The sequence below is a fragment of the Helianthus annuus genome, chromosome 15 (genome assembly GCF_002127325.2).
Source record: "Helianthus annuus cultivar XRQ/B chromosome 15, HanXRQr2.0-SUNRISE, whole genome shotgun sequence".
NCBI lineage: Eukaryota > Viridiplantae > Streptophyta > Magnoliopsida > Asterales > Asteraceae > Helianthus > Helianthus annuus.
The window spans coordinates 145,899,103-145,971,191 of NC_035447.2; the positions used below are offsets into that span (position 1 = coordinate 145,899,103).

The 72,089-nt window shown below is 37.5% G+C and overlaps 2 protein-coding genes and 2 long non-coding RNA genes across 4 annotated transcripts; 3 read left to right on the forward strand and 1 right to left on the reverse strand.

Annotated features, from left to right (window-relative positions):
• Positions 1-27,596: 27,596 nt before the first annotated feature.
• LOC110912644 lies at positions 27,597-28,702 on the reverse strand. Its single transcript, XR_002578080.2, has 2 exons — positions 28,601-28,702; positions 27,597-28,334 (listed from the first exon to the last, which is right to left on the reverse strand). It is a non-coding gene; the product is annotated as an uncharacterized LOC110912644 (long non-coding RNA).
• Positions 28,703-30,465: 1,763 nt separating this feature from the next.
• On the forward strand, positions 30,466-31,037 carry LOC110914332. The gene is made up of 2 exons (XM_022159132.1): positions 30,466-30,818; positions 30,881-31,037. The coding sequence occupies exons 1-2, from the start codon at positions 30,466-30,468 to the stop codon at positions 31,035-31,037; spliced, it is 510 nt and encodes a 169-aa protein (XP_022014824.1).
• A 2,294-nt stretch (positions 31,038-33,331) lies between these two features.
• LOC110912643 lies at positions 33,332-37,788 on the forward strand. The gene is made up of 3 exons (XR_002578079.2): positions 33,332-33,904; positions 37,425-37,495; positions 37,582-37,788. It is a non-coding gene; the product is annotated as an uncharacterized LOC110912643 (long non-coding RNA).
• A 12,550-nt stretch (positions 37,789-50,338) lies between these two features.
• Positions 50,339-54,367, forward strand: LOC110912642. The gene is made up of 5 exons (XM_022157412.2): positions 50,339-50,662; positions 52,134-52,360; positions 52,497-52,577; positions 53,575-53,925; positions 54,044-54,367. Exons 1-5 carry the CDS (start codon positions 50,521-50,523, stop codon positions 54,143-54,145), a joined length of 903 nt encoding a protein of 300 aa, XP_022013104.1. The 5' UTR covers positions 50,339-50,520; the 3' UTR covers positions 54,146-54,367.
• The last annotated feature ends 17,722 nt before the right edge of the window (positions 54,368-72,089 follow it).

A 72,089-nucleotide genomic window follows, 5' to 3' on the forward strand; every position in this document is an offset into this window, starting at 1 on the left:
ACTACTCCTTTCCAAGGAGAGACTTTCAAAAGTACTTTGTCTCCGATTTGAAATTCTAATGGCTTGCGGCGATTGTCTGCATAGCTTTTCTGGCGATCTCTAGTAGTCTTCAATCTTTCTTTGATTTGAGTTATCTTGTCAGTGGTTTCTTGCACAATTTCAGGTCCTGATAATTGATTTTCTCCTATTTCTGCCCAACAAACTGGAGTTCTGCACTTATGTCCATATAGTGCTTCAAATGGAGCAGCTTCGATACTTGAGTGATAACTATTGTTATAGGAGAATTCAATTAAGGGTAAGTGGTTATCCCAATTACCATCGAAATCAATTACACATGCTCGGAGCATGTCTTCCAAGGTTTGTATTGTCCTTTCACTTTGTCCGTCTGTTTGAGGATGATATGCAGTACTTAAATTTAGTCGGGTTCCCATTGCTTCCTGGAAGCTAGTCCAGAAATGGGAAGTGAAACGACTATCCCTATCCGATACAATGGAGAGTGGAACTCCATGTAAGGATACTACTTCGTCTACGTACAACTTGGCTAACCTTTCCATGCTAAAGGTTTCCTTCATAGGTAGAAAATGAGCTGATTTGGTTAATCGATCCACAATTACCCAAATTGCATCATTACCTTTTCTGGTTTTGGGTAACTTAGTAACAAAATCCATTGTTATGAGTTCCCATTTCCATACAGGCATTTCTAACTGTTGTAGTAGTCCTGAAGGTTTCTAATGTTCTGCTTTTACTTATGAACAAGTAAGACACTTAGATACGTATTCAGCTATGTCCTTTTTCATTCCTATCCACCAAAAAATGTTTTTTAAATCTTGGTACATCTTATTGTTTCCTGGGTGGATGGTATACCTAGATTTATGAGCTTCTTCTAAAATCTTATTTCTTAATTCCCCCCTGCTTAGGTACCCAAATTCTTTTCTTGTGGAATCTCCAAATTCCATCGTTTCCTTGTTCTAGTTCCTTTTTATATCCTTTCATTCCTTCATCATCGTCTTTGATTGCTGTTTCTTGAACTTTCTTCAATTGTTCCATTAAATCAATTTGTAGATTTAATCTGAGAGCTCGGACTCGCTTTTGCTTTTCATGATACTTACGACTTAAAGCATCTGCAACTACATTTGCTTTTCCTTCGTGATATTGAATATCACAGTCGTAGTCGCTTAGGATTTCCATCCATCTTCTTTGCCTCATGTTTAACTCTTTTTGCCCAAATATATACCTTAAACTTTTATGATCTGTATAAACAGTAAACTTACTTCCATACAGATAATGTCTCCAAATCTTAAGGGCAAAAATTATAGCTCCTAATTCTAAGTCATGAGTCGTATAATTCTCCTCGTGTTTCTTCAATTGCCTGGAGGCATACGCAATTACTTTCTTGCGTTGCATCAACACACACCCAAATCCTAATTTTGAAGCATCACAATATACTTCAAAATCTTCTGTTCCTTCGGGCAAGGCTAAAATTGGAGCATTTGTCAACCTTTGTTTTAAAATTTTAAAAGCTTCTTCTTGCCTAGGTCCCCATTCAAACTTAACTGCTTTACAAGTTAGCTTAGTCAAGGGTACAGCTATCTTAGAAAAATCCTTAATAAATCGTCTATAGTATCCAGTTAAGCCTAGAAAACTTCTAATTTCTATAGCCGTTTGCGGGACCTTCCATTTGGTGATTGCTTCTATTTTAGTAGGATCTACGTGAATTCCTTCGTGATTTACCATGTGACCTAAAAATTGCACTTCTTGCAACCAGAATTCACACTTCGAGAATTTGGCGTAAAGATTTTCTTTTCTTAACAAAGTTAAGAGTACATGCAGATGTTCACAATGTTCTCTCTGATTCTGTGAATAAATAAGTATATCGTCAATAAAGACAATTACAAATTTATCCAAGTACGGTTTACAGATTCTGTTCATCATGTCCATGAATGCTGCTGGAGCATTTGTTAGTCCGAAGGGCATGACTGTAAACTCGTAATGTCCATACCTAGTTCTGAAAGCAGTTTTAGGTATGTCTTCCTCCTGTACTTTCAATTGATGATATCCAGATCGTAAGTCTATCTTAGAAAAATACCTAGCGCCTTGGAGTTGATCAAAAAGATCGTCAATCCTAGGTAATGGGTATCGATTCTTAATTGTTACCTTATTTAGTTCCCTATAATCGATACACATCCTCATCGACCCATCTTTCTTTTTCACAAACAACACTGGTGCTCCCCAAGGGGATGAACTAGGTTGTATAAATCCTTTGCTTAGTAATTCATCTAATTGCTTTTTCAGTTCTAGCATTTCAGTGGGTGCTAATCAATAAGGTGCCTTGGCTATTGGTATAGTTCCAGGAATTAGATGAATTCTAAACTCTACTTCTCTATCGGGTGGTAACCCCGGTAATTCTTCTGGAAAGACATCTGGGTATTCTGAGACTACGGGGATGTCCTGAAGTTCCTTACTTTTAGTGTTAATGATTACGGAAATCATATACACTACTTCTTGTTTTCTTGAATAACTAGCCAACTTCATTACTGAAATGAATTTTAGTGGCTTTCGAGGTTTATCTCCTGTAATTAAAATTATCTCTCCTGTGGGGGTACGAATTTCTACGGAATTCTTATCGCACAGGATTCGAGCATGGTTGGCTACCAACCAATCCATTCCTAACACCACATCAAATCCGGCTAATTTAATAGGTAACAGGTTGACAGAAAACTTATGGCCTAATAATTCTATCTTTCCTTCTTGCAAAACCTTATTTATGTTAACAGAATTTCCATCTGCCGTTTCGACTGTAAAAAACTGCCTAAGGGTGGTTAAGGGTAAATTAAGAGCTTGGCAGAATGAAGTATTGATAAAACCTTGGTTTGCACCAGAGTCAAATAATACTTTTGCAAACACGTCATGAACTAAGAACGTACCAGCTATCACATCTGGAATGAGTTCTGCTTCCTGAGTGGTCAGCTGGAATGCTCTGGCATTCTTCTTAGTAGCTCCGTCGGTCGTCTTAACACTAAAATGTGGGCTAGGCCCAATGTAAATTACATGTATATTTTTTTATAAATATATATTGTAAAAATACATTATAAATACGGTATACCTATAATACGTATAAGACGGTATACCTACATGTATAAATACGGTATACTCGCACGTATAATACGGTGAACCTACACGTATAAATACGGTATACGTACACGTAGAGAACACGCAAATACAAGTATAGATACGGTATATGTATAGGTATAAAATACTCAAGTACAGGATGATGTACTCACATACACTTGTTGAAGTGTACTCTCACAAGGACGTCGTACACGTACGACAGCGTGTCTACGACGTTAAAAATAAATATTTTTAACACTTGAATCCATAAAAGATATGCGTTTATATTTGTGTAACAAATATAAAGTCTCGAATTAAGTTATACAAGAAACAAATGCCGACATATTATTAAAACACACAAGTGTTCCAAAATTAAATGAAAATAATAAACGTTCAAGATGAGCAACGAGTACAAGGTCTAAATGAGACTGAAGTGTCTAATGGAGTTAGAACACTTATAGGTTGACTCGCGTTTACGGAACACGTTGATTGAATATCTCTCTCTCTCTCTCTCTCAGGAACGCAAAGCAGTGAGTTCATATCCCTCTTTTCTCTTAACTGTTTTCGGATTTATAACTCTCGGGGGTGAAATACATGTTTCATATGTTTCAATGGTATGATTTGGCTATGAAATGAACTATTAGATCATGTGAGCATAGGCTGAAACTGAAATGCCAATAACTCTCATAAGAAACATGGACAAAGGTTAGATCTAACGGGTACGGCCGAGCCTCACTCATGGTCCATTTGTGAATACTTAGAGTGCTTTTGTGTCCCAGTCGAGGTGATTCGACAACAGTCAAGGTGATTTGACACAGTCGAGGTGATTCGACACAGTCGAGGGGATTCGACACTTATAATAGCCCACTCGGTTTGGGTACTCCCTATGTCTTCACATACATTAATATCCTTGCAAAACATTAATTGATCTATTCATAGACGCTTTACATACCTGTTTTCAAAGGAATCTCTCAAATGTTTACAAGTTTATTGGAACGCATACAAAACGCATGAACTCGCTCAGCTTTTGTTGATGTTTTCAAAATTACATGTATTTCAGGAAACAAGATGGATCTTGGGCGCGGGTGTTGTTTTCAAGATGTAAATTTCAAGTTTAGATGTCATCCACTTTTGTTGGTTTGTAACTTAACCGGAGGTCATGTTGATTGAAACTTAAATGACTTGTGTTTGTAATGTTTTAAACTTTTGAATGGATGAACATCATTTTAATCATAAAGTTGTTTGTTATAATCGAATGCAGTGAAAACTGATCAAGTCACATGCACACGCTTCCGCAAAAGTCAGGGTGTGACAGGTTGGTATCAGAGCTTCGATTGTAGTGAACTAGGATTCCTTCTCGAGTCTAGTCTACAATCACTAGGATCATCTCACGAAAATCTTTTGTTTTTGTAAAATGTTTTTCATTGCATTTTTGAAAGCGCCGAGATCCATGAATCAAACGTTTTTCAAAGGAAAGACAAAGCAAGGACAATAGTAGGGAGGGAGAATACCCCGACTAATGTGCCAATTGAGGTATAGTCTATGTGAAATAGAATTGCCAAAGACGAAATGACCCACGAAAGAACAAATGAGAGTTATATGTGACATGTTGCATTTATTTGCTTGTATGTACTAAGTAACATTATTATACATTAACATATATGCATATACGTGTATGGAATAATTATTGACGGGAACGGGATGCCTTCGACTTCAAATTCTATTATTGTTCTTGACTCGCACAATGAGATTATCGACCTCGCATACACTGCGGAGCTTATGGCTGATGCTATTACCAAACGAGGCCCTGAGCTCGAATTCCGTAGAAGATGGTTGTTCTTCCCTCTCGAATGCGAAGGTGCCTGACTACGACAGTGACGGTGAGGCGGAGGTGGTAACCTTGGACAACAACCTTATCAGCGGGACGAGGTCCCTGTGGCTTTTACGAAACCTGATTGACGACACTCTTGTCTAGACAAGGAAGATGAGGTACTCATCTTGAAGGTGCCCCTCCAACTACTATTGTTAGGAAACTCTCTTTATTCCTACTTCGTCTAAGCATTGTGCCATTTCGCGCGTAACGACAACGGACGTTAGCACGTGGACCATTATAAAGGTCCTTTCCATGTTGAAGGTATGAAGATAGTAGTGTCCCTTCTCTGACTGATCGACTGATTTGAACGAGAGAAAAATTAGGGTGACCATGCAAGACAATTTATTATTACGGGGGCCCACGTAATAACAACTTGTAGTGCATGGAAATCCTGGTGGACTTTGCGGGTCAAGCTAATGATCATCACCCATTCAAATTTTCTAAGTTGTTTAAACCTTCATCTAATAGAACACTAACCGAGATAGTTACTATAACACACTTCAAAGTAGGAAGTTTGCCTATGCCTACTTCATGCCTAAGACTTCTACCCGTAATACGAGTCGTTTGGGACCGGTATCTAAGCAAGTGAAGATGGCTAACACTCAGAAAGATTCTTCTCATCCTTCACCTCTCATGCATCCTATCACCCACTACCTATATCACCACCACCAACACTCCTATATGTAACTCTACACTCTCTATCCCGTAAAGCACCCCATCGTTTGGGTAGTGCATTCGCGCCCTGGAGAACCGTTCTACGGTTGCTACAAGGCACAATTCGGTCCCGAGGAAGAAGTCACATACCTTCATGACCTTATCTCTGCATTTTCACTATCACCCCCTATACAAACTTGTATGACCGAGGTGATATAACCTCGAGTCCATTTTGTTTTTTTTTCTAAAAACAATGTATCAAGTTGTCAAACATATACGAAAGCTCGGTGGTTGTTTTCTTATTTATACATTGTCGATTATATATGCATGTGATATTATGTGATTGCATGTTTGCTTGTTGTGATGATTGTATATATACATATATACCTCATAGACAATTATTTGGTGAATGTTGTGTAACCTACCCGATACTTCTTGTTAGAAGAAAATGCCGCCCAGACGTGACACAGACACTAACACGTTACCAAGGACAGAAGCCGAGCTTCAGGAACGCATATCACAGGCAATTGCACAGCACGAGGCCAACCGCTCAGAACACAGCGGTGGCACTTCCGGAAATAACCCTCCAACTGGTAATGTTAAGTCACCTAAGACACATTACAAATCCTTTGGATATTTCCAATTGTGCTTTGCTAATGCTCACTCGTGAATTGTGTTACATGTGTTACAGGCTGTACTTATAAGCAATTTCTGGATTGCAAACCCCTAAACTTTGAGGGCACGGGAGGTGCCGTCGCTTTTGTTCGCTGGATTGAAAAGACCGATTCCGTGCTAAGAATGAGCAAATGTACACCTGAACAGAGAGTCACTTATATTTCTGGGTTGTTTTTGGATGGTGCGCTCTCCTGGTGGAACCTCCAAGTTCAAACTCTTGGCGAAACTGCTGCATATGCGCTCAGCTGGGATGAGCTTAAGGAATTAATGCGCAAGAAATATTGTTCAAGAGCTGAAATCCAGAAACTGGAAACCGAATTCTGGAATCTGAAGATGGATGGACCAAAGGTTGCCGAGTATATTCAGCGTTTTCATGATTTATCAATGGTCGTTCCCTATCTTGTCAAGCCGGAATTCAAGAGAATCGAGCGGTTTATTTGGGGACTTGCGCCTCAAATCCTGAGCATGGTTACTGCCGCAAAGCCTCCAACCATCGCAGAGGCTGTCGATTTGAGCGTTACACTTACTGAAGAAGCTCTTCGTATGGGAAAGTTTTCGAAATCTGAGACAAACAAGAAAGTGACTCACGTGGAGTCTTCGGGCGACAACAAAAGAAAGTTTTCAAACCTGAAGAAAGGTACTCAAGTAAGTCATGACAACTCAAATGCAAACAAAAGAAGGGAAGCAAACCCGCCTCGTGACATAAAAGCTTATGGAGCCGCCAATAAGGCCAGGGGAAAGGTTTATCTGGGGACTAAACCGAGATGTGACGAATGCAAGTTTCACCATGAAGGTCAATGCCTGAGACCTAAGTGTGACAGATGTGGAAAAGAGGGACACAGCAAGGATGCCTGTTGGGCAAGATATCCCAACCGAGGAAGAAACGATAGCTACAACCAAGGTGGAAACAACAATGGTAGAGTTCCCGGTTGCTTAAATTGTGGTGACGTGGGGCACTTTAGAAAAGATTGCCCCAAGAAGAACCAAGCGAGGAAGAGACTTCACGATCAGAGCTCGTGAAGCACGCCAGGATCCCAATGTGGTTACGGGTACGTTCCCTATTAACCAACACTCTACATACATTCTGTTTGATAGAATTTAAGAATACACTTGGCCTAGTTTCAAGTAAGCTAGATGTTCCATATTTTATAGAATTGGCAAATGGAAAGTTAGTTAAAGCAATGAGGTGATTAAGGGTTATGCATTGGAACTTAGAGAGCGAAAATTTTCTATTACCTTTTGACTTGGGAAGTCATGATGTGGTAGTTAGCATGGATTGGCTACCCAAGAATAGAGCCGAAGTTGCTTGTCATGAGAAAATCATTCGCATCCCTCTTGTAAATGATGAAACACTATGGTACGTGGCCTTCATGCAGTTGATGCAAGGACGCTGGGCCCCATAAGGCGGTGGATTGCGACATCCCACATTGGTCATAAAAGCGCAGAAGTGCCTCCGAAAGTGGTGCATAGCCATCCTTGCTCATATTGTCGATAAGGAGACCCAAGAGCCAAAGCCAGAAGACATCCCCGCTGTGAAGGAAATTCCATAAGTCTTTCCCAAAGACTTGCTTGGGTTACCTCCACAGCAACGAATGGAGTTTCGGACAGACCTAGTGCCAGCAGCGGCACCAATGGCGAAGGCACCTCATCGATTAGCTCCGTCCAAGATGCAAGAACTATCGAATCAACTGAAAGAGTTGCTAGACAAGACAATTTATCGGGCCGAGCTTCTCACTCTGGGGAGCTCCAATGTTGGTTGTCAAGAAGAAGGACGACAGTTTTCGTATGTGCTTAGACTACAGGGAGTTAAACAAGCTAACTAATCAAGAATCGGTACCCCTTACCTAGAATTGATGACTTGCTCGACCAATTTCAAAGTTCTAGCTATTACTCAAAGATCGACTTGAGGTCGAGATATCATCAATTAAGAATACAAGAAGAAAGTATCCCTATAACGGCCTTTAGACTCGTTATGGACATTACGAGTTCCTTATTATGCCGTTTGGCTTAACAAATGCATCGGCCGTATTCATGGACCTCACGAATCGGGTGTGCAAGCCATACCTGGATAAGTTCGTGATTGTGTTCATTGATGACATTCTCATTTACTCGAAGACCAAGGAAGAACATGAGCAATATCTGCGAGCTATCCTGAAGCTTTTGAAGAACGAACAATTGTATGCTAAGCTGTCAAAGTGCGAATTCTGGATTCGCGATGTGCAATTCTTGGGTCATGTGGTGAACGGACCCTGCCAAGATCGAGGCAATCAAGAATTGGGAAGCCCCAAAGACGCCAACTGAGATACGACAATTTCTAGGGTTGGCAGGCAATTACAGACGATTCATAGAGAATTTTTCAAGTGTTTCCCATCCGTTAACGTTCCTAACCCAGAAAGATAGGAAATTCGATTGGGGAAAGAAACAAGAAACAGCTTTACCGACATTGAAGAATACACTCTACGACGCACCTATCTTATCTTTGCCTTACAGTACCGATGGATTTGTGGTATGTTGTGATGCTTCTCGACAAGGTCTTGCTTGCGTTGTAATGCAACGAGACAAAGGAATCTCGTAGGCATCACGTCAATTGAAGGTGCATGAGAAGAACTATACCACGCACGACCTTGAACTAGGTGCAGTGAATTTCGCGTTGAAGATTTGGCATCATTACTTGTATAGAAAACGCTGCACGATCTTTACTGATCACAAGAGTTTGCATCATATCTTTGATCAGAAGTATTTGAATATGAGACAACGAAGATGGATACTGTTGAATGATTACGACTGTGAGATTAAGTATCACCTGGACAAGGCGAGCGTTGTATCAGACGCCTTGAGCCGCAGGGAGTAGGCAAAACCACTAAGGATGCGAGCCTTGGAGATGACCATACAGCCAAATCCCGCTACTCGGATTCATGAGGTTGAGCAAGAGGCGCTCAAACCAGAGAACCTACAAGCTGAAGCATTACGTGGAATGGGAGCGCAATCGTTGCCCAAGGAAGATGGAACATTGTACTCCCTGAGGCGAATTTGGGTCCATTCTTCGGTGACCTACGAACTATTATTTTGGACGAGGCTCATAAGTCAAGGTACTCTATACATCCGGGATCAGATAAAAGGTACCAAGACTTAAAAGGATTTTATTGGTGGCCTAACCTTAAGGGCGACATTGCTACTTATGTCGGAAAATGCCTTACATGCACTAAGGTTAAGACGGAATATCTAAAGCCTTCAGGATTACTGCAACAACCTGAGATTCCCGTATGGAAATGGGAACAAAGCGATGGACTTCATTACTAAGTTACCCCGAACCTCGAGAGGTCACGACATGGGTTGGGTAATCGTTGATCGGCTTACGAAGTCTGCACATTTTTTTTACCCACCTGTGAGAAGGATAGCACTTGGAAGCTCGCCGAAATATATCTTAAGAAGATTGTGGCACGGCACGGTGTGCCTGTTTCTATTATATCAGACCGAGAAGGTCGGTTCATGTCAGGGATTTGGCAATCATTCCATAAGGCCTTTGGATCACAACTGAATCTTAGTATGGCCTTTCACCCTCAAACGAACGGCCAAAGTGAACGGACGAGATACACGTCAAAGACAAACTCCAATTTACCGAAGAACCTGTTGAGGTTACGGACTGGAAGGTCCACAAGACAAGGAGGAGTCGTATAAAGCTAGTTAAAGTTCGTTGGAACTCGTGTCACGGTCCCGGGTACACGTGGTAACATAAAGATCAAATCAAATCCAAGTACCCTCATTTGTTTCAAGACTCACCAGCAACTGGTAACACGACTTGAATTTCGGGACGAAATTCTTTTAACGGGGGGAGAATGTGACAACTGGCAAAAACAATGGTAATTCCGTACAACTTAAGCACTTGATTTAACGTTTAATTACGCTCAATATGATTTAATTATTGCATAATTAGGTCGTAGGACATGGTTATAAATGTCAAACAATATTAATACAATCGCCACGTCGCGAGAAAACTGCAAACTATGTCCTAATATGTTGGCAAAATGCTGAAAACACTATTCACCCGAACAACTATTCGTGCCAGTTCTGAAAACTATCCGAACGAGCAACGAAGGGCATGAAAGCATATTATAGATGGAATATAAATAAAAACCCCTAACTAAGCACCAAATGATAAAACATATAAACTTTCCAAAAAAATGTATATTTTTAAGTGTTTGTTCTGCGCCAAATTGTAACAAAATAACATGTCTGCGGCACTAAAATTGAGCAATGGAATGTCCGTAGGACTTGTTAATAATATATTACACCCTAAACAAGCTTGGGGATATCAATGGGATATCTGAAACACAAGCTCCCGGTGCTACGCCGCAACTTTCACATAGTGCCCAAGTTCGAGCCGATAGGCGAATAAATTATATTCCTACCATCCAATTTCATAAACTAAAAGGCTAGCGAACTAGTTAGCGATATTTTGGCGTCATAAACGCCTTAAATAAACGCCAAGCATCAATGGTAAAATAGAACCATCGCCCCCGGTATGATATAACACTTTTTTATATAATACCCAATATCGAACCGACAAGCGAACTAGTGGCATTTTTACCATCCAAAACCAATACCCACTAAACTAGTGAACTAGTTAGACTTTATTTAAAACCATAAACTATCATTAACACCCTAATTAAACCCACTTTGTTTAAATGACTAAAATATCTATCTAATTTATAATCTAATTTATAAATCATCACATGATAAATCTTTCTAAAAAAAATATACAAACCATATCCTAGCCTCATCATTCACGGTCATAAGGGCCCACAAACAATCACCACACTTGTGCTAGAATTTGACATGGGAAGTATGGTTGTAGATTATGATCTTTTGACTAGTGAAGACGAATGAGATTATAACCATACCTTATCACATTACCTTCCATCATTTCTTATAACATTTCCACAAAACAAAACCTCCTCCTTCTCTCTTGGTTTCGGCAGTCCCAATCACCCTCCTTTAACCTTCCATTTCCAATTTTAAATCACCCCATTTCAAGCATTTATAACCCATTTCAAAATAATCAAAGTTGGTGTAAGGCATGGGTGCATACTAGGAGCATAATCTCACCACTTGAAGCTTCATCTTCTTCCTTAGTTTGTTTTCCCAACCTAGTGCAAAGTTGTAAGGCCACTTAACCTCCTTTCTTGCTCTTAATATTATGTAGATTATACATGTACAACTTGCCATCTTGAACTCTATGAAAAAAAAATATATATAATAAAGTCTAAAACTCTAAACATAAATTAAAAAGCTCACAAAAATGATATATTAAATGTTGATTATGGTGATTATTATAAACTAGTTTGTATTAGCTTGATGATTAGTGTAAAGCATGTGATTATTTAATATGATCTTGGATGAACATGTAAAAAAATAATAATGATCTAAACACCAAGGTGTTTAGATTTAACAAGATCATCACCCTCATGATCCATGAACTTAAACCATAGACTTGAAAGTACTTTTTTTTGTAACCTTTACAAGGAGATTAAATCATGATTTATATTATGATGATCTTAAAAAGTAGCCTAAACAAGTTTATTTAAATGAGTGAACTAGTTAAGGATCATGGGAACTATTGTTAGTTTTAATGATTTTGTTAAAGTATATAAAAAGTGATGTGATTTTTAGAGGTTTTTGTTAAAAATATATTTATAAGGTTAATGGAAAATGAAGGTGTTTAGGGTGATATATATATATATATATGTGTAAAGTTGATGTTGAAAGTTGTAATTTGTTGAAATTAGTACGATGATGATGTTGGTAAATTGAAAAATGGTTTTAAACGCGTTTTGAAAACGTGGGAAAACGCCATAGTTTAGGGGAAACTATGGCGAAAATTTCTAAAAATCTAATCGCTAGATTAACGGGGTGATTAACCGGGTTAAACGCGATTAGTAACCTTAATTGTCATTAAGAAAGTTTTAATAAAAAGGGTTAAGCCCTAAACCTCTATGTATTTTTATAAACACATATATTTGTTTTTTTTTTACTAAGTTAAATGGGTAAAAATAATAGAAATGTGTTTATATAATTTTGGTAAAAAAAATATATAGTTTAAGCACTTCTTTGATGTATATTATGTGTATGTATTAGTTTTAGGAATACATACTAAAAATAATACATACGATACTTACAAAAATATGCACCTACACTACGACCGAAACCCCACAAATATTCGCACACGTAACAACGGTCGCGAACCTTCGCGCATACTAAAAATGCACACTTGTGTGATACCATAATTCAAGGTGCGAACACCGGACGACGAATCTTGAACGACGGATATCGGGCGACACTTTATGCTTCATCGACGAAGCGGACAACTTCGACACAAAAACTATATTTATTAACCGAATGTTACGACAAGTCTAAAAATAAAATATTTTAGACACTTGACATATATTAACGACAACGAAAGACCGGAAAGTTTAACAATAAAAAACGCTAACTGTGATTATAAAAGTTACTAGATTAATTAGTAAAAGATTATTAAGTTGCAAGAACATGAAATTGGGACTTCAAAATTAATATTGGGCTAAAACAATAAATGTTGGGCTTAAATAACATAAATATTGGGCTAGGCCCAATATCTTAAATACATGGGCAAAGGCCGATTCCAATAAACACTTAAATAAGCCCACTTTAATAAATAACATGGGGGCCCGAATACAATAATAAAATGGGCTAAGCCCAATAACTAAAAGGCATGGGCTAGGCCCAAAGACAAAATACATGGATTGAGCCCAATAACACTACAATGTGGGCTAGGCCCAATGTAAATTACATGTATATTTTTTTATAAATATATATTGTAAAAATACGTTATAAATACGGTATACCTATAATACGTATAAGACGGTATACCTACATGTATAAATACGGTATACTCGCACGTATAATACGGTGAACCTACACGTATAAATACGGTATACCCACACATATAAACACGATATACGTACACGTAGAGAACACGCAAATACAAGTATAGATACGGTATATGTATAGGTATAAAATACTCAAGTACACGATGATGTACTCACATACACTTGTTGAAGTGTACTCTCACAAGGACGTCGTACACGTACGACAGCGTGTCTACGACGTTAAAAATAAATATTTTTTACACTTGAATCCATAAAAGATATGCGTTTATATTTGTGTAACAAATATAAAGTCTTGAATTAAGTTATACAAGAAACAAATGCCGACATATTATTAAACACACAAGTGTTCCAAAATTAAATGAAAATAATAAACGTTCAAGATGAGCAACGAGTACAAGGTCTAAATGAGACTGAAGTGTCTAATGGAGTTAGAACACTTATAGGTTGACTCGCGTTTACGGAACACGTTGATTGAATATCTCTCTCTCTCTCTCTCTCTCTCAGGAACGCAAAGCAGTGAGTTCATGTCCCCCTTTTCTCTTAGCTGTTTTCGGCTTTATAACTCTCGGGGGTGAAATACATGTTTCATATGTTTCAATGGTATGATTTGGCTATGAAATGAACTATTAGATCATGTGAGGATAGGCTGAAACTGAAATGCCAATAACTCTCATAAGAAACATGGACAAAGGTTAGATCTAACGGGTAAGGCCGAGCTTCACTCATGGTCCATTTGTGAATACTTAGAGTGCTTTTGTGTCCCAGTCGAGGTGATTCGACAACAGTCAAGGTGATTTGACACAGTCAAGGTGATTCGACACAGTTAAGGTGATTCGACACAGTCGAGGGGATTCGACACTTATAATAGCCCACTCGGTTTGGGTACTCCCTATGTCTTCACATACATTAATATCCTTGCAAAACATTAATTGACCTGTTCATAGACGCTTTACATACCTGTTTTCAAAGGAATCTCTCAAATGTTTACAAGTTTATTGGAACGCATACAAAACACATGAACTCGCTCAACTTTTATTGATGTTTTCAAAATTACATGTATTTCAGGAAACAAGATGGATCTTGGGCGCGGGTGTTGTTTTCAAGATGTAAATTTCAAGTTTAGATGTCATCCACTTTTGTTGGTTTGTAACTTAACCGGAGGTCATGTTGATTGAAACTTAAATGACTTGTGTTTGTAATGTTTTAAACTTTATATGGATGAACATCATTTTAATCATATAGTTGTTTGTTATAATCGAATGCAGTGAAAACTGATCAAGTCACACGCACACGCTTCCGCAAAAGTCAGGGTGTGACAACTGTAACTAACAAATAATTAGTTAATAAAACACATAATTACAAAATGAAAATAAGAAATTTTAAGTATTTCCCCAAATACTTTAATAGGCTTAAATCAGTAGTAAGCTTAAATCAGTGGCTCTGATACCACCTTTTCCTGTCACGGCCCTCGGCCCCGGTTTGACCCGGTCTCGAGCCGCGAGGCAGGAAATCCCGTGGTATTTAATTTAGGCGACAGCGGAAGTATTTAATACAGGATCTTTTAATATTAAAAATGCCCGTTTACATAATTTAGGGATAAAACCCCGTAATTTACATTAACATGATTTCACTGGGAAATCTTTATTTCTCAAAACATGTTTCTCTTATTTATTTATATTGAGCCACTCCTTTAAGCTTGTAGTGCTTCACGGCACTTTTCCTGGTTTACAACAGATCACCTGAAACATGTTTGAAAAATTTTGTCAGCGGGAAATACTGAGTGAATCATTCATTTTACTGAAAACGACACATTTGCTATAATTCACAGTATTAAGGGTGATTACAATGTTTGTGATATCAACCAACTACCCACAGTATTTGTCACTCGACTACCCATTGGCTATCTCGTTGTCCAAATGGTGTCTGTGACTGTGGTCAGATCACCCCTTGGCTAACACGTTATCCAATTGTGACGGGAAATAAGTAATGTATACAAAACCCCACATACCGTCTGTAACTTGGTGATTACATAGACTTAATCCCTGTAATTATAACTTTGAAAATAATTTGGAGTTTTGTAAAACAGTTGATAAAAAGAGAATGACTCACATTGCAGATTTAACGAGCAGTGTATAAGCCTACTGATTAGCCTTGTTTAACCTAATTTAATCAATAATGCACACAAACTGGGTTAGTAACTAATACAGCAGTTACGACAATTCGCGTGATTAAAACCCTCACAACTAATGACAAAGTGCGATACTTAAACATCCAACGGATTTACAACGAACGACAGAGTATAATCCGTATTCGGATAGCACTCAAACATTCAAGTCAAAATCACGACGAATGACAAAGTATAACCCTAATGTGGGCAGCACTTAAACATCTGTTGGATAGTTTCAATCGATCGGACGTTGTATCGTAATAGCGATCGAGTTATTACCCTGTTTTGCGGCAGCGATTCGTGAATCGTGTGTGTTTAGGACTGTTTCTGCTATAACTCAGCGTACACTTTGAGTTTTTACGTCGTTTCAGTGCCAAAATTCAATTGCCAATGCCCTCTATTTAAACACGAATTTTGACCCCCCTCGCGTGATGCGAGGGGTACCCCTATGGGCGTCGCGTGGCGCGAGGGGTCATCCTACTCCATTGGGTAGCCCTTTGCGTATGTAGCCTTGCTGAGTTGACAGATTCACAAAATTCGAATTTGACAACAAGTTATTAAGATAATCGTTAGCTAGGGTTTACCCCCCTGAGTTTTAGGGGCCCTGATCCTGATTCTGATTGTTCTGAAAATTTTAGGGTTTATGCAGAATTACTTGGGTTTCTCAATTAGGGTTTCCATATGGGATAATTAACATAATAGGTATTGATTTTAGTGAGAGTTGTTACATCCTCCCCACCTTAAGAAAAATCTCGTCCTCGAGATTTACTGGTCTAAATGAGGATATTTCCGCTTCATTTCTGATTCCAGCTCCCAAGTGTATTCTGGTCCTCTTTTTGAATCCCACTTAACTTTGACTAATACTAGTCGTTTGTGTTTAAGAAACTTGACTTTCTTGTCTTCTATTTGCAATGGTTTCTCCACAAATTTCAATTTTTCATTTATCTCTATATCTTGAAGAGGTACTACCAGGGATTCGTCTGATAGGCATTTCTTGAGATTGGATACATGAAACACATCATGTACTCCAGCTAGTTCTTCTGGTAGTTGTAATCGATAAGCAACTGGTCCTATTCCTTGCCTCACTGGAAATGGTCCTATGTATCTTGGACTCAGCTTTCCTTTCTTACCAAATCGTACTACTCCTTTCCAAGGAGAGACTTTCAAAAGTACTTTGTCTCCGATTTGAAATTGTAATGGCTTGCGGCGATTGTCTGCATAGCTTTTCTGGCGATCTCTAGCAGTCTTCAATCTTTCTTTGATTTGAGTTATCTTGTCAGTGGTTTCTTGCACAATTTCAGGTCCTGATAATTGACTTTCTCCTATTTCTGCCCAACAAACTGGAGTTCTGCACTTACGTCCATATAGTGCTTCAAATGGAGCAGCTTCGATACTTGAGTGATAACTATTGTTATAGGAGAATTCAATTAAGGGTAAGTGGTTATCCCAATTACCACCGAAATCAATTACACATGCTTGGAGCATGTCTTCCAAGGTTTGTATTGTCCTTTCACTTTGTCCGTCTGTTTGAGGATGACATGCAGTACTTAAATTTAGTCGGGTTCCCATTGCTTCCTGGAAGCTAGTCCAGAAATGGGAAGTGAAACGACTATCCCTATCCGATACAATGGAAAGTGGAACTCCATGTAAGGATACTACTTCCTCTACGTACAACTTGGCTAACCTTTCCATGCTAAAGGTTTCCTTCATAGGTAGAAAATGAGCTGATTTGGTTAATCGATCCACAATTACCCAAATTGCATCATTACCTTTTGGTTTTGGGTAACTTAGTAACAAAATCCATTGTTATGAGTTCCCATTTCCATACAGGCATTTCTAACTGTTGTAGTAGTCCTGAAGGTTTCGGATAGCACTCAAACATTCAAGTCGAAATCACGACGAATGACAAAGTATAACCCTAATGTGGGCAACACTTAAACATCTGTTGGATAGTTTCAATCAATCGGACGTTGTATCGTAATAGCGATCGAGTTATTACCCTGTTTTGCGGCAGCGATTCGTGAATCGTGTATGTTTAGGACTGTTTCTGCTATAACTCAGCGTACACTTTGAGTTTTTACGTCGTTTTAGTGCCAAAATTCAATTGCCAATGCCCTCTATTTATACACGAATTTTGACCCCCCTCGCGTGACGCGAGGGGTCACCCTACTCCATAGGGTAGCCCTTTGCGTGTGTAGCCTTGCTGAGTTGACAGATTCACAAAATTCGAATTTGAAAACAAGTTATTAAGATAATCGTTAGCTAGGGTGTACCCCCCCCCCCCCCCGAGTTTTAAGGGCCCTGATCCTGATCCTGATTCTGATTGTTCTGAAAATTTTAGAGTTTATGCAGAATTACTTGGGTTTCTCAATTAGGGTTTCCTTATGGGATAATTAACATAATAGGTATTGATTTTTGTGAGAGCTGTTACATGTTAGTACCTGTTGATGCAGATTTTGTGTCCGATGCTTGTCGAATAGATTAGTTATTATTTTACGCTGAATTTGTAATAGTTAGTGAAACGGTCTATCGAACGTGTATAGACCCGCTCGTTTGAAGTGGTCAAACGAGAGGGTTATTCGGTTGACCGTGTGTGTTTGCTAGACAAATTATGGTTGTATATGTTGGTGTCGAAGGATAAGGCATCGAAGGATTGTGTATCCTTCGATGAGCTCGAAAGATATCCATCGAAGGTTGAAGATGGACCTCGAAGGATATGGCATCCTTCGAGGTATGTGTGAATCTTTCGAAAGATGGATGGTCGATAGATGATCTATCGGCCAGTCAGTTTGATCCTTCGACCGTGCAACCTGTGTTTGGTATAAATACCAACACCTTGTCATTTGCAACACAAGAGTGAGAGCACAAGTGTGTGCAAGAGAGTGATAGGAGGTTTGAGACCTCACCGGGAGAAATCACCACTTGGTTTCTCCCCGGATGTATACTTCTTTGGTATTAGTTCGGATTCCATGTAATCGGGCCGACTTGTAATGTTTACTACCGGATTAATACAAAGTTTGTTTGTTTATCCTCTCTATCTTCTTCCATCTATGAACATGAACATGAAAATCACGGAATCGATCCCGAAACACGGACCTACAATTGGTATCAGAGCCATGGTGCCCGATTTAGTAAAACTAACCGTTTACTAAGTCACATGTGCTCTAGATCTGTGATTTTTGTGGGTTTTTGTTCAAGATGTAAAAATGGTGAAAATGAGAAAAACTCAGATCTGGACCCGAATATTCAGATCTGTGATAAAACGAGTGTTGGGTTTTATGTTTTTCTCTAAAATACTCAAGTTTTCTTCATCAAAAATCGTTTACAAGTGTTTTCGTCAAATCTGCAGATCGAACAGTCACCGTGTTCTTGCTGTGTTCTTGATGTTCTTCACATCTTCATGTTTTGAAAGATGTGAAGAACTTCGAAAGGTCATCTGTTTGAATCGAAGGATCATTTTTACCCAACAACAATTTTCGAAAGTTAATCATTCACAACAGAATTGAAAGATCAGATGTCTTCGAAGGATTCTCTTTGGCTTCGAAGGGTCATCAAACAAGATGTTGAAGGACCACCTTATCACTTAAAAACTTCGACAGATCAACCTTAACCTCCTCACAATTTCGAAAGATCAACTTTACTAAACAAATTCGAAAGATCAGTTTTTGTTTAGTTTCGAAAGGCCATCTCAACAGAATCGAAAGGTCAACTTGATGTTTTCGAAGGATCATTCCATTTCTTTTTGAAGGATGATCTACTTCGAAGGATACTTTATGTCGAAAGGTTATCCTACAACTTCGAAAGATCAGGTAGATCTCGGAAGATCATCAACAACTTTGAAAGCTCAGACAGGTTTCGAAAGGTCAGATCATCATCTTCGAAAGATTGAACAGAAAGATTTCGAAAGATGAAAGGCTGCTCGAATGACGGCTGAGCATGTTGAATGATGTCGGCTGTTTGGAGTTGATCGGAGTTTGAATCTCCGATGAAGATGACGCTGCTGTTGTTCATCATCGAAGAAGAAGACCTAATTGTCTGGATGTGTGTGTCGCAGGGATAAAGGGAAGAAATATCGAAGAAGAGAGAGACACATGTTTGAGGTTGACTAAGGTTGAAGGATATTTGGGAAAATGAGAAGGTAGTTGTCGGCTGAAACAATTTTCTACAGCTAGGGTTTGGCAGTTCATGTTACATGGGCCTGTTACATTGTGCTTAATATTCATTACAATCAGTGGGCCAGCTTCGTTTATTGTTTACAGCAAGATAGAGACAAGGATTAATTTTTTTTATGGACCCACTCATACAATGATGGCATGTAGTGACTTTGGCTATTTGCTTACTTCATTTTAGTCCATCTGATGTAATATGGTGGGGCCTTAAATGTTTATGATGAAATGTCTCTACGTCTGATGTTGGAATGATTTGTTGATGGACCTGGTTTTAGTGGGCTTATACTAAGAAATCATGGTTAAGATTTTTTTTTGGGGGCCACCAACGCATCAACAGGTGTTTTGGTTGCAAGGATTTATGGGGTAGGAATTCTAAAATGTTTGTGGGCTGCTCTATTTCACTTTAATGTTTGGGACTAGAAAGTGAAAACATTAGAAGATGGTCGTTTAGTTGTTGTTGGGTCCACTACACGACAACATGATTGGGCCACAAGTCACGCATACATCATATTTGTTTCAAGTTTCTAGAATGAAACATGGAGTCGTGGACCCGTTTCTATTCGTGATTTGCAAAGTGGGGACGGGTGTTCGCAAAGATGATTTGAACCGCGCTTCGAAATTTCAACGTCAAAAATTCGTACGAATTCGGGAGCGCGCGGGATGATGCGGTATGATGAAAACAAGAGATGATGAAAACTTGATTGTTGAAAATGTGGGGTAGTCACGGTTACCGATGCAATGGCAAAACTGGTAACGCGACTATTATGGGCCAAAAACAACACGATATGTTCGCTTCCGCGCATCAGTATTTATGATTGTTACCGGTTATTCGGAAATGTTCGAAAGGATTTTGTTTATTGTCATATTCTCGCATTTGAAGACGAACGTATGAACCTGGAACGTCTATACCGGTCCTAACGAGTTCACAAAGTCTTTGGTCTTTGGGGGGATACAAGTCAGATCCTACGGGGTACCAGGGGACGTTCTTATTCAACTAGATTATGCAAAGAAGAAAGTCATGTTCGTGAATTTTCGGAACCGAGAACATTCAATGAAGATTGATGACAGTTCCGCTCAGTGGAGGGAATTGGTGAACATTTGGCGACAGTTTCTTTGAAGTGGAAAGAATCTGTTAAGGTTTAGAGATCTTACCAAAGAAATGGGGGGATAAAAATTTTCATTTGTTGAATTTCTTCGGTAAAATTCTAAACGCAATCACAGGTGGTAGAGTTTGTGATTTTCTGGTGAGACAAGGGGGTTCTGCGTGGAATGTTTTGCACAGAAAAGTGCATTACTTGGTCGATTCCACAAAGACGGTTTACAGAAGATAGTTTACCAGAAATCTCTATCAATGTAGTATGCTTGAAGATCAAGACTTGATGCAGTTGTTATAGAATGGAACCCTTATCAAATGCCGGTTGGAGTATTGGAAGATCAGCGGAAGATCGGTCAATTGAGTCCTTTGAGGAAATTGCACAACACTCAACACGGATGCGCATACTCTGAGGGGGAAGTTTTATACAATGAGCATCAAGATACTACTTACCTGGATCATCGGTCAAGGGGGAATTTGTCAACACAGAGAAGATGAATACTTGACTGAAGATTGATTGCAGTTGCATTTTCAGCATTCGACAGCAACGGACAAGGGGGAATTTGTTGATGCAGATTTTGTGTCCGATGCTTGTCGAATAGATTAGTTATTATTTTACGCTGAATTTGTAATAGTTAGTGAAACGGTCTATCGAACGTGTATAGACCCGCTCGTTTGAAGTGGTCAAACGAGAGGGTTATTCGGTTGACCGTGTGTGTTTGCTAGACAAATTATGGTTGTATATGTTGGTGTCGAAGGATAAGGCATCGAAGGATTGTGTATCCTTCGATGAGCTCGAAAGATATCCATCGAAGGTTGAAGATGGACCTCGAAGGATATGGCATCCTTCGAGGTATGTGTGAATCTTTCGAAAGATGGATGGTCGACAGATGATCTATCGGCCAGTCAGTTTGATCCTTCGACCGTGCAACCTGTGTTTGGTATAAATACCAACACCTTGTCATTTGCAACACAAGAGTGAGAGCACAAGTGTGTGCAAGAGAGTGATAGGAGGTTTGAGACCTCACCGGGAGAAATCACCACTTGGTTTCTCCCCGGATGTATACTTCTTTGGTATTAGTTCGGATTCCATGTAATCGGGCCGACTTGTAATGTTTACTACCGGATTAATACAAAGTTTGTTTGTTTATCCTCTCTATCTTCTTCCATCTATGAACATGAACATGAAAATCACGGAATCGATCCCGAAACACGGACCTACAGTACCAGATCTGAATTCTATCCAAGAGACTACAGATTTCAGGTTAAGCATGAACCACCGGCTCAAACCATTGACTGACCGGACTAGGGTGATTCCTGTCTGATTGGGTCACCTGGGTCTTGACGAGGTTCTGTTGTTTAGCACGTATCACCTTGTCTCGAATCAAAACTGCAAACTATCCAAAAACACCAAGTGTAAAGACGATCAGGTCGACTGGGACGGATTGTCGTCCGATCGGACAGCCATCCGATCGGACAACCACCCGATCGGCTTGCACCTTGGTCCCACACTTAACTTTTATTTCAACTTTTGAGGTTTGAACATCGAATGGATTGCCGTCCGATCGGATTACCATCCAACCATGTGATGTTTGGACTTCAACACTTAAACAATTTTCAACATGTTCAATACGTGCGGATTGCCACCTGATCAGATAGCCATCCGATCGAGTGACCATCCTGCGGTGAACTTGTTCTCAACTGAAGCCTCGCCAATCGGATCGCCGTCCGATCGAACCGCCATTCGATCGACCGACCTGAAGGGCAGAGATACATTTGGCTGGAGGAGGTTTAATTCCTTGGTCATATTGTCAATAGTCAAGGTATTCACGTCGACCCCGCAAAGATTGAAGCTGTTAAGAGTTGGGTTACGCCTAAGAACTCGTATGAACTTCGTTCTTTTCTCGGACTACCGGGCTATTATCGCCGATTTATCGAATGATTCTCTAAAATCGTTGTGCCGCTTACCTCCCTCACGCATAAAGATAAGCCTTTTCTTTGGGGAACTGAACAAGAGACTGCCTTTCAAACCCTCAAGCATATGCTTTGCAAGGCTCCCGTTGTCACTTTACCCGACGGAAACAACGACTTTATCGTCTATTGTGATGCCTCGAACCTTGGTCTTGGTTGTGTTCTCATGCAACGAGACAAGGTTATCGCCTACGCATCTCGTCAGCTCAAGATCCACGAGAAGAACTACACAACCCACGACCTCGAGCTAGGCGTGGTTGTTTTTGCGTTAAAGATCTGGCGACACTACCTGTATGGTACCAAGTGTACGATCTTCACCGATCATAGGAGCCTACAACATATCTTTGACCAGAAAGAACTAAATATGCGTCAACGCCGGTGTGTAGAACTTCTCAACGATTACGACTGTGAGATCCGTTATCACCTAGGCAAAGCAAATGTTGTTGCCGATGCTCTAAGCCGACGAAGCTATTTGCATAGCGCTCGTAATGTTCCCGCCCAACATCATCTCGAAACCCTCATCCGCGAAGCACAACATGCTTGTTTTACCGAACGCACTTTGAAGAAGGAAATGATTCTCAACGATGGAGCCCAGCTTGTAAATAAGTCGAATGGGATATTCCATTATCTGGACCGAATTTGGATCCCTAAGCGGACCAATTTACGACAGATTTTGATGGACTAAGCCCATAAGTCTCGATATTCTATTCATCCTGGTGCCGATAAAATGTACCAGGACCTTCGCTACAATTACTGGTGGCCGGGCATGAAGAGGGATATCGCTCTCTATGTTTCGAAGTGCCTGACTTGCTCGAAAGTCAAGGCCGAGCACCAAAGACCCTCTAGCTTACTCGTTCAACCCGAGATCCATATGTGGAAGTGGGAGAGTATAGCTATGGACTTTGTAACGAAACTTCCGCGCACGCCATCAAGTCACGACAGCATCTAGGTTGTCGTTGACCGTTTGACCAAATCTGCTCATTTTCTGCCGATACGAGAAGACTACAAGGTAGAAAGATTAGCCCGAATCTAAACCAAAGAGATCATCTGTCGACATGGGACGCCTCGCGACATCATCTCTGACCGTGATGCTCGGTTTTACCTCGCGTCTATGGGAAACGTTTCAAACAGCTCTTGGTACTACGCTTAATCTAAGTACCGCTTTTCATCCCCAAGACTGAGAGAACGATTCGTACCCTTGAAGACATGCTCCGTTCGTGTGTCATAGATTTCGGTGGTAATTGGGACGCATACTTACCTTTAGTCGAATTCTCGTACAACAACAGTTATCATTCCAGCATTCAAATGGCACCGTTTGAGGCATTATACGGAAGAAAATGTCGATCGCCTATTGTATGGCACGAGATCGGGCACTCGCAATTAACCGGTCCTGAGCTATTGCAAGAAACGACTGACAAAATCCTCTAAATTCGAGATAATCTACTGAAAGCTCGGAGTCGTCAGAAAAGTTACGCCGATAGACGACGCAAGCCCCTTGAATTTGACGTTGGCGCCCATGTATTCCTAAAGGTATCACCATGGAAGGGTGTGGTCAGATTCGACAAGAAAGGGAAACTCGCGCCTCGATATGTTAGACCCTTCAAGATTCTGGAAAGGATCAGAAAGGTGGCCTACAGACTCGAACTACCGGAGGAACTTAGCAACGTCCACCCGACTTTCCATGTGTCAAACCTCAGAAAGTGCCTGGCTGAGCATGATTTACATGTACCACTTGAGGATCTTCAAGTAAACGAAACACTACACTTCGTGGAGAAGCCTGTCGAGATCATGGACCGCCAAACCAAGTAGCTCAGACGCTCACACATTCCCATTGTGAAGGTTCGATGGGAAGGTAAACGAGGCGCAGAGTTCACTTGGGAACTCGAAAGCGACATGAAGGCGAAGTAATCGCAGTTGTTTGTTACGGCTTCAGCCTGATTTCGGGACGAAATTCCCTTAAGTAGGGGAGGGGAGGCTGTAACACCCCGTGTTTTGAAAGTCAAAGTCAAAGTCAAGATTGCAGTCAAAGGGAGACAAGATTGCTAATTGCGGTCTGTCACTCCTTGTTAAATTCTTGTTTTGAATTCTTTGACTTGTAGATAGTCTATTTATGTTTTTACGTTAGTTGTATTATGTGAAGTACTTGTTAATGTTCGAGGTTTAATCGATGTTCATCGCCTGTTTTATCGCTTATCGCATCGCAATCGCATGCGCAGCTCGAATTATGCGTTCTGGTTACTGTATTACGTGTGTGTGCCTTTTGTGTGTTACTTGTGCATGTTTATTTATGTTATGTTGTGTTGATCAATCAAAACGCAATCGCAATGCTATCGCAATCGAATCGCAGACGCTAAACGCAAGTTAATTATGATGATTGTATGTTAGATATAGTAGTTGGGATTAAAAGTAATATAAAATGGAACTCTATCGCATCGCAACGCTCAACAAGCGAATCGAAACAGCAAAACTCGTCGCGCCGAACACTCAAATCGAGTGGCCAACCGATCGAGTTGCCACACGATCGAGTTGCCACCCGATCGAGTTGCCACCCGATCGGGCTGCCACCCGATCGACCAGCCACTTTCCCCACTTTTCTTTTTGGGAAACCCTATAAATACCTCACTTGTCACATCATTTGATGTGACAGCTCCTCTCACTCGACCCAGCCGCTCTCAAGCCTTTTTCTCTCGATTTCTTGCGATTCTTGTAAGTTTTCAACCTAAATCTTGTACTTTCTTGATCTACACGCACTCCTACACCTTTCTATCTTTTGAATCTTAACTTTTAACCGTGAAATCACTAGATTTGAGGTGTTCTAGGATGATGTCATCATGGAGTTCTTATGGACTTCATGTTTTGCCTTCAATCCACCAAGGACAACTTAGATCTGGACGATTTCCACATGAATAAATAAAGATCTTGCATAGATCTGAACATATTCAAGGTGAAGAGGATTGAAAGATGGTTTTCTAACTTTCTTTCAACTCTTTTACACTCAATGCACTCAAAACCGATAGATTCGGAGCTTGGTCTGATCTTCTACTCATTCTTAGTAGTGTGTTAGTACCAGATCTGAATTCTATCCAAGAGACTACAGATTTCGGGTTAAGCATGAACCACCGGCTCGAACCATTGACTGACCGGACTAGGGTAATTCATGTCCGATCGGGTCACCTGGGTCTTGACGAGGTTCTGTTGTTTAGCACGTATCAACTTGTCTCAAATCAAAACTACAAATTATCCAAAAACACCAAGTGTAAAGACGATCAGGTCGACTGGATGGATTGTCGTCCGATCGGACATCCATCCGATCGAATTGCCACCTGATCGGACAGCCACCCGATCGGCTTGCACCTTGGTCCCACACTTAACTTTTATTTCAACTTTTGAGGTTTGAACATCGAACGGATTGCCGTCCGATCGGATTGCCATCCGATCGGATTGCCATCCGACCATGTGATGTTTGGACTTCCACACTTAAACAATTTTCAACATGTTCAATACATGCGGATTGCCACCCGATCGGATAGCCATCGGATCGAGTGACCGTCCTGCGGTGAACTTGTTCTCAACTGAGAAGCCTCGCCAATCGGATCGCCGTCCGATCGAACCGTCGTTCGATCGACCGACCTGAAGGGTAGAGATACTTCTCTATCTTTAAAATGCTACAACGAAAACTTCAAAAGGCAAACCATCATACACAACCACATCCTCACCAAACGAGTTGAAAATCCAATCGAATGGCCATCCGATCGGATGACCATCCGAACGGATTGTCATCCGATCGACTGACCATCCGATCGGATTGCCATCCGATCGGGTTGCCATCCGCCACACGGTGCAAAGTGCCGTTTATTTAACCGTTTTACATGTCGCTTATCGTTTATACTATCGTTCTGATCAGGCTAAACTCACTCTATCGCTCCCTTCAATCCATCATCGCTGTGAGTATACTCGAACCCTTTTTGCTTTACGCACTTATGGGTGTTACATACGTTACTTATTCTAAATCACATCGAACACATTACGCAATACTTTAACGCTAACCGCTACTGCATGTTATACGTGACTTAATGAATGCTTGTTTGTTATGTTTACACATGCATTGCTGTCTACCTGCCTTAGCAACGATAGTACTATAGTTTGGACTCAGCACCTATTCACTCAGGGGTTGTTAAGGACAATTAATCACATGATTCACAGTGGTGAATATGTATTACGAACTGCCTTGCGCAGTCAACCCGCAATCATTGGTATTGATAGGATCATGTCGATAACTAACGTGCTTCATTTCACACTGTATACGTGCTGGTTATGCGTAAACTATTTCAAACTCTATTATATCTATTAAACTTGTATGCTCACCTACTTTTACTTTAACGTATGTGGCAGGTGCTTAAGATGTTAAAATGCTTGGCTTGCTGTGAAATCGAGGCTAGGAAAGGTCTAGAAACAAATAAACAAATTGTCTATTTTGAAATCTGAGTTGTCGGATCAGTATTTGTTTATGAGTCAATTATTTGTAATAACTATTTTATTTGATATGTTATGGTATGGGACATGACGTTTTAAATATCTGGTAATTAATAGTTGTTATGGATACTCATGGACAATCTGTTTCGCTCAGTGCCGCGCCCCGATGTTTCCGCCATCGGTTGGGGTGTGACAGTAATGTCGATGGTTTGAAGGGGTAGCCAATAATGATCCTGAAACATATAGTAGTAGAAGAAGATTATGGTTTGATAAATTAATCATCGTGTCGCCTATGCTCATACTGTTATGGTTAATTTATACATAACAATAAAATTTTTATAAGTTACAAGTTACAACCGCTTTATAAAAATTGCACACAAATTTAGTTTTGTGCTTTGTTATTTTTATAACTTTAAAGAAATAATATCAATCAAAATCTAATATATACAACAAGAGAATTTCAAAAGAATGAAATAACATAAAGAGGGAAAAAAAACAAAAAGAACTTAACTTCATAAATACAAAGATAATCTTTATCATTACAACATTCAATCTGTTAAAGCTTAGAAAACATATCAAACCTAACACTAAACTTAGTTGTTATCCCAACACAACTTGAATGTTATGATCAAGTGATGATCAGGACATGCTTTTTCAATGCAAATATCATCTCTATACATCTTTGGAAACCCTTATGCCAGGTCTTTACAACAATATGTTGACTATAAACGTTTGTATGAAGGTAGTTTAGTTCCCACATGTAATATCTAGCATCATTTATAAGAAAAACTTTTGTGTAGTTGATTTCATACCGTTCCTTAAATACATATTCGTACACAAGGATCATCTCGTCAAATAATAAGAAAAAACCTTGGAAAGCATTTCAACTTCAGATCTAAACCAAGATTTTTTGTCGATGATCAGACACATCCTAAAATAAAATTTTGTTACGACATTTATAGGCCTTACCAAATCCACCAGATCTATTAAAGACCTTTGCATATTCACCACAAGCCTTCTTATATGCACAAATGGGAACATTTGAGCTATTGATGTTAGGATGTTTAACTCCCAGTTAAACGCCAACATAATTATGAAAGTAGTCTAGTCCACCTAAAACACTGAGTCAATCTTTAATCGTTGCAGCCCGTTTACAAAAGTAGGAACTTTGTAAAATTCTCCATATCTTCCATTTCCAATCATCATTTCACCGCAAAACCTTTAACTGCAGCCATATGTAAGAAAATCAGATCTGGTTTTGTTGAAATCGATGATGATAAGTTGCTAGCATAACCGATTTTAACGTACATAATCCTGATCATCGATTAAGATGTGCTCAGAAATTTTTGAGAATTAATATGATACATACAACCATGAATGATTGCAATTTCATTTAAACTACTTTTGATTTGCTCTATTTAGTGATTCAAACAAGCTAAAATACAGTTATGGAAGAACAGAAATATTTAAAGAAAACTAAAAAAAACTCACTTAAAAGATAGATCTTCGGCGGATCGGAAATCAAGAAAACTCACTTGAGGGATAGATCGACGACCGGTGAAGAAGCCGCTAGACTAATGAGTGAAGACAGATTACACAAAATAGGCTTAGGTATTTAAAGTGGTAGGGGGACAATGCTTAGTGCTTTTAAAAAGTAAAATAAAAAAGATGTAAAAAAACATTTTTTTTGCTACCTAATTAACTTTTTTAAAGATAATATACTTTTTTTATTATTTTTATATATTTCAGTTGGTAAAGGATTTTTTTTAAAGAAAACTTTAACTGAAAAACACCAACCCATAAGAAGAGGCAGGCAAACGAACAAGCTATATAATTACAAAGTTACGCCACTCGGTTTAAGAAATGGACCTAGCTTTTAATCTACTACTAATTCACAAAAGCCCATCCGATTTTGTTTCACTAATGATAACTTCCACCCGAACTTGATTGTTAGAAAATTTAACTTCATTTCTGGCGCGCCAGATGCTCCAAAAACTTATCATAACAATCCTGTGAAATGTCTCTTTCTAAACCACGCAACCCGATATAGTCGTGAAGATCCAATAACTATTTGACTGAATGGACAACAAACGACGCAACTTTGCACCAACAAGAAATATGATGTAGAATCCTGCTCGTCGCCATACAAGTGGTGAAAAGATGATTACTCGTTTCATCACTGGATCTGCATAAAGGATACGTTACGTCTTCAATATCGATATTTCTTTCTCTAAGCACCATTCTTGTGGGAGTTCTCTCCATTTCAGCTCTCCATGCGTGATATTACAATTATAGGAATCCATTTGCACCACTTCATCACAAAATTGCCACTATGATTCGTCCCTTTTTTAAAGCTTGTCTAACCGCCCCAACTGAATATTATTTCGAACCAATCCACGTCCATCTATAGCTCCGATCTTCAAGCTTAAATGAGTCCACATTTGACTAATGAAAGCTTAAAATAAAGAAATCACATTTGACTCCACTCGGTTCGTAACAAAATTTATAAAACTTATATAAAATAAGCATGAAAACGTATTATATTTGATCTAAGTTATTTCCCAAAAAAAGTTATATCAAAACGTAGAACAATTCGAATTTATACCGACACGTACATAAAAATATAGACGTAAAAATGTTTTTTAAACGAAAATGTATTTTATTTGACTTGACCCGTTTCCAAAAAAGTTTTTGTCGAAACCTAGACTAACTCGAACTTATGCCGACACGTACATAAAAATATGCACATAAAAAATTAGTCTTTTTAAAGTAAAGGAACAATAGTGATAAACAAAAGAAACTAGCGAATAAAAATTATTGAAGGAAAATTTAGTAAAATACTTAAGGTTAAAAACGTATATTATACATTCAATAAAATCCCTACTTTGGTTAAAATTTTAAATTACAATAAAATAAAAGGATATTAATTATTATTCTAGAATTTTAGCCCAAATCAATTTGTTATTAAAAGTTGTTATTATTTAAAGTTTAAGATAGAAAATATCAATTATATATTTGTTGAATTTGCGGGTAATATCTTAGAACCTCATAATTCCTTTTGAAATGAACTATATAAACAATAATAACGCAGAGGATCAAAACATAAAAGATGAGACCTAAAGGGCAAGTGGAAAATAAGGAATAGATTTCCTGCTGTTTTTGGTTTGACAAAGCATAAAAATGTGCATGTTTATAAATGTGCTATCAAAATTGGAGAAAGGCATGGATGGGCGTGGGAGTGGATCCGTGGACCAAAAAATGCTCGAGAATGGAACCAATAGTTGGAATTGCTGGAAGATTTAAACGAATACAAACTAAATGAAAAGGAAGATTCATGGGGATGGAAAGGGAAGAAAATGAAATACTCGCAGTTTCGGTTGATACATAAAAAAGAAGCAAATGAAGATGATGTGGAATGGGCTTTCTGGAATAAGTGGGTGCCACCAAAAGTCAACTTATTTGTGTGGAGAGATGCAAAAAATCGCATCCCGGCTAAATATGAATTGGTACGAAGAGGGGTAGCTTTAGAAAATGAAACGTGCTCGAGGTGTGGTGCAGAGGAGGAATCAGTAGAACACTTGCTGTTTAAATGCGTAATAGCTCGTGCAACATGGTGGGATATTATGGTATGGCTAAAATTAATGGATCAACAAGAACTAACAACTGTGAAGATACTTTTCGACGAGTGGAAGCATTCAAAGGTTCGTTGGTATGGAAGAAAACGGTTATGGCTATTATAATGACAACGATGTGGCAAATATGGAAATCTAGGAATTCGCGTGAATTTAATGATTGCAATTTGTCGGTATCAAACACGGTGGAAGAAATAAAGGAAATCTCGTTTATGTGGATTAAAGAAAGAGCAAAGATAGAAGATCTAGTTTGGGAGAGATGGAAAGATTTTAATGTTAGAGATGTCATAAAATAATTGTTCGTCTTGTTTTTCTTTTCGTTTATGTATTTGTACCTTGGATTTTTTCAGTTTCGCTGGCCTGTTTTTCTATAATCGTAGAATCTTGCCGTTAAAAAAAAGGTGGAAAATAAGCTTGAGGGACATAATATGTAAATTTCACTGACATTTATTGAGATATGTACAAAAACTTTAATATCCCAACAAACCAACTTTCAAAACCAATAAACTGAATACATTTTTGAATACAAAATAATTAATAAATTGTTTTTATTAATATGTAATTTAACCTTTTTTTAAATACAATAAAACCTTAAAACATTTCTTGGTAGAGTATACTTTTTTAGAAGAACTAGGAATAACACCCGCGCGCGTTGCGGCGCGGGTACATTATAAACATCGAATCAATTAGTCCAAACGTTATGCGATACGTTAACCATATGAAAACACACGTTCCAACGTATCCAAGTGAACTCTATGTAACTTATATAAGCATTGCGATTGGATCATAGCATAAAGTAAATCGAGTTTATAATGTACAATCATAACGTATTATATGTGACCTGACTCGTACATAGAAAACGTAACGGATATAAAAGAAAAAAACTAACACGTGTATGTGACCCAAATCGTACATCGGAAACGTAACGGGTATAAAAGAAAAAATTGACACGTAAAATCAAAATAGATTAATTAGAACATTTGAAAAAAGAAAAAGATGAAACCACAATTTGACTCCACTCGGTTCGAAACAAAATTCCGAAACATCCATAATATAAGCACGAAAACATATTATATTTGACCAGACTCATTTTCCAAAAAAACTTACGTTGAATCGTAGACTAATTCTAATTTATACCAAAAAGTACATTAAAATATGCACGTAAAATGTTTTTTTTTAAAGAAAATGTATTATATTTGAGCTAACTCGTTTTCGAAAAAAGTTTATGTCAAAACGTAGAGCAAATCAAATTTATACCGACACGTACATAAAAACATGCACGTAAATAATTTGTTTTTTTAAGTAAAGAAAGTATAGGGTAAACTCGAAACAAATTATTAGTAAAAAAACTTAATATATTAAAGACCTTCATAAAACCGTTCCAAATAGCACCAATATCACACCACTGCCAACGACCACCAACATCAGAAAAGATCGTAAAAACGTTGAACCACACACGCTCGTTGTGGCGTGTTAATGCGAAGAAATTAGACCGAAACATAGAAACGTAGAAAAAATAACTAAATCGATTTACGACCTGTATGTTGCTACGAATCTATCAAACAGGAAAAATTGACGCGTTGCGACGGGCCTGTCAAATGGGAAAGCACAGACGAAAAAAACGTTGAACCCCACATGCACGTTGCAGCGTGTTAACTCACAAAATTTAAAACGAAACGTAAAACGAAAAAACTTGCGAAAGATGAAAATTATGGGGTTAGGAAGTTGAAAAAAAATGTTGGGGTTAAATTGTAAAAGATGAAAGGTTTTGGGTTAAAGATAAAAAAGTCAAAAGGATTAAAATGTAAAACATAAAAACCTTCAAGCTAAAAATGAAAAATGCCAAAAATTTTTTGAAAAACTCACTTTGCATAATTTACAATAAGAGTAAGCAACAATTGGTTGCTTATTTATAGGTTGGAAATGTGAAGATCAATAATGGGTCAGGCACTCAAAATCTATTTAAAGTTCATTGCTACTCTACTTTAAATCGTATTAAAATTTATATGAAAGGTTATTTTTATGGGCAAAACCGTACTAATTACTATAACTTTTTCAATTTTTGAGAATTTATTCTTTTAATTATAAAAATAGTCTCATGAGTAGATTTCAATTAATTATAATGAATTTGGATATGTCACGTTTACACATTTTTATACTACGTTTTAGTTAATTATCACATAATGTATTTTATTTGCATTTCAACGTGGCACGTGTAGATATCGTTTTATACAGTTTTATACTACGTTTTAGTTATAATTACCACGTAATGTTTTTTATTTGGATTCAACGTGCCACGTGTAGATATCGTTTTGGTCAATTTTTGATAATATGTATTTCGTAATGTTCTCTTTTGGTCAATTTTGGTTCTATATGATGTTTTTTATTTTTATTCTTTTGGTTTTCTCTTTTGGTTGCAATAGCTTATACTGCTATTGTAACGAACGAACTATTATACCGCACGAAATCCCACCGTAACGTGCGGGTTGAATCCCACTAGTATCATATTAAAAACTAAAGGGATTAAAGTTGGACCGAACATAAAGTTGACGGGTCTCAGTAAAATCAACCACAAAAGCTTTTTTGGCTCTGAATTATTTCAAAAAACAAAAAGAATATATACGTTTTCCCCCTTTTGATGATAAACCCTAAAATCACACAATTCCTTCACAAATTCCCCAAATCAAACATGAATCTTCATCTTCTAGCAACAGTCATTTCAATCCTCTTCATCACAACCCAATCCTCATCAATTTACGACGCCCTAAGCTCCAACGGCCTCCCAATCGGTCTCCTCCCAAAAGGAATCACGAACTACACAATCGATCCATCAACTAACCGATTCGAAGTTCATTTGAACAGTTCCTGCAATACGAAGTTCGAAACGAGTGTTAGATTCGATTGGAACTTTGCTGGTGTTTTGAGTTACGGTAAAATATCGAATTTATCTGGAATTGCTGCTCAGGATCTGTTCCTTTGGTTCCCTGTGAAAGGAATTCATGTGGATGTTCCTACTTCTGGATTAATATATTTTGATGTTGGTGTTGTGTTTAAGCAATTTGCGCTTTCTTCGTTTGAGATACCCAAGGATTGTACCGCCTTTGATGTTGATGGATTGGACACGGAGTTGATTGTGCTTAAGGATCCTTCTCGCACCATTCAGGTTTGCCAAATATCTTCTTATACTTGAATTATTATAAGTAATTGTATTGTATATTGATTGTGTATATGGTAGGGTTAGATCAGGGCTTTAAATGTAGAGAATAGTATAACATTTCAATACATTCTAGATTTGATAATGTTATAACAAGTATAATATTTCTCCGGATTGGATAGGCCTAGATTAGTTGTTTATGTTTTCCGGTGGCTGGATGAGCGGTGGCGAATGGGGTTTTGGTGAGCAGGTTGTTGTTTCTGAATGTAGTGTTGTACGAATCGCTAGGCACTAGTCCTTCGGTGGGGTACTGACTAGCGATTGATCGGGATTAATAGGGATTAATCGGATTGGGATTTAATAAGTAATTTTTAGTTATATATGTACACAAACATTTTTTTATGTAGTTTTTCAAAGTAGACATGTTTTAACCCCCCATTGACCCACCTTTTTAAGTAATTGGCAGAAATTTATAAGGTTTGGCAAGGAACTAGCCAAAATTTGGCCAGAATAAGACCGCCATTGACCGCCTAGCAATTAATCGGTGAACCTTCGATTACTGATTAATCGGTGACTAATCGGGATTTTTACAACCATGTCTGAATGAGACATGTGGTAGCAGCTAGGGTTTTGGGAGATAGTAAGTTAAACATGAATGGTAATTGTATGTCCAATAGTGTTTCGTTGGGGATCTATATTACACTTGAATACCACCTAGACATGATAAGTATTTAACTAGTCTAATATCAAATGTCTATCAGAATGGTACTCACTAACTTCCAAATTGGTATAGATTTCATCACTAGTTAACTACCAATCTTTCTCTACTTGTAGAATTTGTTAAGATCTGCAATAAAGGTGTATCATCCATGGTATATTATTCATGGATGCATATTCCTTATCTGAATTAGAAGAGCATATCACTTGATCTCTTAGTCAAAGTGTATGAATTTCAATAGTGCTAAGATTCTGAATTGATTTGGATGATTATCAGTGTACAAGTACATTGACTTAGAATGATATAACCAATTATGGAATTGATATTGTGAACACGAATGCTAGCTGGAAGCAAGAAGTACCATTTGTAGGTTAGACAAATGTCATTATACCCTCATTAGCTGTCAGAAATATTTGATCTGCTGTATTTGGAAATCCAGAAGAACTAAACTGAGACGTACTTGGTTAGTTGGTTGGTATACGTAATATCAAAAAAGTCTGTGTGTGTATTTCTTTTCTGCTGCAAAGAGTGTCATTAAAGATAAATGTTTTTTGCGCTATTTGAATATCACATAAGGAAACTTTTGCGTCTTGTAACAGAACAAATAAGGTAACCCTTTTAAGGCTTAGTATGCTTTAGGTTATATTTTTTCAGTGGTCCCAGTTCATCAATAAAACACGTGTATCATGAATAGAACAAGTATTGAGAATATGTTGTCATGACTCATGAAAATGTTACTGTACAAACATGATCAAAACTAGATTTTCAACTTGTTCATAAAAGAGTTTATGGTCGTGAATTCTCCATGATCTTATTCCTTCAACAGATCCCTTTAAATAGGGAGAAATACAATACCTATCTATCTCTAATTTAGGTAATACGATCCTAATATAATTTACAAGAGATCAGATATATCTAAACAATTATTCCTAATAAAATATATCGGCTAAGACTCCCCCACAGTTTGAGCGGGCGGAAGACAGACGCTCAAGCTGGAGCGAAAAGACTGAAATAACTGACGAGCAAGCCCTTTGGTAAAGATATCTGCATACTGCAAGGCGGATGGCACATGTAAAACTCGAATCTGTCCGACGCGGACTTTCTCACGAACAAAATGGATATCTATTTCTATGTGCTTCGTTCGCTGATGCTGAACAGGATTATCGGACATATATACTGCAGAAACATTGTCACAATAAATCACAGAAGCCTTCTGAAGAGGAAGATGCAGCTCAAGCAGTAAGTTACGAAGCCAAGTTGCTTCAGCCACAGCATTGGCCACGCCACGATATTCTGCCTCTGCACTGGAGCGTGAAATTGTTGGTTGCCGCTTTGAAGACCATGAAATCAAATTATCACCAAGAAAAACACAATAACCACTAGTCGAGCGACGAGAATCGGGGCACCCACCCCAATCGGCGTCTGAGTAGGCAACCAAAGAGTGTGTAGGGGATTTTCCAATACGAATACCATACGTAATCGTGCCCGGTAAATACCGTAAAATACGCTTCAGGAAGGCAAAATGAGGATCCCGTGGAGCATGCATGAACAGGCAAACCTGTTGAACAGCGTATGAAATATCCGGTCGTGTAAAAGTAAGGTACTGTAATGCGCCAGCCAGGCTGCGGTATAATGTGGGATCATGGAAGAGAGGACCATCGGAGGCACTAAGCTTTGTTGATAAGTCAACCGGAGTCGTGCAAGGTTTGCAAGAGGACATAGAAGCTCTTGAGATGATGTCCTTCGTATATTGAGCTTGATCCAAAAATAGCCCAGTAGATGTCCTAGTTACTTTGATTATTCCTAATAAAATATATCGGCTAAGAGTTCATACATGTATTATCAATGCACAAAATTGAATTTATGCTTATCATATCTTGGAACACTGAATCAGGCTTGCCCCTTTTTTCTATCAGATGATTTACTTCTATTTAATGGAAGTTGAATGTCATAGGGGATTCTTTAAAGCATCATTAAACATTATATCGTTAATATAACACTAAATTTTTCACCATCTTATGTTTATGGCATTCTTTAAATGTTGGATGATTTCTTTTTTACTCTAGTCATATTTTCAAGCTGATGTAGGAACATGTCTTATTATTGTTGCAAATCTATTTCACTAGTTTTGCTATATCCCAAAGCTAATAACATTTCACACGAGTTCATACTACTCGTGGCACAAGGTCATTACCTTGTTTACAGTGATCCTTGGAGCTATAGGTGGCAAAATGGACTCATTAGATAACGAGTCAAAATGGGTTGGGATCAAAATGAATGATTTGAATATTTTTAAGCTGGGATGACCCATCAATCCTTTTTTGACCTTTTTTTTTTTGAGTTTTATAATGTTATTACAAAATGTATGCTATCAAAGTGATTATCTGTTTTTAAACGGGGTGCTTGAGATTGCTTACATAAACAAGTAACTTACCTGCATATTGCATTTCTAAAAGTAATTAATCATTTTCTAATCATATGGATGAGAAAAAGTCTTTATACTTAACTGCTTAATTTACGATAAAATAAGGTGTTTTCAGTAAGCAGTTTTAGATTGCTTGTTAGTTGTTACAAACTGATATTTCTTATGGGGTTCAAATTACAAGCTTACTTTTAGGGTCAAATTCAACAAACTGATTACTTGCTTCTTCTCATAACCATAAGCATAATCTCTTAAAATACGCAATAATTATCATTTAAATAATCTTTACGTTAGTTTCCAACTGCTTGACTATACTAATTCTTTTGTTGATCGGCCCCCTCGGAATATATTTTCTTGGGATTTTTATGTTTTACTTATTATTTCTGAAGCAACCCACTGAGGGAGATGACCAGAGAGCTGTTGCATAAGTTCTATAACTATCTGGAAACTATTTTACGAGGTAATTCTATTTGATTCGAGTCTCTTTCTAAACCATTTGTTCGGTTTTGTTTCTGATCATAAATCTTTCCTGTTATTTTTGGTTAGGCTGCAAGACATGATCATGTAGAAGAAGTGTTTGTTCTTAAATGATTTGTGTGCTGGTGTACATGTACATGTAATCATGTATTTTGTTTGAAGATCGGTGTCATGTAATATAGTACTTATACAGATAATTAATACTAAAGGTAATGTTGTGGTGTACATTCTGTCAATTGTATTTTTTATGTAAAACAATTAATTTCTTTTTGGTTTTTTAAAAATACACTGAATTACTTTTTTTTCTTTAATAATAACTAAAACCAGCCCTCAGTGTATAATTAAAAAGATTTAAAAAGAAAGTTCCATAAAAAAACATGAGTCAGCTTTAAAAACTGAGAATATAACGGGTCGATCGATCATAAATAAGCATATATAGTTTCGTTCTTTAATCTTGTTTTCATAAATATCATGTCATAATCAGGCATAACATGAAACATTTGCTTATATTGTATTTATGTAATGTAAAGTTACGCCTATGGCCTATCATGTTATTCGAAAGCTGTCATGGATGGCGAAAAAAACCTGAAGGAATGCTTCAAAAATCAGCAAGGGAATGCAATGCAACACATTGCCTTGGATTCCAAATGGAGAAAGAGGCTAGGTTTTGTGAATCCACAAGGTGAAACATACAACACATAAGATATAGGGTTTGTTTCACGGTTTCTCTCTCTAGAATGAGGGTGTGTAAGGTGAGAATTATAGCATTCACAATCCGTCCCTCAAATTCTCGGAGAAAACTTTTTAAATTATGAAAAGTGATTGTAGTGGTTGGAAGTGGTTGTGAGTAGAGGAAAAAAAATGTTACTGTTCATCTGTAAATTTGAGAGAACACTGTTCAAACTCTATAATTTTTTAATGTGAAATAGCCTTTGACTAGTCAAAATTTAAAAAACTTTTTTCAACCCAACCAATTGGCTCCGCCACGTGTCAAAATATGATTGTAGAGCCTTTTCATGGAAATACATGGTGCTGAAATATCTTAGAGCCGTTTCAGCCTTTTTGTAGAGGCTTAGAGCCGTTTCAACCTTTTTGTGAAGGCTTAGAGCCGTTTCAGCCTTTTTCAACTTTAATTGTTAATAAACTAGTATTACGCACCCCCGCGTTGCGGCGATGGCGAACACTAATGCCACACTATTGCCAGCAACCACCGATACTGAAGTTGCGGCGTGTTAATGCGAAGAAATTAAACCAAAACGTAAAACATAGAATAAAACAACAAAGTTGATTTAGGACTTGCGCGTTACGATAAACCCGCGTCTATTTTTTTCCGTTTGGCAGATTCATCGTAATCTATATATTATATATCATTACCACTATACAAACCATAATACATACATTACAACAACCATTGCATCAATATGTTGCAAATTATATTTATACAAGATTTTGGCTAAATTAATTAGATTATTATAAATAATAATAATTTACAAATAAAACAACACAACTTTAAATGGATCAAACCAATTGAATTTGGTAAGATAATGAAACCATTATTTGATTATGGTACAACCACTTAAACACAATTTACAACCATAACCATACATGCATACAAAACATATTGAATTTGGTAAGATAATGAAACCATTATTTGATTAAGGTACAACAAGTTAAACTCAATTTACAACCATAAATTGCATACAAATGTTAAAAAATAATATTATATAAATAAGGTACAACAACTTAAGCTCAATTTACAACTACAAATGCATACAAATGTTACAAAATAATAGTATATAAATTTATGTTTGTTTTAAATATTAAAAATACTAGAAATATACAAACGTTGAAAAAATATTTAATAAATAAGGTTAAAACGGCTCTAAGCCTTTATAAAAAGGCTGAAACGGCTCTAAGCCTCTACAAAAAGACTGAAACGACTCTAAGTTTTTTCTGCGCTATGTTTTTCCGTGAAAATGCTCTACAATCATTTTTTTGACACGTGGCAGAGCGCGGTTGGTTGGGTTGAAAAGGTTTTTTTTAAGATTTCAGCTCGCCCATGGCATTATAGGCTAGTGGCATTTTGGGGGTGGGATAAGGCTTTGGGACAATTAGGTCCTGGGTTCGATTCTCACAAAGGGGTTTTTTCCTAAATTTATTGGGTTTCCTCATGAATTGGTGTATAGGCATTATAGCCTAGTGGAGATGGATATGATAGGGTGATTCTGCTGGTGGCACAATGATACTCCAGTGGCCCGTCAGTGATCCTAATTTGTCGTTAAAAAAATATATATTTCAGCTTCGTGAAAAGGCTCACTGAGCCGTTTCCGTTGGCTATTTTGGAAATTTTGATCGCTCAAAGGCTATTTTCGCTATTTTCCCTTTTAATATATTTTTGAAAGTGTTTGTGAGTGGAGGAAAGAGAAAATGTAATGATAAAAGTATAAACAATATTATTTAATTGAAAATAAAGAGAAACTATAGTTGTTTTTTAATAAAATTATAGGGTAAAAATGATGGAAGGGGTGTGAACACTCTTAGGAGGTTTATTTTGCCCCCTTTCATGTTAGGTTTTTGTTTGTAAAAAATACATTTTACATTTAATGGTTCCAAATTGGGTTTTTAATCATGATACACTTACAGATCCATTTACTTAACCACTAGGTTAGAACCCCGTGTATTACACTGGCTGATTAAATGTAATTTTATATATTAAATAATAAAAAGTTATATCTTTATTAACCTCGTATAATGTACGGGTTAAGTAAATGTAATTTTATATATCAAATAATAAAAAAAAGTTACATCTTTAAAAACCATGTGTATTACACATATTAAATAAGTGTAATTTTGTATACTAAATACTAAAAATGTCATATCTTTAAAAAACCCGTGTATAATCGGGTTGAATAAATCTATCAAATAATAAAAAATTACATCCTTAAAAACCCCGTATATTACACGTGTTGAATAGATCTTAAAAAGAGTTATATATTTAAAAACCATGTGTATTACACAGATTAAATAAATGTAATTTTGTATATTAAATACTAAAAACGCCGTATCTTTAAAACCTGTGTATAGTCGGGTTGAAAAATCTACCAAATAATAAAAAAATTATATCCTTAAATCTAATTTTACATAGCAAATAATAAAAAAAAAATTACATCTTTAAAAATTTCGTGTATTACACGGGTTATATAAATGTAATTTTGTATAGTAAATAATAAAAAAAGTTATATTTTTAAAAACCCCGGGTTTTACACGAGTTGAATAAATAAAATTTTGTATACCAAATAATAAAAAAATTATATTTTAATAAATTAGGATAACATTTAATATTAATTTATTATTTATATATTTAATATAAGATAAGTAGGAAAGAGATGTATTTGTTTTAAAAATATATTAAATTAATAATTTAGATTTAAGGATAATATTTTATTGAAGTATGATAAGATTTAATATTGATTTATTATTTATTTAATTAATATAAGATAAGTATAGATTTAAGGATACCTTCAATGAATTACACGTATCCAAAAAATGGTTTCTTTTATTACAGTAGATAGATTTGGGTTTTTAATTATTGGAAATTTTTGTGTTACATCATCTATCCTTTAAACTAGAGATGAACATTTTGTTTTTTTTTTTTTAGAAATCGATGTCTAAAACCGGTTCCAAACTGGTTTTTTGGCCGCTTCTTGGCCAAACCGGTTTTAATTCGGTTACGCCTCGGTATGGCCGATTTTTTTATACCATTTCTGTTTCATACCGGTTCTTGCGTGCACTTTTTTTTAACTGTTTTATTAGAAAAAAAATAAGATATGAATTTTATAGTTTTTGAACTATATTTGGAAAAATAACCGGTTTTTACGGTTTTTTTTATAAATCAATAAAATAACATTTTATTAAAAAATGGACCGATTTTTCTTACCGGTTTGGCCAAAACCGGTTCAGTTCGGTTTTTGGCGTGGAGAATGGGAACAGGTCCCAAACCTACGTTTTGTATGCCAAACCGAACCGGTTTGTATGATATTGGTTCCAAATTGGTTTTGGTTCGGGTTGAGTTTTAAGAAACAATTCAGTTAACCGGTTTGGTGTTTATCTCTACTTTAAACACAACCATTTCCTTTTAAACGCTACGTCCACCTTTAAACTTCTTTTAAAAATATAAAAAATTAAAATAATATGGACATAGGGGAAGGTTCTATGCAGAACACTAAATATTGCCTAAATATTGCGAGAACACGCAGAACAAAATGAATCACTCATTTTTTCAATCCTAAAATTCTAAAAGGTAAATGAAAATGTTATAAATGTAAGATTTATTGTTCCCACACTAGAATTTAAAACAAAATACGAAAAATCTTTAGTTTTTAAATAACCTACACACATGTAGGTTATGTGTAGGCTAAATTACCTACATGTATGTAAACTATGTTTAGGGAAAATATATGATTTTTTATGTATATATAATACACATATGAATGTAAGAAACATAAAATTTAAGAAATATAAACCTTAAATCACCAAATTTAGTGATTTAGAGTCGTTCTTTTTGTTCTCGCAACAATTAGTGTTCTGTAATGATCCTTATCCTATGGACATATATTACATTGTGAAGGATGTCAATGGGTCAGCTGGTTTAAACGGAACCACAAACCGGAAACAGCTGAAAAAAACCATTGCCAACAATTAAGAAAATGGGCATCTTTTTTATTAATTAAATGATTAACTAACTGATTATTACAAATTTGAGCCTAAAACTTTTGAACTACGCGATTTATTAATTTCTTATAAGCCTAAAACTTTTGAACTACGCGATTTATTAATTTCTTATAAATTACCTAACATTCAATTGGTTTGGTCTGGTTGTGCGGGTTTGGTCCAAGTTTTGGTTATAGATAAATAAAAACAAGAGTAAATTACAAGTTTTGTTCTTTATGTTTACATCAAATTTCAGGCGCTGTCCTTTAAACCAAAACTTGACAGGCGGTGTCCTTTATGTTTTCAAAATCTTGCACGTTTTGTCCTTTAGGCCAAACCCAGTTAGATTTTTTAGTTAAATCTGGTCATGTGCCTTGCACATGAGGGTATTATTGTCATTTCACCTTTTCAGGGACTGTTATATAAAACAACTTGTGGTTTAGGGACTACTTTGCAATAAAATGAAAAATAAAATAAATAAATATAATCTATCTTCCTCTCTCAAACTGAAAGTCCCTCTCTCTCTCTAAACTTACGATTCCTCTCTCTCTCTATCCTCTCTCTCTCTCTAACACAATCTGAAGTTGCGAGGACAATGAAGGTCCCTCTCTCTCTTCTCTTCTCTTCTCTTCTCTTTCTCTCTAAAATAATCTGAATGGATGACGGCCGTGAAGGGTGGTTGTGGTGGTGGGTTAGGGGCGGCGGTAGGCGATTTGGTGGTGGGTGAAGGTGTGGGGGTGGTTGTGGTGGTGGGTTAGGTGCGGTGACGGCAGTTGATTTGGGTTTGACGACGCTCGTGATGATGGATGAAGGTGAAGAGGTGGATGTGGTGGTGGTTAGTTCGACGACGGTGATGGTGGTGATCCGATGTGACAGTGATGGTGGTGATCTGGCGGATGGATGGCAGTCACACCTTCAGGTAATAGAACCCTAGCCCCTTTATCATTTCCTCTCTCTTTCCCTCTCTAAAACCAGTCACCGGAGATGAAATTCCAGCGACGTGGTGATGATGATAATGTTAACTGAGATGATGATGACGATGGAGAATGGCAGTGGTCGAGGTGGGAAGACGGTGACAGCAGGTGGAGATTTGGTTGAGACGGTGGTGGGAACTTCGGTTCACGGTCATAACAGTGGCTTTTATGTGTTTGATGATATTCTTGTAACAAGCTGTTTGATTAGATCTGGACATTCGTCTGTTGATTTATTAGAATTGGGATTTTTGATTTAAGTCATGGTGGTGATTTGGGGTTTTTTTTTATGACAATGGTTGAAGATTGGATGATGTTTTAATTTGGGGGTTTTGTTTATAAACGAGATAAACTGGTGGTGGTGGCGGCGACGGCGGCGGTGGTGGAGGGTGGTGGTGATGGTGATGAAGGGTGGGGGTGATGGTGGTCAGTAATTTACTCTATATATAATAATAATAATAATATTTTAATTTTTTTGTTTTATTTTTAGATAATATTAAATAAATGGGGTAGAAAGACTAAAATGCCCTTGAGTGACCAGATTTAACCAAAAAATCTAACTGGGTTTGGCTTAAAGGACAAAACGTGCAAGATTTTGAAAACATAAAGGACACCGCCTGTCAAGTTTTGGTTTAAAGGAGAGCATCTGAAATTTGATGTAAACATAAAGGACAAAACTTGTAATTTACTCTAAAAACAAAATGGAAAATCAGCTCTTTTAAAAAGCATAAAATCAAAACCCAGTTTCAGGCACACCCCCTTGAGAGAGGCTCCACTATCTTCTCCCCTATTTAAAGGCGTACACTATTCTCAATGAGAATGTCCCCTTTCGGACGCCATGGTACTGTGGCCCTCTAGAGCATTAGAGATGTATTCACATAAACAGGGATTTTAAATAATCATATTAGTAATATGTACTCATTACAATTACAAGTTGGTCTAGTGGTTAGTTAATTGTTTTCTCTTCTTTTTAAGGTCTTAAGTTTAACTCCCACAATCATCACTTTGAAGAACATTGGTTAGTCAATAAAGTTTAGAACTAGGCCTCTCTAGAGGTCGCCAGTTTGAAACTGAGCCCAACCGGGTTTTACCGTAGTTGGCCTTCAAGCAGACGGGTTTTTCTCAGAACTTAGAGTTAATTACCAAAATCGTCCCTGAGGTTTGGGCACGTTTGCCATTTTCGTCTAAAATGACACTTTTGTACCAAATTGCCCCCAATGTTTGTAACTTTTTGCCATTTTCATCCAAACCGCTAACTTTGTTTATTTTTTCTGTTAAGTTGAGGATATTTGGATGAAACTGACAAATATAAAACCACAGGGACGATTTTGGCAATTTACTCAAACCCTTTCTAATTTCTTTTATTTAATTATTTTTGTTACATATATAATAGAAAGAATATACATGAGTTTTTAGAAAAAGAAAATTAATAGTTTTGTCGTATAATTTTTATAAATTTTCATCCAAATCACTAACTCCGTTTCTTTATTCTGTTAAGGTGAAGGATGTTTTAAATTTTATAAATTAAGACAGAAATTAATTTACAGCTTCTTTATGTAAATCAATTTTATAAAGAGAAAACGTCATTGATGTTCAACACATAACAATCGATTACAACTTTTAGTATTTATCAGTTGTAAAGATAGAAAAAATTTGTAAAATGTTACATATTTTTTAAATGTGTTGAGCACCTAGGAAATATGTTGGTCGAAATAAAATATTTATTTAATTAAGATTATGAGGGTAACTAACTAATACTTATTCTGAGTGGTTTGAGTAAAGAAACTTTTGGTTCATTGCATTATAATTACAATTTGGTGGGTAATTTTAAGGTTTGGCAACGGTACGTTGTTTCATAGGGGGGGGGGGAACTGACTTCTGTTTTTCCTTAAGAGCAAATTTAAAAGAGTAGAAGATAAATTACAAACTTGGTATATATGATAAGATTTTTTTATTTGACATTTTTCAATAAGGTCACCAATATTTTAGTTTTATAAAATTTAGAGGTATAAGTAGATTTTATTTTTATAAAAACTGATCTATATAAAAATTAGAAATTAATTTATATCTTAGTTTATAAACATCCTTCGCCTTAATAGAAAAAAATTAACTTAGTTAATGGTTGGATGAAAATTTATAAAAATTATGTGACAAAGCTATTATTTTTTTCGTATAAAAATTGCATGTATATTCTTTTTTATTATATATGTAACAAAATTAATTAAATAAAAGAAATTTAAAAGAGTTTGAGTAAATTGGCAAAATCGTCCCTATGGTTTTATATTTGCCAGTTTCATCCAAATATCTTCAACTTAACAGAAAAATAAACTAAGTTAGTGGTTTGGATGAAAATGACAAAAAGTTACAAAGGTTGGGAGCAATTTGGTACAAAAGTGTCATTTTGGACGAAAATGACAAACCTGCCCAAACCTCAGGGACAATTTTGACAATTAACTCCAGAAGTTATTAAAACCCACAAAAAGATATAGAAATTTTGATGATTTGCAACTGAAAAAGATTCAAACATTAGTTGTAATTAATGAGCAATTGCCAAAGAAGAGAAGGAGGTGAATCAGGTGAAAAGGGGTGGTCGGAGATTGAACATCTAGGGGTCCCAACAACCCTTTTGGAATAATAAGTAAGGTGCACCATCGTTACGACGACCAAAGTGATGTGTAAATAGAACTTTTGTGGATAAGCTCGATGCCAGCTACGGGGGTCTCTGTTTGTTTGGAGAGAGGCGGAACATGGCGGATGTGACAACCCCCAAAATCCCATGTATTCCGTACAATTTATTAATAATAATTAAAGTGCTTGACGACTGTGTGGAATTACTTAACTGCTTTCTGATATCTGTGTTATGCTTACATGCGCTTGTTAACATACTGGTAGTATGCAGAAAAATCATTAAATGGTCCATTATGCTTTCCTGAGTATTAAAAATAAAAAACGTTACAAAAATATATTTGTATGACACTTTACAGATTAATTAAGCACTTTAACGAAACAGTATCAAACCGAACAACCGGACTTTACCCGGAACATGAAAATATTGCCAATAACATTGCTTATTCTTTCCTGAGCCAATTAGGGTCCCTGAATACCCTAACACCCGCCATAAAGCTCAACACACTACTAACCGGGTTAATCCCTAAACTAACTAGATTAACCTAACTATAAACTAACTAAATGGTTGGAAATGAACTAGGAACCCCCCCCCTAACCAAACCGTCCCCTAGGGGGACACCCTTGTACTAATTGTGATTAAAATAACCAAGTATGCCTAATATCTATGAGACATGGAGACCTTTGGTTAAAAATCATATGTAATGTCTATAAGTAGTAGACTTAATCCTCCATATCATTCACACCCAAACATCACAACACAAAACTCTCCCTCTTCTCTCAAGAACTCTCGGCCGAACACCCCTCTTGCCACCATCAATTTTTCGAGCTTTGATCTTCACATTCCAAGTTCATTCAAGTGTTAAGGATCCCGTATAAGAAGGCTTGGTGCATTCGGAAAGCGAAGGACCTCATCTCGTTGCTTTTAACCACTCGTTTTTCGTCTAGTTTCTTCCCTAGCCTTGAGCTAGTTGTAAGTGCTCCTAATCAACTTCTTGTTCATGTTTGATGTGGTTAATAAGAGATTTGTCGGTTAAAAATTATGAACATACAAGATCAAAATCTAAAAGTCTACTAAAATGATGAACAAGGTGGTTAATGGATGAATATTAGTGTAAAGCATGTAGATCTTGTGTGATTATGATTATTGGTTGATTATCTGAAGTATTGCTGGATTATATGGATGTTTGATGTTGTTGTGGTCACTAAACATGATTAACGGAATCAATCGAACACAAATTAGTAAGTTGGAAAGTGAAAACAGAATCTGTCCAAGTTTGACAGCCAACTTCAGTTGGCTGTAAACAGGTCATAAACGCTGCGAAAAACTGATATTATGACTCTAAAATGTGATATTAGGAAATACGGTTCTAATGGCACCGGAATCATAATTTTTAGACCTCGTTTACTATTTTTAAAGTGTTAATTTGTAACAGCAACTTAAGCTGAATTTTGACAGCAATAAATGGGTGTCGTACTTTCAGTCATAACCTGAGTTTTGTGATGAATCGGACCATGAAATTTGTACAGTAGATGACAACCAATGCATGTGTAATTACCCCACTGGAATTTCGTAAATCGGACGCTCGATGAATTTTTAATAAGTTGTTCCGTGGACTGTGGTCAGAAATTCATAAATCTGAGTTCAGTCCGGAATATGATTTTTTATAAAATATTGGTAGTGAACCGGACTCCGATACTTTTACACAATAAAATATGGAACGGTTAAGACATCTTGTAGAAATTTGGGAATTTTTGGAATAATATAACTATTTTATTAAGATGTCCGAAAACAGCCGGTTTTGAATATAAATGCTGAATTGAGATAAGTTGTGACTTGCGTGTCTAAATGTCGAGTATGCTATCCGTGAATGATCTAACATGTTATATATGTTATGTGCATTATCGTATGTTTGATTTTGAGTGGGGAATGGATGGGAAACTTAGAGGGCATAAACCGTTAAAGTGATGCATGTTATGTGATAGATACGTGTAGGAACTTTGTGTTCTATTTGAAAGCCACTAAATGACTAACTGGTAAATTATATTAGGACGAGATTGACCGACCTTGACTGTTAGCTATATTGAGAATCTAACCGAGCAAACCGAGGTGAGTTCACACTCTTTCTAAGGCATGGGATTCCCAGGGGTTTGGGAATGGGATTGATTAACTACTTGTACTATCATTACTATTAAACTACTTTTTATTGTCCTCGGATTGAAGGGCACGTACGTAAAACCTACGTACACGATCATAAGACCATCAACTCTATCACTTTAAGTCCCTCATTTATCGACTTAATCGCCGAGGCCTATGGCGAGCGGGTCATTAGTTAATAGCGCTATTAGGTTTAACAAACCTCACACCGTGCCAGTCGGACGGGCGTGTACTAATGGACTATGGGCAAAGGGTCAATGCTGATAGACATTGACTTAGGGCACCTCTTATATTTTCGTAGCAGTCGATACGCGTGGTCTAGTAACACATGGGAAACCCCCACTAATCTTCGCAAACATGTCAGAAAGACCGCGATGCAAACACATACGATACATGGTTTTCAAAACGAACAGATAATTTACGAAACAAATGCTATAACTAAACAACCAACTGTGAATTCACTCAACTTTGTTGTTGACTCGTTGTTACATGCCTTACAGGTCGTTAAATGCTTGGAGCTTGCATATGGAGGTGGTCGTTGTGGGATGCGAACTGATATGTCCCGTATTTAATAAATAAACTTTATGAACTTATTAAACCTACGTTTTGGACTTTAAACTTATGAACGATGGACTATGTTTTGAACTTACGTTTTATGCTTCCGCTGTTTAACTAAAATCGGTTTACTTCCTTTTGGTCACTAATCGTATTATGTTTGGTTTTAATTACTTAATTATGTTGTTCGATATGATTGGTGGCTCGATCCTGGTCATGTCACGCCTCCAAGCGGTGGTACTCCGCATGGTGGATTTTGGGGGTGTGACAGCGGATGCAACTATGAGGGACAATTATCATTAACGGTCAGAGTACTGTTGTGAACGGTATTATCAATGAAAATGACGCGACTAGTTATACCTGAGCCTCCAACCCGCACCCACTAGCCGAATGGCTTATGACGGCGTTATAATCGTACCCGAACTACCCATGCCCTTCGAGGGGTGTGCACGGTTAAAGTTATTAGCCTTGATCGAAATCGAAGCCATCGGTTAATCTATTTTTATAACCAACCAGTTTTCGGTTAACTGGTTTGATTTATTCAACTAGTTTGTCGGTTTTCGTTTTGATTCAGTTAATTTCGGTTAATAACCAAAATCAAACTTGAACTAATTTTTTTGTTTAGAAATATACATGTAATCGATGTCTAAATACAAGGAATAAAATAATAAAACATAAAATACATGAAATGTGGAATAAAAGCTAGAAAACTATAAAATTTGAATGGTTCGGTTCAGCTAATTTTGTTTATCCAAAGGTAAAAAACCGATAACCGATTTTCAGTTAATTCAGTTAATTTCAGCTAGATTTTATCAGTTTTCGAGTCAATTACAGTTAGCGGTTTAATTATTACTCACCCCTACTCGCTTAACCCACTTGACCTAGATCATTTATTATCAATTATATTATAGTTTGTTTATTAACCCTATAGTGTCTTTATTAACCCATCTTAATGTCTTAATATGACAAAAAGGTGTTGGTTGCGGATCGGGTTAAGGTTCAAGCCGGGGTGAGATATGTTGCTTTTAACTGGGTTCAGTGTCCACATCAACAGCAGGAGATAAGAGAGATGACGGACCTGTCGAGTTTGCTGGAAAAGATTAACATTACGGAAAACATAGATACGTGGAAATGGGTTTCAGATGATTCTGGCTCATTTTCGGTTAGTGGGCTTAGGCGACTGATGAGGCCCATTCCGAATGGTAATATGAATCAGAACCATTATTGGAACAAATGGTGTCCACTAAAGGTTAATTTTATGACTTGGCGTCTGTTTTTAAACCGGTCACCAACAAAGGAAGTACTCTTGAGACGAAATTTCTAGCTCGCTAACGCCGACTGCGTCTTCTGTGAAGAAGCTGAGGAATCCGCTGATCATCTTTTTGCTGCATGTAGGTATGTTTGGGAAATCTGGGAAGAGGTTTTTAAATGGTGCATAATATCTTCTCCTTTTTTTCTTTTGTGCGAAAGATGTTCTCGAACTACACAACCATTGCCGCGGCTCGAGAAGGTGGAAAAATGTTGTCTATTCGGTTATCCAGACGGCGATTTGGTGTATATGGCGAGTGCGAAATGATGCATTTTTTAACAACAAAAGGGCGACGGTGGTGAACGTGGTAAACGAGATCAAGGTATTGAGTTTTCTTTGGTTGAAATATCGGGCAAAGGCGATATCGCTCACTTGGAAAAATTGGTGTATGTTTGATTTAGTTTGTATGAATGTGTAAACTTTGGTGGATGTAATTGGGTTAACAGATGTTAACCGTTTTTAATATAATATATCTTTTGTTGGCCGTTCAATAAAAAAATATATAAAATAAAAATATTATAGATTCAAGGGAAAATGGGAGGTGCAGAAAGTTGCTTGCAGCGACATATGACGTGGCATTTCGACATCCCCATGGTACACAAAATACACATTATCCATCTAAAAGAAAAAAGAAAAATTCCAAATGACCAACGCAATGGCATCATCATACAGAGACAGAGATGACCGCTGCTGCTGCTACTGCTACTGCTTCCGCTTCCGCTCTGCCCACCGTTTCCGTCACCCCGCCGCCCATCGCGGCCGTCAATCGTCGCTTTGTCACCCTCTCCCCCCACCGCCGCCGTCTCTACCCACTACTACAAGGTAAAATATCTGCTTGCATTATTCTTTGGTTTTAAAGTTAATAATAATAATAATAATGAGGGTTTCTGTCCACTAGATGAATTCTAAGTAGGGATGTAAATGATCTTCCAGTGAAATTTCTACAGGTACCCGTTGCAAACTTTTTCATTCGTCTTTAACTTAACGGAGTTTGAGTTCGGCTCTTTTGGAGCTCTGAGCTCCGGTTAGGCTCGTTTGTTATTTATTAATACATTAGCTACTAGGTTCAGTGCTGTAAGAATCGCTAGGCGCTAGTCGGGCGGTGGGGTACCGACTAGCGATTAGTCGGATCAAGATTTTTATGTGTAATTTTTAGTTAGGAATATACACACACATTTTTATATGTAGTTTTCTAAAGCAGATAATTTTTAACCACTCATTGACACATTTATTTAAGTAATTGGAAGAAATTTATAAGGTTTGGTCGAAATTTGGCCGGCGTCTGGCCAAAATTTGGCAAGAATAGGACCGCCATTGACCGCCTAATGATTAATCGGCCATTAATTGGTGAACCTCCGATTAGTGATTAACGGCGACTAATCGGAGACTAGTCGGGATTTTTACAACCCTGACTAGGTTAGCTAATGAGCTTGTGGAGGAGTGGTTAGGGAGAGACTTGGGTTTCCAAGAGACCCAAGTTCAATTCCTGCTTCTCCCCATTAGTTTTCAACGGCATCTGGTGATAATGGGAGACTAGGCGAGTAGGCAGCGATCGCTAGTTCGATCCTTGAACTGAATGGGTTTTATCTCACCTCACGGGCTTCTGCCCTAGGTGAGGGTTTTCCCCTGTTCGGAGACGAGTGTATCCCGATGGGGTGAATTTCGCCGGTAGCCAATTTGAAGGATTCGTTGTCCGTTCAAAAAAAAAAAAACTACTAGGTTATAGACCCATGTATTACATGAGGTTGTACTATTAAAAAACTTCATATACCTGATGTATTTTTATTACCGTATGACATTCATATAACTAACTTGAATTTATCACAAAAACTAGCCTATGTTAAATGGTAACACTGATATACCGTAATAGCCTGTATATTACACAAGTTGAATACTGGATTTAGGCCCGAGCTAGTTATAGCTCAGCTCTATTCGTGCTTTTTTGCAAGCCGATTTTGAGTAACTCACGAGCAACTCGGCTCGTTTACACCCCTAATTCTAAACGAGACAGTTATGCAAACACCTCTCATAGTTTCTTAATTTTAGATAATATTACCATACTTCCTGATTCATACTTTTGACTTTATATATCAAAGGGATTATAATCTTTTTGACTTCCAAATTTGATATGGATTTTATAGTTTTTTGATACAAGCTAATATGATAATCAAATTATTGATGGGAGATTGTTAACAAAGTTCGTTGCAATCATATCCCACTAAGATGTAGCGACTTGCTTTCTGACTACGAAATTGTTGACTTTGACTATCAACTTGTTTAACATCTACTGTAGTAGCAAATGACTCTAAAGCAACACAAGTGTCTGCTGATCTTGCCACTGAAAAATCCGAGGCTGACAAAATTGTTGATGGCATGGACTTTGGTGAATTATGCAATGAATTTGAATGCATCAGCAGCCCGTCTGTTGAAGCTACTGCGAGACAACTTGTACGCGACATTTTAGAGCTTCGGGAGGGCAATCGTGCCCTTGGAACTTATGCTGTTTCAGTAAAATATAAGGTATTTGATACGACACAAATAATGTTTACTATTTATATTGAATATATTTTACATAACCTTTTTTCAGTTGTTAATAAAACTTTAGAGGGTCTATTTATTATTGTAATGTATATTTTTATCGTGTTACCAAATGCAGGACCCGGTCAGAAGTTTTACGGGTCGTGATAAATACAAGAGACCGTTATGGTCGATCAATGCATTGGATAAACCTAATGTGGTAAGAGTCTTATGTTTTTTAAAAGAATTTGTCTTTTATGTTTTCCAACAGTTTGCAATGCAAATTGAAAGTTCCTGATAAAATGATCCCTTCTAGTTGCGGTCCATTTACTTATGAATGAGTTGATCTAGGCTGTGTTTGATCTCAAACGGGCATATGGATTGCATACGTCAAATGGGTTGAAAGTTTGCTCAAAGTCTAATTTTCATTTTAATGATTTAGGTTATCATTATTATTGTTGTTTTTGTGATTGTAATTGTGGTTAATGAATTAGTTCTTTAAAAAATAAAAAATGGACTAAAGGTGTCTGTGGATCAGCCTGACCGAGTCACTGAACCTCCTACCCGTACCAAAAAAATGACCCGCTTCAACCCGAGTCCATTTTCTTGGCCACATAGTTGTGCAGGGCCCGCTTTACATGGACAAGTGGCATAGAAACTTACCTTACTTACATTACCTAGGGTTAAATTGTCAGATTACGCAACAAAGGTTCCATAATCAAAGTAATAAATAGAGTAAATTACGATTTTGGCCCCTGTGGTTATATCACTTTTACCCTTTTAGCCCAAAAAGGAATCTTTTAATATCCGAGTCCCCAACGTCTTTTTTTCTAACCCTTTTGGCCCCTAACACTAACCCCATCCATTTACTTTTAGGGGCCTAAATGGTTAGAAAAAGAGACGTTGGGGGCTCAGATGTTAAAAGATTCCTTTTTGGGCTAAAAGGGTAAAAGTGATATAACCACAGGGGCCAAAATCGTAATTTACTCTAATAAATAATAAAATATCTATTATTAAAATAGTTAACACTATTATTTTCATAAAGCAGCATCTTTATACATAGTGATTATAGTAGAAATCAGGTATAAGGCTTGATTTGATTATCTAATCATCAGACCGAATTCGTTTGTTTACTTTCAATAAATATATTATTTTGTGTTTATTAAAACCACAATTATTCTAAAAATTTCTCTCTCCCTCTCCCTCTACCTCTCTAGAGTGTGCAGGACATGGTGATGTTGTCTACTAGTGTGTTAAATATAAAGTGGACTTTGAAAGGAAACCCCAAAAACCCGATAGCTAGTATAGGTGGGCCCGTGATTGTCAAAGTCAACTCTCGGTTTACACTAAACCAAATCAGTGGTCAAGTTATCGAGCATGAAGAAACTTGGGATTTATCTTCATCATCACCCATTGCTCAAGCATATTTTTGGGCATCACGACGCCTATTTTCTACAGTCGAGTCTGCAAAAGATTTCTCCGATTCTCTCAAGAATTCTTCTAGCAGTTTTTCTACCGAAAAAGAAAATGTGGATTTCTATCCAGATCCCTCTGGTGATCCAAGAAAGGTATGCTAATCTTCATTAAAATGAATAAATCATTTTGTTGCGTTTGCCATTGCATTTTGTTGTTTTATGTTAATATCTGTGCGGCTTCTTTTTACCTTCTGCGTGATGCTTATTGTAGTTTTTCCAAACCGAGGATGACTTTCAAAGGGATGCCATTCAGCTCGCGTTGTTTCTTGCGCTTCTGTACTTTTTAGTACAGTTTTTGAGGACAACCTTGTAAGATCGCACGGCAGGTATATAATACGGACTGCGTTAATGGTGTCTTATTGCTACTTTGTTATATCTTTCTATATAAAAGAAATTTTTGTATGTCATTCCTTTGTGATATATGTATGCATGTGTATATATTACGTGAAACTATGTACATAAATACGCTCACATACTTGTTGGGAATATTTTCAAAATGATAAAATAAATGTATTCTGGGTTGCAGTTGGTTGGTTCGGATGGTGGTTGATAGCAAATCATTGTGTCCGTGTTTATTAGTAAACCCTTGTATCCTTCAAACAAACGAGTAGGATCAAATAAAAAGTTCATTTTGCGTAACTAGGATATGAAAGGATCAAATAAAAAGTTCATTTTGCGTAACTAGGATATGAAGATCTTAACTTTTCATTTTTCAAATCAATAGCTAAGATGAAAATATAGGAAAAAAGAGGGGTGTAAGGGTATTTTTGGAATAACATATTTATTGATTTTCTCTGCACATGCAAGGTACATGTATATTTCCCCTATTTTTTAAACGTTCGTAATTTTTTAATACGACATTATTTTTTTTTTAAATTGCACCAACAAATCGAGTATCTTTTTATCTTTAATTTGAGTACCATATCGCTATATAAAATATTACAACTAAAAAAACTCAAAAAAAATTGTGATGTATTTCTATGTTATATAGCATTTTTAGGCTACATTTTTTGTGGTGGATTTTTGGGCTGAATTTTTTGTAGTAGATTTTTTTTTGTACTGGATTTTTTATAGCATATTTTTTTTTGTGATGGACTTTTTTACTAGATTTTTTGTTATATTTTTTTGTACTAGATTTTTTTATTGTATATTTGAAAAAACAAAAAGGTGAAAGTTTGTGTTTTAGAACCAAAATGCCCTTCTATCCTACTTATAAGGAGTGCCACAGGTCATCTCCACAATCCTTCTTCGGCTATTTAGGCAAAATACGATGACAAAGCTATAGTGAATCCCGTTATGATGTCTTAATCTTGATGAGATAATGAGATAAAAAGAGTTTATCATTGGTGTTCTTGAGAGAGTTCTTTAGATAACTATTTTATGAACCATGAATATCATTAATGATCCATGATTATGATTAATAATCATGGTTGGTTATTAACTCTTGGTATTCTCTCTATTCAAGGTAATCATAAAGTCCCTTTTAACTTATAACAATTACTTCTATCAAGTAAATGTTAGGAAGTTATAGTTATGTCATATTGGTAACGTTACAGTTGTTACTCAAATGATCCATTAGGCCACATCAACAGGTTATTTATAACATTCCCCCGCTTGGCCGAATGATCATATGTGATAAGCATACGTAAGTTTTGGCCAAGTTAATATGCTAATCAAATTTCAAATTAAAGCTTTAACAGAAAAATGCAGTCATTGAGTTATAGTCAACTCAAGACCCTTATTAATTATGCTACAATCTAAAATCAAAACATGCGTAAATTTAAGACTAAAATAACTAAGGTGAGCCCTTTAAAGGTAATTTGTATAATTTTATCTATACGTCATTAGGTGCACACATATGTGTTTGTAGACAAATAAATTTAAATAATCGAGGAAATTTAATAACTAATCATTCATAAATGATATGCTATTATGCAAGACCTTTATTAAAACCTGTCTTTATTATGAGCTCTTAAAAGACTTTGGGTGGTATACTTTAGTTATCGGATTCGCAAGCATATCATGAATGTAAATGTATACGATACACATATTTAGGTTCCTCTACTTGTTCATAAATGAACAATAATTTCATATCGAAGTTTAATGCAACACATCTCGAACTTAACTGTTCGAGAAAACAAGGTAACTGACTTTTCATAATAAGTCTTCAATATAGTATTTATATGGAGTTAATAAGTTTATGAATCCATTGATAAATTTTCAACAACATTTAGTGACAATTGTTTTGTTAATTAACAACATATTATGTCATTACAACTTAGGTTGCTTTTTATCATTTTTTATGACTCGATGAGATAGTTCTGTCTACTGACATAAGGATATACCCCGAAATTGACATTTCGTTTCCTTTGAATACGACAAGGTTCGATTAATCAACTAGTTTGAGTTCTCACTTCTTCTTTAAAGTATAGTCTCTCACTTCTTAAATATATTATTAGATACTTTACACTAATCTAGAATGGTCTAGTGTTCAGCAATGTGAGCAATATCTAACCATCTAAACGAGTATAGTCTTGAATCTACATAAGACTTCTAATTAATGAAGCACGAGGAAATAATCTCATTTACCATTTTATCCTTTAAATGAGAGCAATGCTATTTGTTACATGAGTAAGGACCCGCTTTAGAGTAAAACTCATGGAACGAAAAGTAATATCTCGTTGGGTCTATATCGATATATATTTGATACGTAAGAGGCATCTCCAAAATTCATGATATCAAAGTATGTGTGAACAATATTTTGATTTATGTAATACATACTTGTCAAAAGAATGTCATTTATATAAGGACAAGTTTACTTTAGTTTTTCCACTCATCTTGAGTTAGGTACATTAATCCACTTGATTCTTGATGAAAAGAACTCCATCAAGATCTCATCACATGTTGATGTTTGCTTCAACCCATACATGGATTTTATCGACTTACAAACTAAGTATTCTTAACCTTCAGTTTAGAACTCTCAGGTTGTTTTTTGAACATGTAAAATTATTGTTAGGGAAATTTGTTTTAATGTTCATCTAATGTGGCTTTAAATCATTATAAGCTACTAGAACAACAATGATTCTTAAAGAAAACTTTTGTAAAACAGTTAAGAAGATTCTTTGAGAATTATTTCTTCTTGAGTATAACCTTTAGCAATTAATCACGCTTTTTAGTGTCTTAACATTTCATTCAGATTTAGTTTAGTTATGAATACCCTTATATAATTAAACCAAATCCCAAACGTTATTCTTACATATAAAATTAGCTTTGCTAAAATAGTTATATCCCATTTAGAAGATTATTGATGCTAATGGCTTAATTAAAAGATGTAGGATAAGAAACTCTCCTACATCCATTTCAACTTTAGTCAAGGAAGATACATAATCATCAACGCCAGTAGAATTTTTAACCTAGATGACCTCCTGAGTTGATTATTGGGTTTTATTAGGAGTTTCAGTTATATAAATTAGCTCTTGGTTAGGTTAGGTTACTATCACTTCCATTTATATTAGGAGCAACATTAGATTCTAAGTGTGTAAGATTCTGTACAGTATGGTGTACAAGAGGTGTAATCGAAGTTAAATTCAAAGTGAAATTTAATGAGTCTCTCCCCCTGCCTCTTATACTTCTGGCAAGTCATGATAAGAACTTTTACTGCCCCTACTGACCTTAGAAGTCTTTAGGAATTGAGTATGCTTATGGTCAACATTAGAAGACCAATAGATTCTAATAGAGAAACAAGTTAATGATGTTACTCATTGTAGTTTCTTTTGTCTGAGGATAACAATTTTGGAAAGAAATTTGAGTGTTCCCGCATTTAAGCAATAATGAAACTTTTGTAAGAGTAACATTAGATTGTTAAGGAGAAAAATTGTGAAGGAGCAGTGTCTTGTACAAGAGGTGCAAAGGTAATAAGCTTTGGGCAATCATCATGTGGCGTACCATTCCGCTACGGGTCATGGTGTGACAGAAACTGGATGCAAATTGATGGAACTTTTTGATGTTCCGGAATATAAATGCATGCGATGTGACAACCCTCACAATTACAGGTACTGTACAATTAATTAATTTTAATTATGTGCTTAATGACTGTGCTTGATCACAACTGACACTATAAACTGCTTACTGTTACATACATACACGTGCATCACTTTACATACAGTCACTCCATTTATTTCATACAGATTCTTAGTGACAAACCGGATGCACAAAGCACAGTGAGCGGATCACTCAGACACATGCTGACAATGCCAGCACATAGACAGACACTATATTGAGGCCAGAATGAGCCAGAGACAGGATACTACACTAGTAGGGAGTGTAGGGAAGTGAGGACCATAAAACTGCATCACTAGGTGATAATTATAGTACCAAGAAGTGCCTAAGTCACACTATAAATGCAGAATTCTGCATTTATTATTAAAATTCAGCATTGTAAAATGCTAGTAAGGTGCAAAAATATGACAGAATGGTCCTGTATACTTTCCTAAGTGCCGGGAATAAATTGTGTTGCAAAAATATATACAAAAGACATTATTTGGACTAATTAAGCACTTTAACGTAACGGTGTCTAACTGGATAACCGGACATTACCCGGGACACTAAATTTTTGTCATTTACACTGTTTTACTATTTTTGGCTAGTCATGATTCCCGTTTGCCATAACACCCACTAAAAATCAACAAACTAATACATATGATCAAGTTACTTGAAATCTAACTAATACTTACACTTTAGTTAGAAAAGTTACACCCAACCCCCCTGGAACCGATTTCGGTCCCTCATGGACCCACACAATCACCCACTATACTTCTTAATCTTGTGAAAGATTTAAACACATTATTTTATTAGATTATGCTTGTAGAGGTGAACAAAATATGTGAAGTGATCATTATAAGTAAGGTTCTAAAGATCACAACCATACCTCATCTTTCACCTCTCTCACTCTCACTCTCTCTCTTATTTTCGGTCACCACAAAACCGCCACCCTCACCACCACTTAACATCATCATCTTCATCAATATCAAGCTCCATTCAAAGCTTTGAAGGTGATCCATGGAGGTTACAAGTTGAAGGGCATTCAAAGGAGCTTTGTTCTAGCTTTTTCATCATCTCTTCCCTTCATCTTCATCACTAGAACTTCTACCCTAGCCTTGTGTTAGTAGTAAGTATCTTTACACCTTGTTTCGTCTTGATCTTAGTCAAAATATGTAGTATGATACTTATGTTACAACTAAAATACAAGAACACTAAACATAAACATAAAAGTTAGACATAAAGTTTACCTATGATTGAAACATGAAGATGACATAATGTGACTAGTAATATATTGTTATGAGTATGTTGTTATTTTTATGATAAATCTTGGATGTGTGATGTTAATCACCTTATGAATCTTGTTAAATAATATTTAGTAATATGATTTAACAAGATTAGAGAATGGTTATGTATTACAAAAATAACCACCTCCTAGTTTAGTCATGAACTTGAATAAAATGGTTTTTTCTAAAATAAAAACCAACTAGTAAGTTGATGAGTATGTTGATTCAAGTCTTACAAGGAACTTTCTAAATAAACCAAGTAAAGGAATCGGTTTTTGGAAAAATCACAACCTTACAAAAACTTACATTGTTTTTATAAATAAAATAAATGTAAAAACATTTATTTACAAGAAGAGTTCAAAAAGTTAATTTTTGTAAATATTATTTACAAGTTGTGGAAACGTAACTCATTTAAGAAAGGGATTTTTAACGAAATAAATACACTTTGGAAGGTAGCTAAGCCTACTAAAAGCTTCACTAAGTTACTACGCATTTTCGGGAAATATCAAGTTCATGAATATTATGTAACAAGTATATTTTTGCTCTTTGTGATGTAAAGTTGTTTAAAGGTTGTTTGTTGATTGATTTGAAAAGAAAATGATACGCTAATAAGCGTGGACGCCTTCGTTTACAAAGGAAACTCTGGCGAAATTTTTCTAGAATTTCAACACTTAGAAATATTTTTCTAACAAATATTTACAAAGATGTTTTTAACTTTATTTTCGAAATAAACTTTGCCATGATTTTTATTACAAAAATATTAAAGTGCCGGAGGATGGTTTTCGTAAATAAAATTTGATACATATATATTTAGAATATATATTTATTACTAAAACTCTTGTGTGATTATTTGTATTTTTGGAAAAGTATATATATTTTGGGACATATTATTTTTGATAGATAAAATATTATATATTTTTTTTCTAAAGTGGGACTTAAAAATATATAATGTCAATACTTTAAATCACAAAATACATGTATAAATACCCCCATCATTGGGAAGGAAATACACATATAAATAATTAAGAAGTGTGGATACAAAATAGTTGCCTAACTATTTTCCTAAATGCAAAGGTTAAGTTAAAATAATTAATATTATTTTAACAAGTACAACACCAACGTAACGCAACTCAAAACACTAAACCCTAAGCCAACGCACAACCCATTCGTCTAATAGACGTTAGTATGTGTAGGTCGTCACGCAGCAGTTCGAGTTTGAGGTTGACGTTGCAGGAGACGCACTTCAGTGAGTTCATGTCCCCTTTTCTCTTAACTGTTTTCAGTTTTATACTTCGGGGGTGAAATACATGTTACAATTTACAGATGCTTTTATAAATGGTATGGTTAGCTTAAGGAGGGTTTAGACGCTTAGATCATGTGAAAGGTGGGTACAACACTTAAGGCCATTAATCCTCGTGGTAGGACCGAGGGACATGAATGATAGATCTATTTGGGTGTAGCGAGCCCACACTCATGAGGCCGGGGAGGCCCAAAGTGGTGACTGTGTCTTATAGCCGGAGGCCTGGTACAAATTTGCTAGGTTTGAGTACTTGCTGCACCATTTCACACATACCAGTGGCTTTGCAACCCATTGGTGATCTCTTTTATTTTTCCTTAATTGCTACATACCAGGGTTTTCATACATACAGACGGATTTCAAAGGTTTATACAGACTCACATACACATGAACTCGCTCAACTTTTGTTAATTTTTTTCAAACTACATGTATTTCAGGAAACTAAAGGATCTGGCAGGTGTCTGCATGCATGTTAAGCTGCGTTGAATAAAGATGTCATCCGGGGTAGTTGGTTTAGGAGGTGTAATCCCTTGCCTGGACGGGTTACATGTCTTTAAACCATGTTTTTATTTCAAGTCTTTTGTTGTGTTTGGTAAACATGTTTTAAACAAGTATGGTTTGTAATTTATCGTAAGTGTCGACATTTTCCAACAATGATGTTGTGGTAGTATTTGTCTTAATGAATGGATGAACATCTTGCGCAAAAGCCAGGGTGTGACAGCTTGGTATCAGAGCCAGGTTCATAGCGAACTAGGATTCTTTCTCGAGTCTAGACTATGATCACTAGGGCTCTCACGAAAACATTTTTACATTTGCGTACACTAAAAAGTACAGATCCGGGGCACAAACAGTTTTACAAACAAAAGGCACAAATACACCTTTCAAAATTTATATTTCAGTCTTAGAGACTGAGGGAGTTCAGTCTTAGAGACTGGGAGGCTGGTCTTAGAGACCAGGGTAGTCTGAGAGGCTGGGTGGGATAGTCTGGGGAAGACTAGGATGATTACCTACATATATTAATTGTGACTTATATGCTTACTTGACTATTATTGATGTATGTGCACACTTTGTGGTTGTGTTGTTACAGACACTATGTCTTCATCGAGTGGGGTCTCTGACCCAGTGCCGGTAGATTCTGACGACCTGATGCACTCAGACCCGGAGGTGTACACATCGGACACGGACAGTACGGACGATGACGGATTTCAGCCCTTCGCGCTACCATATTTCGGTGACGACATACAGCTAGCTGATGGCATTCCAGCTGGGGATCCACCTCTTGCGGAGATCCCTGCTCCTATTCCATTCGCTGCACTTCCCGTCGAGGATTTGCCACTTGATGTAGTGTCAGATGACGACGTCGATCTTTTCGAGGGTCCCCCTGAGGACGCCCATGAGGGCGGGGCCCCGATTGCGGATGATGTCGCTCTTCCGTTGGTTGAGAGTCCTGATATGGAGGCTCATTCTGATTCGTCAGTCCCAGATTCTTTTGAGTCGGTAGCTTCCTCTATTCCACCGTTGGGATTTGGTTTCTTCCCTCGTATTGTCGATGATGAGGATATAGAGATGGAGGACGAGTTGGTCCTCGAGGAGCAGCCTGCTGAGGCTCTTGTTCTCCCGGATGATCAGGTTCCTGTTATGCCTGCTGATCATCAGCCTGCTCCTGTCGATCCAGAGCCCTTTATAGTTTCAGAGCCCGTTCTTGCTCTTGACCCTGTTCATGCAGATGCTCCTGTTTTTGTACCACCAGTTATTGATGCTCCTGCCATACCACCACCAGTCGTGGAGATTCCAGTCATGACACCTCTGCCTGACCCCGTCTTTGCTGAGTTACCAGTCATTGCACCACTATTTCCCGATTCGACCCCTGTGCATGCCGATCATGCACCTTTTGCTACTCACATAGACCCTCGTTTTGCGGACACCCTTAATGGGTGGATCGAGGAGGATGACTACCCTCCGTATGTGATCCCAGTCACTCCCCCTACCGCACCTGTTACTGCACCACTTGATATCCCATTTCTCCACCCACACACATCTGATACCCATCGTACCGATCTTCCGATTACCTTCCTCCAGGACATTCCTCCACCACGACCTGAGGAGGGATCGTCGAGGCAGCCTTTTGGCCAGGTACCATTTATGTCAGGAGATAGCCAGTTTATACCACAGATTCCTTATCCTGGTTTTGTTCCACCCATGTCGTCTACTGTACCTGTCATGTCACGACCTCCGACCCCATCCTGGACGGAATCGGGAGCCGCGAGCAGCCGAGTGGTACCGGTGATTATTTTTGAGAAACGTTGCAGCGGAAATTTCATCAGGACCGTGAGTTAGGAAAAATATCAGAGTTTAAAAACACCGGATTTTATTTATTAAATAGATGGGATAAAACCCATGTTTTACAATGGTAGCTTTAATATAAATAAATTTGATTTTTATAAAACAAGATTTCTTAATTTGATTCAATTAATAAAATAAGCCACTTCTTGAAGTCCTTCAATGCCGGATCCAATCCTTACTCCAATTTACTGTAATTACCTGAAACGCGTTTTAAAAAGGTTTTGTCAGCGGGAAATACTGAGTGAGTTCATTCATTTTAAATAAAATGACACGTTGTTATAATTTACAGTATTAAGGGAGATTACAATGTTTCTATCAACCAATTACCCCAAATCGGTATTTGTCACTCGACTCGTTTCTGTGACTATGGTCAGATCACCCATTGGCTAACTCGTTGTCCAATGGTGACGGGAAATAAGTAATGTATACAAAACCCCACATACCGGCAGTAATTGAAGACTACATAAACTTAATCCCTGTAATTATAACTTTGAAATAAATAAGATTTTGGAAAGCAGTTTGATAAAAAGAGAATGACTCACATTATAAGCATGCAGTAATTAACAAGCTTCATGATTCAGATTCTTCTGAGGATTAGCATATACTTTGATTGTAAGTGTATGGGGTGAAGTTTAGCTTATTGATAAGCCTGATAACCTAATTTTAAACAATAATGCATACGAAAACTAGGTAATTAACTAATACAGCATTTACGATAAACTCACGAGATTAAAACCCTCACAACGAATGACAAAGTGTAATCACTTAAACATCCATCGGATTCACAACGAATGACAGAGTCTACCCCGAGTTTGGGCGGCACTCAAACATCCTGTCGGAATCACCACTAATGACAAAGGATAACTCAATTTGAGCAGCACTTAAACATTCATCGGATAGTTACAATCGATCGGACATTGAATCGTAGCAGCGATCGAGCTAATACCCGGTATCGTAGCAGCACCCCGTTATGCTAATTTGTGATTTTGAGCAGTGGGAATGTATTTTCGAGTTTTGGTTTCGGCATCAACTGAAAGCTCGTGGCCTGTCCTATTTATAACTGAAAATTGGGTCTCACGCGGCCCGCGTGAGCCTTGGCTCGACTCTTACGCGGCCCGCGTAGCCGCCTAGTCTACACGTAGGGTTGCTGAGTCACCAGTAGGTCTGCCAGGTGGATGCCACGTGTCCCTCAAGCTTATCCGGAGATCTGTCTTGCTGGCGCGGCCCGCGTAAGCCTCGGCTTATCTTTACGCGGCCCGCCTGAAGACAAGAATTCTTGATTTCTTGATTGTTGATATGATTTGGGGTTTCAGGGGTCCGGGTTTTTATTAACGGATCAATTTGGGATCTTTTTGAGTATAAGTATATTATAAAGAAAAAGGGAATAAAATAGTGAGAAAAGAGAATGGACCCACTTTGTAACTTTAGGGTTCAACTAGAAAATCTCATGGTATAAATTTTGGGTATAATTTCTAAGCTAAAAATATAATGTACTCGTGTTAAGTATAGTACCCCTAATTCAACCTTGTCCCGAAATCCCGAGATAGAATCCCAACGAACTTAGTCGGGCAGAGCCCTGACATGCGTTATGGGACTCAGATCAATCGGAAAGGGTAGCGGTGATCGGGAGTTAAAACATTTAATACGGGGCTGGGCTTTATTATTATTATGGGGTGAATTACTAAAATGAAATAATAAAAAAAATATATATGTATGTATGTATGTAAAGAAGAGTAGGGCGACACAGTCCAAGAAAAATGAGCAAATTCTCAAATGTTTGGGGTAATCCTATTTATAGCAACTCAAAATTTGTTGAAGCTCATCTTAGAAAGACACGTATACCTTCAAACAGACACGTCCCTTTTGTTTCTTTAAATGTAACTTCGACATACACTAATATTAATGCATATATGCATTTTAGGAAATCATTTAATTATTTTATTGAAAGATGTTGGACACGTACATCTTTAGTTAATTTATTATTATTATTATTATTTTATTAATTTATATATTATAATTAATTTAACCGCTTTATTTATTTGACGCGTATAACTTCTAAAATATGACGTTCTAGAAAATAATAAATATGTCATTTGAACGGGAATATTTGTATCTACAATTTGAACCAAGTTTCATTAAAAACAGAGTAGGTTCAAATGTAATGTATTTTTATAAATTAGTTATTATACGGTTCCTAGGCCCGTCTAGGTACTTCATTTCTAACGGTCAGCTTACCCGTAATTTGCCTGTCTAATAATATAAGTTTTTATATACTTTTATTTTATTTAGAAAGGTCACCTATATACAGGTCAATTTATTAATATAATATTTCAACCAACTATATAAAATAGTGTTTAAAACTATTTGGGTTGAATATTTATATTTTACAAATAAACTAGTTACTAGTTGCTAGTGGTTAATAAATTTAACCAAACCTTATAATATATATGATAAAAATTGGTATGTTACATGTCACGTCTCAGTTTCCCCATACTACTTTACCGTTTACATCTACCCCACACACTACTTATCCAGTTTCAGCTCCGATGGGTGAGCCATTTCTATGGCCATCACCCCATGTTATGCCATTATCCGACCCTTATCACCCATTTCACGTCGAATACACTATAGAGGACACACTTACGTCATTGCAGCTACAGCAGGACGCCCTGAGACGACATGTTCAGGAGTTGGGGAGAGCTCCACGTCATCCATGCCACTGCCAGACCCCGTTTGCAGCACCACACGCTCCTTTTCCATCACACTCTAACTCAGATATTCGTTTCCTTCCTCTTGACCAGCATGTTGCTTACCTGTTGCGTTTCGCTTATGCTCTTGAGGAGGATTTGGTGCATTTGCACCGGTTGCTTTTCTCTCACTTTCCACCTCCTCTGCCGCCATCAGTATAACTACTTTTGGTCTATTTGCAGGTAGTGATTACTTTTGATGAGAGGACAACGATTGAGCCAGACTATACAACATTTTGAAGACCACGTTTTGACATCATGACTTTGGATATTTGATTTTTGCTTGTTGTATTTGTCTAGACAGTCCAGACAAGGGCATTGTGACCCTTAGTCTCTTTTGGGTTGTACGATATGTTTGGAAAAAAAAACTTATAAACATTGTATTATGGTCTTGATGATATGAAAGCTCAATCGCAGTATTCTCATTACATGCTTTGTTAAATTGTTTGTTTTACCATTATAACACGAGATGTTATGTGGATGATGAATGTTACTATATATGCATGTTTATTATACTTACTACGACCTGACCAATATGAAACATCTTTTAGAAGATGCCCCCACGACGCGAAGTACGCATGCCTACTACCCAAGCGGAACTACAAGGGATAATCGCCGCAGCTATAGCGCAATACGCGGCCTCCCAAAATGACACAAGTACCTCCAACAACAACAACAACAACAACAACAACAACCCTCCAAATGGTAATGATAAGTCACTGGAGACACATTACACTATATTTGGACATTTCATGTGCAATTGCTAAAAATTCCTATAAATGACATTGCTTGTACAGGGTGTACTTCCAAGCAATTCTTAGATTGCAAGCCGCTAAACTTTGATGGCACTGGAGGTGCCGTGGCTTTTACCCGTTGGACTGAAAAGACTGAAACGACAATAAGAATGAGCAAATGTGCGCCAGGACAACAAGTTACATACATCTCTGGGCTTTTTACTGATGGTGCCCTGTCATGGTGGAACCTCCAAGTTCAAACCTTAGGAGAGGCTGCAGCATACGCCATGACTTGGACTGAACTGAAAGAGCTGATGCGCAAGAAGTATTGCTCCAGAGCTGAGATCCAGAAATTGGAAACAGAATTTTGGAACTTAAAGATGGAAGGCCAAAAAATCGTTGAGTATGTTCAAAGGTTCCATGATCTGTCCCATGTGGTGCCGTACATGGTCACGCCCGAATTCAAGCGCGTGAAACATTTCATCTGGGGGTTAGCACCTCAGATTATGAGCATGGTTACAACGTCGAAACCAACAACTATTACTGAAGCCATCGATCTGAGCATATCACTGACTGAAGAAGCCATCAGGCTAAACAAGTTTTCTAATGGTGATCATAAAAAGAAGGAGACTCATGTGGAGTCGTCGGGTGAGAACAAGAGAAAATATTCCAACTTCAAGCAAGGAACCAGCAGCGTGGGCAAGAAGGGTGAATCAAACACACCGGCCAGGGCCAAAACCGGTGTCGAAAGCAAAGGGAAGGGTTACATGGGCGCTTTGCCCAAATGTGACATATGCCTGTACCATCACTCGGGTCAGTGCAGGTTGAGGAAATGCGAGTCTTGTGGTAAGGAGGGCCATTCGAAAAATACTTGCTGGGTTGGCACAGGTGCTGGTCGTGGAAACAATGGTCATAGGGGTTTTGGTAACAACAATCGCGGTGGAAACAGAAATGGGAATCGCAATGGTGGAAATGGTAATCGGGGAAATGTTTGAAACCAAACTGGGAATCGGGGAACAAACAATGCTCAAGGTGGTAATGGTAACATGCTAGGACCGGGATGTTTCAACTGCGGAGAAGTCGGGCACTTTAAAAAGGAATGCCCAAAGCTCAACCAAGCTCGTGGAAGGGTATTCAACATAGGGGCAAGGGAAGCACGCCAGGACCCGAACGTTGTCACTGGTACGTTCCCTATAGCTTTGTATCGTTAGAATTTAAGAATATGCTTGGGTTAACTACTAGTAAGTTAGACGTTCCGTACTCGATTGAACTGGCTAATGGGAAGCTAGTTGAAACAAATGAAGTCATCAGAGGATGCGTGATCGAATTGGGAGAACATGAGTTCACTTTGGATCTACTGCCAGTCAAATTGGGAAGCTTCGATGTGGTAGTAGGGATGGATTGGCTGTCTCGCAACAAAGCCGAGGTGGTTTGTCACGAAAAGACCATTCGCATCTCAATGGCCGATGGAGAGACGATAGTAGTACACGGAGAGAAGCGTGATACGCCATTGAGGATCATTAGCTGCTTGAAAGCTAGGAAGTGTTTGAAGAAAGGATGCGTTGCCTTCTTGGCACATATCATTGATAAAGAAGCTGCTGAGCCAAGGATTGAAGACATTCCAGTCGTAAAGGAATATCCTGAAGTCTTTCCAGAAGACTTGCCAGGATTGCCGCCACAGCGACAAGTCGAGTTCCACATTGACTTAGTTCCAGGCGCCGCGCGTGTGGCTAAGGCACCCTATAGACTTGCACCTTCGGAAATGCAGGAGTTGTCGACACAACTTCAAAAGCTGTTAGACAAGGGGTTCATCAGACCAAGCTTCTCACCTTGGGGAGCTCCAGTTCTGTTCGTTAAGAAGAAGGATGGTAGTTTTCGTATGTGTATAGACTACCGCGAGCTTAATAAGTTGACTATCAAAAACAGATATCCTTTGCCAAGGATTGATGACCTGTTCGACCAACTTCAAGGTTCAAGCTTCTATTCAAAGATCGACCTTCGATCAGGATATCATCAACTAAGGATACAAGAGGAAAGTATCCCGAAGACGGCTTTTAGGACTCGCTATGGGCATTACGAGTTCCTGGTTATGCCGTTTGGGTTGACCAACGCACCAGCAATTTTCATGGACTTGATGAACAGAGTCTGTAAGCCGTACCTCGACAAGTTCGTGATTGTGTTCATTGATGACATCTTGATCTACTCGAAGACGAAGGATGAGCACGAACAGCACTTAAGAGCTATTCTAGAGCTACTTAAAAAGGAGAAGTTGTATGCTAAGTTCTCGAAGTGTGACTTTTGGCTACGCGAAGTACAGTTTCTCGGACATGTGGTTAATAGAAATGGAATCCATGTGGATCCTACAAAGATTGAAGCAATCAAGAGTTGGGAGACTCCAAATACGCCAATCGAGATTCGACAGTTTCTAGGTTTGGCTGGTTATTATCGCAGGTTCATTGAGGTTTTCTCTAAAATCGCTCAACATCTGACCGCACTCACACAGAAAGACAAGAAGTTTGATTGGGGTGACAAGCAAGAAGAAGCGTTTCAGTTGTTGTAAAACAAGCTTTGTGACGCACCGGTTTTAGCTTTACCCGAAGGGACGGACGACTTCGTGGTGTATTGTGACGCCTCGCGTCAGGGTTTAGGCTACATGTTGATGCAGCGACAGAAAGTTATAGCCTATGCCTCGCGCCAGCTGAAGGTACACGAGAAAAATTATACCACACATGACTTGGAATTAGGCGTGGTGGTATTTGCACTGAATATCTGGCGACATTATTTGTATGGCACGAGATGTACAATCTTCACTGATCACAAAAGCTTACAGCACATATTTAATCAAAAAGAGCTCAACATGAGGCAAAGACGCTGGGTAGAACTGTTGAACGACTATGATTGTGAGATCAAGTATCATCCAGGGAAGGCGAATGTGGTCGCCGATGCCCTAAGTCGTAAGGAAAGGATTAAGCCCATAAGGGTTAGGGCTTTGGAAATGATTGTCCAGACAGACCTCTCATTGCGCATTCGTGCCGCGCAGAGAGAAGCTCTCAAAGAAAGGAATATCGAGAATGAGTACCTCCGTGGGATGGAGAAGCAGTTGGTGCCAAATAAGGAAGGGACTTTATGTTTTATGAAACGAATTTGGGTTCCCCTGTTTGGAGGATTGAGAAAGGTTATTTTCGATGAGGCTCACAAGTCATAGTACTCGATTCATCCAGGAGCGGATAAAATGTACTAAGATCTTAAGGATTTCTATTGGTGGCCTAGGATGAAAGGCGATGTTGCAGTATATGTTGGCAAATGTTTAAATTGCGCCAAGGTTAAGGCCGAGTACCAGAAGCCTTCAGGTCTTGTACAGCAACCTGAGATACCCAAATGGAAATGGGAACAAATTTCCATAGACTTCATAACGAAATTGCCAAAGACGCCTAAGGGCCATGATACAATTTGGGTAATAGTAGACCGTCTAACAAAGTCTGCGCACTTTCTGCCAATCAAGGAGAAAGACAACACGAGTAAACTTGCTGAAATATACATGAAGGAGATTGTTGCACGCCATGGAGTGCCTCTCTCGATTATCTCTAATAGAGATGGACGCTTCGTGTCAAGGATTTGGCAGTCCTTCCAAGAAGCTTTTGGTTCACAGTTGAATCTAAGTACTGCGTTTCACCCACAAACCGATGGCCAGAGTGAACGAACAATTCAGACATTGGAGGATATGCTGAGAGCATGTGTAATGGACCTGGGTGGTAGCTGGGACAAACACTTACCATTGGTCGAATTTTCGTACAATAGCAGCTACCACACAAGCATTGGAGCAGCGCCATTTGAAGCTCTTTACGGGCGCAAGTGTCGATCACCGCTATGCTGGGCTGATGTGGGTGATAGACAACTGGTTGGTCCTGAAATAGTTCAAGAAACAACAGACAAGATCTTTCAAATCCAAGAGCGCATCAAAGAAGCTCGCGACAGACAGAAAGGCTATGCAAACCAAAGGAGGAAACCTTTGGAGTTTCCAATTGGGGATATGGTTTTGTTAAAGGTTTCACCCTGGAAGGGTGTGGCACGCTTTGGGAAGCGTGGGAAGTTGAATCCGCGTTACATTGGCCCATTCAGAATCCTGCAACGGATTGGGCTTGTGGCATACAAGTTGGACCTACCCGCTGAACTAAATGGTGTTCATGATACATTCCATGTATCGAACCTTAAAAAGAGTCCGACTCAAGAGACAGTTGTCATTCCTGCTGACGAGGTTCATATCGACGACATACTCCACTTTGTTGAAGAACCTGTTGAGGTCACTGATTGGAAGGTTAACAAGACACGCCGGAGTAGTGTCAAACTCGTCAAAGTTCGATGGAATGCAAGACATGGGCCAGAATTCACATGGGAACGTGAGGATCGTATCAAGGCCAAGTACCCACATTTATTCCCCAAGACCCCTGCAACTAGAAGCAGAACCTAAAATTTCGGGACGAAATTTTCTTAACGGGGGGAGAATGTGACAACCCTCACAATTACAGGTACTGTATAATTAATTAATTTTAATTATGTGCCTTTTGACTGTGCTTGATCACAACTGACACTCTAAACTGCTTACTGTTACATACATACACGTGCATCACTTTACATACAGTCACTCCATTTATTTCATAAAGACTCTTAGTGACAAACCGGATGCACAAAGCACAGTTAGCACAGTGAGCGGATCACTCAGACACATGCTGACAATGCCAGCACATAGACAGACACTATATTGAGGCCAGTATGAGCTAGAGACAGGATACTACACTAGTAGGGAGTGTAAGGAAGTGAGGACCATAAAACTGCATCACTAGGTGATAATTATAGTACCAAGAAGTGCCTAAGACACACAATAAATGCAGAATTCTGCATTTATTATTAAAATTCAGCATTGTAAAATGCTAGTAAGGTGCAAAAATATAGCAGAATGGTCCTGTATACTTTCCTAAGTGCCGGGAATAAATTGTGTTGCAAAAATATATATACTATACTAGTAGGGAGTGTAAGGAAGTGAGGACCATAAAACTGCATCACTAGGTGATAATTATAGTACCAAGAAGTGCCTAAGACACACTATAAATGCAGAATTCTGCATTTATTATTAAAATTCAGTATTGTAAAATGCTAGTAAGGTGCAAAAATATAGCAGAATGGTCCTGTATACTTTCCTAAGTGCCGGGAATAAATTGTGTTGCAAAAATATATACAAAAGACATTATTTGGACTAATTAAGCACTTTAACGGAACAATGTCTAACCGGATAACCGGACATTACCCGGGACACTAAATTTTTGTCATTTACACTGTTTTACTATTTTTGGCTAGTCATGATTCCCGTTTGCCATAACACCCACTAAAAATCAACAAACTAATACATATGATCAAGTTACTTGAAATCTAACTAACACTTACACTTTAGTTACAAAAGTTACACCCAACCCCCCTGGAACCGATTTCGGTCCCTCATGGACCCACACAATCACCCACCATACTTCTTAATCTTGTGAAAGATTTAAACACATTATTTTATTAGGTTATGCTTGTAGAGGTGAACAAAATATGTGAAGTGATCATTATAAGTAAGGTTCTAAAGATCACAACCATACCTCATCTTTCACCTCTCTCACTCTCACTCTCACTCTCACTCTCTCTCTCTCATTTTCGGTCACCACAAAACCGCCACCCTCACCACCACTTAACATCATCATCTTCATCAATATCAAGCTCCATTCAAAGCTGTGAAGGTGATCCATGGAGGTTACAAGTTGAAGGGCATTCAAAGGAG

Coding starts and splice junctions, on each gene's coding strand:
- LOC110914332 (XM_022159132.1), top strand. CDS start 30,466: ATGAAATACTCGCAGTTTCGGTTGATACATAAAAAAGAAGCAAATGAA. Junction 30,819..30,880: donor AAGCATTCAAAGGTTCGTTG/GTATGGAAGAAA, acceptor ATGGAAATCTAG/GAATTCGCGTGAATTTAATG.
- LOC110912642 (XM_022157412.2), top strand. CDS start 50,521: ATGACCGCTGCTGCTGCTACTGCTACTGCTTCCGCTTCCGCTCTGCCC. Junction 52,361..52,496: donor CTGTTTCAGTAAAATATAAG/GTATTTGATACG, acceptor TACCAAATGCAG/GACCCGGTCAGAAGTTTTAC. Junction 52,578..53,574: donor CATTGGATAAACCTAATGTG/GTAAGAGTCTTA, acceptor CTACCTCTCTAG/AGTGTGCAGGACATGGTGAT.